Source organism: Marmota flaviventris, chromosome 6 (assembly GCF_047511675.1).
Source record: "Marmota flaviventris isolate mMarFla1 chromosome 6, mMarFla1.hap1, whole genome shotgun sequence".
Taxonomy (NCBI): domain Eukaryota; kingdom Metazoa; phylum Chordata; class Mammalia; order Rodentia; family Sciuridae; genus Marmota; species Marmota flaviventris.
This window is the reverse complement of record NC_092503.1, coordinates 122,475,971-122,548,059: the sequence shown is the minus strand read 5'-3', so window position 1 is coordinate 122,548,059 and position 72,089 is coordinate 122,475,971. Positions and strand designations below refer to the sequence as shown.

Below are 72,089 nucleotides of genomic sequence, written 5' to 3'. Positions count from 1 at the left end.
TTACAGTCACCTCACCAAGTTCCTCTGCATGCTGCCTGCCTTTTGTCACCCCAGGACCAGCTACCAGTCCTCAGGACCCTTGAGGAGTTGTGGCTCTAACTCAGGGAACTCATCCAAATAAACAAGTGAGCACTTTAAATAAAGGCTGCAGTCCTCACAGCAGGCAGTGGGTGGGGCTAGGTGGGTCCAGCTCACTGGTGAGAGGGTGGGGTTAGAGCCTGGGAGCTGCTGGCCAGGTCTAGACCTGATCTTGTAGGACAAGATAGAGAGGGATCTCTGGCTGCTCTGGGAGTCTAGCCCTGGAAGAACCTTCTGGAAGAACCTTCTGGTCCTTTCTCTTGAACTTTCCATGGTGTCTCCTTCCCCTACTCCTCCACTCTTCCCTGAGGAGACTCTGTGTCCTGGACATAGGGTCATCTGGGCACAGGGTCTCTGGGCAGTGGTGTGAGGCCCCAGTACATTGCAGCAGGCTGGGGACAGCCAGAATGGCCATACCTGGACTTGTAGGAAAAATAGCCTATTGGGAAAATACCCTCCTGGATCTACCAAATTTAGCCTAACACTGGCTTCTTCCAAGAGATTATCAAGAAAGGAAAAAAAGAAGTAAGCAAGTTTGTCTGGCTAAGGGGTAGTGTGAGGAGGAGTGAAGACTTCAGATTGGGTAGAGCTGGATTTAGATCCCTCTTAACTGGGTGACCTTGAGCAGGGTGCAGAACTAGGTACAACCTTGGGTTTGCATCTGGTAAAGTAAAGTTGGTGAGGAGGATAAGCCAGGGGTAAAATTAAGCTGTTGAGCAGTACCTAAACTTTGGGAGCCAGGAAGGCATTTGACATGATTTCCATGCAGAAATATATTCTGAGATTAAAGTCAACCCACTTAGAGGTGCACCTTTGGAAGGCAACTGACCTGTGAGCAGGCGGTTGAATTTACTTCATTTTTTAGATGAAGTAATAATATATGGAAGATCATAAGCCAATGTTGGGTCAGGCTTGTGAAATTATAGGCTGTTTTCAAATTTGTTTAAAGTTACTTGAGTTAAATCTACATAGTTCAAGCCTCCTGGGATATCCCCCACCTCTTGTCACACCCCCACATACAGCACTATCTACAATCCCTTACTCTTTTTAGAGTGTCACCAAATATGTTGGTCCTACACCAGCATTGACCACACAGGAAGATATGGAGCCACCAGTGGCCACTGAACCTTCAAGAAGAGGAGGAAGCTTAGCTGCCAATAAGAAAGTCAGTGGATATTGAACATTATTATCTTCCACTTGGTATATATATATATATATATATATATATATATATATATATATACACACATACATATAGATAGATAGATAGATAGATAGATAGATAGATAGATAGATAGATAGTACATATGGTGCTCCAAGCTGCCATCCCATCCTTTGAAAGAGAGCCACCTTTCCTGGCAGCAATATAAATTCAGGGTCCAAAACAATAGAGGCAGGAGGTCAAGAAACTATTAGGCCACAGCCCTCCACATCTCCTAGAATGTATCCTCACTTCCCTAGTTCTAAACTTTTCAATGGCATCTCCCACATGTGAGCTCCTGAGCATTACCCAGTGCCAGAACCCCCAGCACAGCTATCCTTCCCCTCCCCTCTGAGATTATCTATTTTATTTTTTGTGATGCTAATTCTTATGGCATTGTAAGTATTTTTAGTGACATTCTTTTATGTTGACCTAAAAGTGCTTAATCCATTCACCAGGCTGTGCCACCACCAGTACTGCGTATCTGCTGACGGAGCCCATGTAGAGCTCATAGGTGCTGTGAGAGAGGATGCAAACAGGCCACGAAGGATGAGGTGAGATAGATGCCCCTGTTATGGAGCAGAAGGGACTGCCTAATGAGTGTTGAAGATTTTAGGCCATTATAACTCATACTATGATCTATTTTAACTGTCATGTGGCACTACAAATCCCACTCATATAAGATAAAAACCTTAATATGTACATTCTTATTGCTTCACAGATCATGGCTCACCATCCTCTTATTCTTCAAGACACAATATTGAAGTTAGAACCGTTAATGACTCAGTAATGGTCTGTATTGTTTAAATAAAAAGAAGAGTCTTACGTTTTGCACTTCAAATAAAAAGCTGTGACTCTTACACTACTTGGTCACACTGAGAATGCAAAGGAAATGTTCAAGAAGGAAATTAAAGTGCTGCTCCAGGGCATATGTATATGACTAGAAAGCAAGAACAGCCTTATTGCTGATCTGGAAAAACTTTTTATATTCTGAAGAAAAGAAGAAACAACCCACGTTCTATGAAGATGAAGCCAAATCCAGATAAGGCCATCACTTTAGATTGTTATACTGACAAGAGAAGTGAGAAAGCTGCAGAAGAAGTTTGAAGGTGCCAGAGTTTGGTCCATTATGTTTTTGGCAAGAGGCCCCTCTCCATAAAATAAAAGTGCAAGGCAAAGAAACAAGTGCTGATGTAGAAGCTCTTGCAAGTCATCTAGAAGGTCTTGCTAAGCTATTCGATGAAGATGTGTTGTGCTTTAGGTAGTAGGTGTGCCCAGGAGCTCATGGGCGAGCCAATACAAGGATTATCAGTGAAATGATTCAGTTCTGAGAGCTTTAACCCAATCAATGGTTTATTCCACGGACAGATATGAACAGGCAGCAGGCATGGAAGGGCATGTGCTGGACCCTTCCCAAGCCTGGAGGTATAGGTGGCACCTGCAAAGGCATCTAGTGGCTGTGAAAGAAGTCTGGTTTCTGGGACTGAAGCATATAGAAGCCAACCTCAGCGTTCCACAGCAGGGTTTCCCATTGGAGGTTCCCAGTGACCAGGAGCAGTGTCAGCATCCATCTGTGGGGAGAATGTCAAACAGCGAGCCTAGGTGTCTTAAGGCAGTTTGAGGAGCCCAGATGTATCAGTGGCAGGATGGAGAATTGGCCTCAGGCTTGGAGGACAGCCGTGGGCAGGAGCCTGGGCAGTGAAGCCTTGGCGTTTGGAATCTGTGGAGGTATTGGTGTCTGAAGTTCAGTTATGGCAGCGGTGGCAAAGGCAACCAAGGAGTCTGTAGGTGGCAACGTCAAGCCAGGCATCCAGAGAGGAGCATTCTCATCCTCTGGTAGTGGCAGGAGTCTGGTCCCAGTGCAGTGATGGTGGCTGCGGCATCACTGGTGGCCCTGTGGGGACTCCAGGGGCCGCAGTGTGGAGCTCTGTTAGCGGTGATGGTGAAAGCTTGGGACAGCAGGCCTCAGAGTCAGAGGACGACTAGAGGCTGTGATGGCCTCTGCAGTGGCTCCTCCAGGCAACTGGTATTGCTCCTGGTAGGGCCTGCCTGCTCACGAAGCAGGGCGCAGGAGCTGGTGGTACCCAGACACCTGCTGAGTACCTTATGCTGCCCATTCCACCAATGCCTGGCATTGGCCTTGAGTCCACCAGGCTGCTCACCTAATCCTTGAGTTCACCCTGCCCCTCCCTGAGTTGCAGCCTCTGAGGGATGAGTAGGCCTGCTGCCAGCTGGGCAGCCTTGGGAGAAGACACCCACCCTCCCCAGCTACATCTCCCCTTGGCTGTGGTAGCAGAGTGCAGAGGTGGGAGGTGGGGGGGCCTAGAAAATCCTCACCCTCCAAGTGCATCCCTGGGGTAGGACAAGGGTGGAGGGCACAGGTGGCAGTGGGAGTCTAAGGGCAACGAGTTCTCTGTCTTGGTCTTCTGCCACCCCCAGTCACAGAATTGCACTTTGGGGGTGACGATGTCCTAGGACCTCTGCTTTCTGCACCCACAGTCCATGCAGGATGTGGCTGGGTATGGTGAGGTTCTCTCCCAAGACCGCCCCAACCTAGCAGACAGCCTAGATCCTCAGTAGAGAGGCTATATCAGGTGATGGGGTGAGCAGACATCCAGTGGGCTCATGGCCAGAGCGAGACATGGCAGATGTGGGCAGCATAAGGTCCCGGGCAGCTGCCTGGGTACCACTGCCTCCCACGTGCTTCTTCCTGAGCAGGCCAGTCGACCAGGAGCAAGACCAGGGCCTGGAGCCTCCACCACAGAGGACATCCCAGCTACCGGTTACCTTCTCACTCTGACACCCACTATCCCATGCCCTTGCTGACATGCCAGCCTGGAGCTCTTCGCTGCGGCCAACCAGACTCCCCACATGGCTACTGGATGCCACCTTCACTGCCCTGCAGCCGGACCCCAGTTCCTTCTGCAGGATGAAGATTCTCACTGCTGGACACTGCCTGTTGTTGCTGCCCCTGCTTCTGAACTCTTATGGTGCCACCACCATTGTGCAGCACTCAAACTTCCAAACTCCAGATGGACTCCAACACTGCCCACCCCACACCTGGTGCCCAACCCCTATACTGAGGCTGGACCCCTGATGCAGCTGCATGTCGCTCCCGCCCCTGCCAGACTCTGGAGCTACACCCTGCTGCCACCAGACTTTAACATGGATACTAGACAGTGACACTCAGTACTGGGGCCAACTTCATTGCAACTGCAGCCAGACCCTTGTCACTATGGCAGATGAAAACACTCATGGCTGGATGCATCTGTTGTTACAACCACTGTTTCTGGATTCTTCCACTGTCAGCGCCACCATGAGTAGGAAGCAAGGAACTCCCAAATCACAGCTGCATGCTGACACCACCACAGTCACCCACACCCCATGCCAATACTCAACTCCTGACTTTTGAGGCCTGATGCCCTATGCCCAAAACAGCTGGATGCTGCTCTTGCCACCATATGCCACCATTTCATGATGGTGCCATTGCAGTGAAATGATCCCAAGGATGCTTCTCTGCTCAAGATGTATAAGAGCTGGGAAACTGATCATTCTCCATTACAGTCACCTCACCAAGTTCCTCTGCATGCTGCCTGCCTTTTGTCACCCCAGGACCAGCTACCAGTCCTCAGGACCCTTGAGGAGTTGTGGCTCTAACTCAGGGAACTCATCCAAATAAACAAGTGAGCACTTTAAATAAAGGCTGCAGTCCTCACAGCAGGCAGTGGGTGGGGCTAGGTGGGTCCAGCTCACTGGTGAGAGGGTGGGGTTAGAGCCTGGGAGCTGCTGGCCAGGTCTAGACCTGATCTTGTAGGACAAGATAGAGAGGGATCTCTGGCTGCTCTGGGAGTCTAGCCCTGGAAGAACCTTCTGGAAGAACCTTCTGGTCCTTTCTCTTGAACTTTCCATGGTGTCTCCTTCCCCTACTCCTCCACTCTTCCCTGAGGAGACTCTGTGTCCTGGACATAGGGTCATCTGGGCACAGGGTCTCTGGGCAGTGGTGTGAGGCCCCAGTACATTGCAGCAGGCTGGGGACAGCCAGAATGGCCATACCTGGACTTGTAGGAAAAATAGCCTATTGGGAAAATACCCTCCTGGATCTACCAAATTTAGCCTAACACTGGCTTCTTCCAAGAGATTATCAAGAAAGGAAAAAAAGAAGTAAGCAAGTTTGTCTGGCTAAGGGGTAGTGTGAGGAGGAGTGAAGACTTCAGATTGGGTAGAGCTGGATTTAGATCCCTCTTAACTGGGTGACCTTGAGCAGGGTGCAGAACTAGGTACAACCTTGGGTTTGCATCTGGTAAAGTAAAGTTGGTGAGGAGGATAAGCCAGGGGTAAAATTAAGCTGTTGAGCAGTACCTAAACTTTGGGAGCCAGGAAGGCATTTGACATGATTTCCATGCAGAAATATATTCTGAGATTAAAGTCAACCCACTTAGAGGTGCACCTTTGGAAGGCAACTGACCTGTGAGCAGGCGGTTGAATTTACTTCATTTTTTAGATGAAGTAATAATATATGGAAGATCATAAGCCAATGTTGGGTCAGGCTTGTGAAATTATAGGCTGTTTTCAAATTTGTTTAAAGTTACTTGAGTTAAATCTACATAGTTCAAGCCTCCTGGGATATCCCCCACCTCTTGTCACACCCCCACATACAGCACTATCTACAATCCCTTACTCTTTTTAGAGTGTCACCAAATATGTTGGTCCTACACCAGCATTGACCACACAGGAAGATATGGAGCCACCAGTGGCCACTGAACCTTCAAGAAGAGGAGGAAGCTTAGCTGCCAATAAGAAAGTCAGTGGATATTGAACATTATTATCTTCCACTTGGTATATATATATATATATATATATATATATATATATATATATATATATACACACATACATATAGATAGATAGATAGATAGATAGATAGATAGATAGATAGATAGATAGATAGATAGTACATATGGTGCTCCAAGCTGCCATCCCATCCTTTGAAAGAGAGCCACCTTTCCTGGCAGCAATATAAATTCAGGGTCCAAAACAATAGAGGCAGGAGGTCAAGAAACTATTAGGCCACAGCCCTCCACATCTCCTAGAATGTATCCTCACTTCCCTAGTTCTAAACTTTTCAATGGCATCTCCCACATGTGAGCTCCTGAGCATTACCCAGTGCCAGAACCCCCAGCACAGCTATCCTTCCCCTCCCCTCTGAGATTATCTATTTTATTTTTTGTGATGCTAATTCTTATGGCATTGTAAGTATTTTTAGTGACATTCTTTTATGTTGACCTAAAAGTGCTTAATCCATTCACCAGGCTGTGCCACCACCAGTACTGCGTATCTGCTGACGGAGCCCATGTAGAGCTCATAGGTGCTGTGAGAGAGGATGCAAACAGGCCACGAAGGATGAGGTGAGATAGATGCCCCTGTTATGGAGCAGAAGGGACTGCCTAATGAGTGTTGAAGATTTTAGGCCATTATAACTCATACTATGATCTATTTTAACTGTCATGTGGCACTACAAATCCCACTCATATAAGATAAAAACCTTAATATGTACATTCTTATTGCTTCACAGATCATGGCTCACCATCCTCTTATTCTTCAAGACACAATATTGAAGTTAGAACCGTTAATGACTCAGTAATGGTCTGTATTGTTTAAATAAAAAGAAGAGTCTTACGTTTTGCACTTCAAATAAAAAGCTGTGACTCTTACACTACTTGGTCACACTGAGAATGCAAAGGAAATGTTCAAGAAGGAAATTAAAGTGCTGCTCCAGGGCATATGTATATGACTAGAAAGCAAGAACAGCCTTATTGCTGATCTGGAAAAACTTTTTATATTCTGAAGAAAAGAAGAAACAACCCACGTTCTATGAAGATGAAGCCAAATCCAGATAAGGCCATCACTTTAGATTGTTATACTGACAAGAGAAGTGAGAAAGCTGCAGAAGAAGTTTGAAGGTGCCAGAGTTTGGTCCATTATGTTTTTGGCAAGAGGCCCCTCTCCATAAAATAAAAGTGCAAGGCAAAGAAACAAGTGCTGATGTAGAAGCTCTTGCAAGTCATCTAGAAGGTCTTGCTAAGCTATTCGATGAAGATGTGTTGTGCTTTAGGTAGTAGGTGTGCCCAGGAGCTCATGGGCGAGCCAATACAAGGATTATCAGTGAAATGATTCAGTTCTGAGAGCTTTAACCCAATCAATGGTTTATTCCACGGACAGATATGAACAGGCAGCAGGCATGGAAGGGCATGTGCTGGACCCTTCCCAAGCCTGGAGGTATAGGTGGCACCTGCAAAGGCATCTAGTGGCTGTGAAAGAAGTCTGGTTTCTGGGACTGAAGCATATAGAAGCCAACCTCAGCGTTCCACAGCAGGGTTTCCCATTGGAGGTTCCCAGTGACCAGGAGCAGTGTCAGCATCCATCTGTGGGGAGAATGTCAAACAGCGAGCCTAGGTGTCTTAAGGCAGTTTGAGGAGCCCAGATGTATCAGTGGCAGGATGGAGAATTGGCCTCAGGCTTGGAGGACAGCCGTGGGCAGGAGCCTGGGCAGTGAAGCCTTGGCGTTTGGAATCTGTGGAGGTATTGGTGTCTGAAGTTCAGTTATGGCAGCGGTGGCAAAGGCAACCAAGGAGTCTGTAGGTGGCAACGTCAAGCCAGGCATCCAGAGAGGAGCATTCTCATCCTCTGGTAGTGGCAGGAGTCTGGTCCCAGTGCAGTGATGGTGGCTGCGGCATCACTGGTGGCCCTGTGGGGACTCCAGGGGCCGCAGTGTGGAGCTCTGTTAGCGGTGATGGTGAAAGCTTGGGACAGCAGGCCTCAGAGTCAGAGGACGACTAGAGGCTGTGATGGCCTCTGCAGTGGCTCCTCCAGGCAACTGGTATTGCTCCTGGTAGGGCCTGCCTGCTCACGAAGCAGGGCGCAGGAGCTGGTGGTACCCAGACACCTGCTGAGTACCTTATGCTGCCCATTCCACCAATGCCTGGCATTGGCCTTGAGTCCACCAGGCTGCTCACCTAATCCTTGAGTTCACCCTGCCCCTCCCTGAGTTGCAGCCTCTGAGGGATGAGTAGGCCTGCTGCCAGCTGGGCAGCCTTGGGAGAAGACACCCACCCTCCCCAGCTACATCTCCCCTTGGCTGTGGTAGCAGAGTGCAGAGGTGGGAGGTGGGGGGGCCTAGAAAATCCTCACCCTCCAAGTGCATCCCTGGGGTAGGACAAGGGTGGAGGGCACAGGTGGCAGTGGGAGTCTAAGGGCAACGAGTTCTCTGTCTTGGTCTTCTGCCACCCCCAGTCACAGAATTGCACTTTGGGGGTGACGATGTCCTAGGACCTCTGCTTTCTGCACCCACAGTCCATGCAGGATGTGGCTGGGTATGGTGAGGTTCTCTCCCAAGACCGCCCCAACCTAGCAGACAGCCTAGATCCTCAGTAGAGAGGCTATATCAGGTGATGGGGTGAGCAGACATCCAGTGGGCTCATGGCCAGAGCGAGACATGGCAGATGTGGGCAGCATAAGGTCCCGGGCAGCTGCCTGGGTACCACTGCCTCCCACGTGCTTCTTCCTGAGCAGGCCAGTCGACCAGGAGCAAGACCAGGGCCTGGAGCCTCCACCACAGAGGACATCCCAGCTACCGGTTACCTTCTCACTCTGACACCCACTATCCCATGCCCTTGCTGACATGCCAGCCTGGAGCTCTTCGCTGCGGCCAACCAGACTCCCCACATGGCTACTGGATGCCACCTTCACTGCCCTGCAGCCGGACCCCAGTTCCTTCTGCAGGATGAAGATTCTCACTGCTGGACACTGCCTGTTGTTGCTGCCCCTGCTTCTGAACTCTTATGGTGCCACCACCATTGTGCAGCACTCAAACTTCCAAACTCCAGATGGACTCCAACACTGCCCACCCCACACCTGGTGCCCAACCCCTATACTGAGGCTGGACCCCTGATGCAGCTGCATGTCGCTCCCGCCCCTGCCAGACTCTGGAGCTACACCCTGCTGCCACCAGACTTTAACATGGATACTAGACAGTGACACTCAGTACTGGGGCCAACTTCATTGCAACTGCAGCCAGACCCTTGTCACTATGGCAGATGAAAACACTCATGGCTGGATGCATCTGTTGTTACAACCACTGTTTCTGGATTCTTCCACTGTCAGCGCCACCATGAGTAGGAAGCAAGGAACTCCCAAATCACAGCTGCATGCTGACACCACCACAGTCACCCACACCCCATGCCAATACTCAACTCCTGACTTTTGAGGCCTGATGCCCTATGCCCAAAACAGCTGGATGCTGCTCTTGCCACCATATGCCACCATTTCATGATGGTGCCATTGCAGTGAAATGATCCCAAGGATGCTTCTCTGCTCAAGATGTATAAGAGCTGGGAAACTGATCATTCTCCATTACAGTCACCTCACCAAGTTCCTCTGCATGCTGCCTGCCTTTTGTCACCCCAGGACCAGCTACCAGTCCTCAGGACCCTTGAGGAGTTGTGGCTCTAACTCAGGGAACTCATCCAAATAAACAAGTGAGCACTTTAAATAAAGGCTGCAGTCCTCACAGCAGGCAGTGGGTGGGGCTAGGTGGGTCCAGCTCACTGGTGAGAGGGTGGGGTTAGAGCCTGGGAGCTGCTGGCCAGGTCTAGACCTGATCTTGTAGGACAAGATAGAGAGGGATCTCTGGCTGCTCTGGGAGTCTAGCCCTGGAAGAACCTTCTGGAAGAACCTTCTGGTCCTTTCTCTTGAACTTTCCATGGTGTCTCCTTCCCCTACTCCTCCACTCTTCCCTGAGGAGACTCTGTGTCCTGGACATAGGGTCATCTGGGCACAGGGTCTCTGGGCAGTGGTGTGAGGCCCCAGTACATTGCAGCAGGCTGGGGACAGCCAGAATGGCCATACCTGGACTTGTAGGAAAAATAGCCTATTGGGAAAATACCCTCCTGGATCTACCAAATTTAGCCTAACACTGGCTTCTTCCAAGAGATTATCAAGAAAGGAAAAAAAGAAGTAAGCAAGTTTGTCTGGCTAAGGGGTAGTGTGAGGAGGAGTGAAGACTTCAGATTGGGTAGAGCTGGATTTAGATCCCTCTTAACTGGGTGACCTTGAGCAGGGTGCAGAACTAGGTACAACCTTGGGTTTGCATCTGGTAAAGTAAAGTTGGTGAGGAGGATAAGCCAGGGGTAAAATTAAGCTGTTGAGCAGTACCTAAACTTTGGGAGCCAGGAAGGCATTTGACATGATTTCCATGCAGAAATATATTCTGAGATTAAAGTCAACCCACTTAGAGGTGCACCTTTGGAAGGCAACTGACCTGTGAGCAGGCGGTTGAATTTACTTCATTTTTTAGATGAAGTAATAATATATGGAAGATCATAAGCCAATGTTGGGTCAGGCTTGTGAAATTATAGGCTGTTTTCAAATTTGTTTAAAGTTACTTGAGTTAAATCTACATAGTTCAAGCCTCCTGGGATATCCCCCACCTCTTGTCACACCCCCACATACAGCACTATCTACAATCCCTTACTCTTTTTAGAGTGTCACCAAATATGTTGGTCCTACACCAGCATTGACCACACAGGAAGATATGGAGCCACCAGTGGCCACTGAACCTTCAAGAAGAGGAGGAAGCTTAGCTGCCAATAAGAAAGTCAGTGGATATTGAACATTATTATCTTCCACTTGGTATATATATATATATATATATATATATATATATATATATATATATATATATATGTATATATATACACACATACATATATATATATATATATATAGATAGATAGATAGATAGATAGATAGATAGATAGTACATATGGTGCTCCAAGCTGCCATCCCATCCTTTGAAAGAGAGCCACCTTTCCTGGCAGCAATATAAATTCAGGGTCCAAAACAATAGAGGCAGGAGGTCAAGAAACTATTAGGCCACAGCCCTCCACATCTCCTAGAATGTATCCTCACTTCCCTAGTTCTAAACTTTTCAATGGCATCTCCCACATGTGAGCTCCTGAGCATTACCCAGTGCCAGAACCCCCAGCACAGCTATCCTTCCCCTCCCCTCTGAGATTATCTATTTTATTTTTTGTGATGCTAATTCTTATGGCATTGTAAGTATTTTTAGTGACATTCTTTTATGTTGACCTAAAAGTGCTTAATCCATTCACCAGGCTGTGCCACCACCAGTACTGCGTATCTGCTGACGGAGCCCATGTAGAGCTCATAGGTGCTGTGAGAGAGGATGCAAACAGGCCACGAAGGATGAGGTGAGATAGATGCCCCTGTTATGGAGCAGAAGGGACTGCCTAATGAGTGTTGAAGATTTTAGGCCATTATAACTCATACTATGATCTATTTTAACTGTCATGTGGCACTACAAATCCCACTCATATAAGATAAAAACCTTAATATGTACATTCTTATTGCTTCACAGATCATGGCTCACCATCCTCTTATTCTTCAAGACACAATATTGAAGTTAGAACCGTTAATGACTCAGTAATGGTCTGTATTGTTTAAATAAAAAGAAGAGTCTTACGTTTTGCACTTCAAATAAAAAGCTGTGACTCTTACACTACTTGGTCACACTGAGAATGCAAAGGAAATGTTCAAGAAGGAAATTAAAGTGCTGCTCCAGGGCATATGTATATGACTAGAAAGCAAGAACAGCCTTATTGCTGATCTGGAAAAACTTTTTATATTCTGAAGAAAAGAAGAAACAACCCACGTTCTATGAAGATGAAGCCAAATCCAGATAAGGCCATCACTTTAGATTGTTATACTGACAAGAGAAGTGAGAAAGCTGCAGAAGAAGTTTGAAGGTGCCAGAGTTTGGTCCATTATGTTTTTGGCAAGAGGCCCCTCTCCATAAAATAAAAGTGCAAGGCAAAGAAACAAGTGCTGATGTAGAAGCTCTTGCAAGTCATCTAGAAGGTCTTGCTAAGCTATTCGATGAAGATGTGTTGTGCTTTAGGTAGTAGGTGTGCCCAGGAGCTCATGGGCGAGCCAATACAAGGATTATCAGTGAAATGATTCAGTTCTGAGAGCTTTAACCCAATCAATGGTTTATTCCACGGACAGATATGAACAGGCAGCAGGCATGGAAGGGCATGTGCTGGACCCTTCCCAAGCCTGGAGGTATAGGTGGCACCTGCAAAGGCATCTAGTGGCTGTGAAAGAAGTCTGGTTTCTGGGACTGAAGCATATAGAAGCCAACCTCAGCGTTCCACAGCAGGGTTTCCCATTGGAGGTTCCCAGTGACCAGGAGCAGTGTCAGCATCCATCTGTGGGGAGAATGTCAAACAGCGAGCCTAGGTGTCTTAAGGCAGTTTGAGGAGCCCAGATGTATCAGTGGCAGGATGGAGAATTGGCCTCAGGCTTGGAGGTCAGCCGTGGGCAGGAGCCTGGGCAGTGAAGCCTTGGCGTTTGGAATCTGTGGAGGTATTGGTGTCTGAAGTTCAGTTATGGCAGCGGTGGCAAAGGCAACCAAGGAGTCTGTAGGTGGCAACGTCAAGCCAGGCATCCAGAGAGGAGCATTCTCATCCTCTGGTAGTGGCAGGAGTCTGGTCCCAGTGCAGTGATGGTGGCTGCGGCATCACTGGTGGCCCTGTGGGGACTCCAGGGGCCGCAGTGTGGAGCTCTGTTAGCGGTGATGGTGAAAGCTTGGGACAGCAGGCCTCAGAGTCAGAGGACGACTAGAGGCTGTGATGGCCTCTGCAGTGGCTCCTCCAGGCAACTGGTATTGCTCCTGGTAGGGCCTGCCTGCTCACGAAGCAGGGCGCAGGAGCTGGTGGTACCCAGACACCTGCTGAGTACCTTATGCTGCCCATTCCACCAATGCCTGGCATTGGCCTTGAGTCCACCAGGCTGCTCACCTAATCCTTGAGTTCACCCTGCCCCTCCCTGAGTTGCAGCCTCTGAGGGATGAGTAGGCCTGCTGCCAGCTGGGCAGCCTTGGGAGAAGACACCCACCCTCCCCAGCTACATCTCCCCTTGGCTGTGGTAGCAGAGTGCAGAGGTGGGAGGTGGGGGGGCCTAGAAAATCCTCACCCTCCAAGTGCATCCCTGGGGTAGGACAAGGGTGGAGGGCACAGGTGGCAGTGGGAGTCTAAGGGCAACGAGTTCTCTGTCTTGGTCTTCTGCCACCCCCAGTCACAGAATTGCACTTTGGGGGTGACGATGTCCTAGGACCTCTGCTTTCTGCACCCACAGTCCATGCAGGATGTGGCTGGGTATGGTGAGGTTCTCTCCCAAGACCGCCCCAACCTAGCAGACAGCCTAGATCCTCAGTAGAGAGGCTATATCAGGTGATGGGGTGAGCAGACATCCAGTGGGCTCATGGCCAGAGCGAGACATGGCAGATGTGTACATTCTTTTGCAGCTTTCCCTCCTTAATTTGTACCCCTTAAGCTGAGCATCAGGAAGAAGGAAACACCAGAGAAACTCAACGATCTGAAGGACACCAACCCTGCTCAAGTCACTCTGGAAGCTGACTAACCTGAATGTGCCCAAAGCTTGGGGAAACATCAGCCCTGCTTTAGCCACTCTGGGTTGGATGTACAAGGTGAAAGATATACTAACCAAAAGGAAAATGGACTGTTTCAGTCTTTAAGACAGCTCTTATACTGTCATTGCCACCCTTTACTTCTCTAATATACAGAGTCCTTTGTTTCGTCTTGACTCTAGGACTGATAACAATGAAACATATAGTTAATAATATCAGGAAAAAAAAACACATGTACCAGTTTAATCCTGAAAGGGCATTGCAGTTGAGATCCAAGCTCACTATTTGGAGGATGGTTTCCTTTTCTTGGTGGATTCAAAAGCTTAATTGACATAGCATGGATTATGCTATGAACTTGTTTATTGCTTCCATGTTTGTTTCCTCTTTACCTTAAAACTAGTGGTTCTACAATAGAAGCATTTTTTTTTTAAAAAAGAGAAACAACAACTATGATATTACGTTATATAAAGCTTTAAGCCAAGAAGATAATAATGCCCTTCGACTTAGAGGATTAAATAATGAGCATCAAAGGGGGTAATGCTGTAGTTCCCAAAAGACTCCCACCTTAATTGTAACACACAAGTCTCTCTGCTAGTCAAGAAGAGATAATTTTAAGAAGTCAGCAAAATATCCAGAGCACTCATTGTGCTTTGAGCTCTTTTTTGTTGTAAACGCCAGGTTTCTCTTTCTTGTAAGAGTTAGGCCTGCAGGGCTGGGGTTGTGGCTCAGTGATAGAGCACTTGCCTAGCACATGTGAGGCCTGGTGTTCAATTCTCAGCACCACATAAAAATAAAGGTATTGTGCTCATCTACAACCTAAAAAAAAAAAAAGTCTCCAATCAAGTTTGTTGATGTGCGAAAATTTCTGTTTTTTTGTAAAAAATTGTGAAACCTCTGTCCAACCTATGAATGTGGAACAAAATTAAGTTATATTAAACATTGTGCTGTGTAACCACCCACTGAAATCTTAGAGAATTTCCAGATCTGGGGTCCAGAGCTTGTTTGGTATTAGCCCCTCTGGACTGCTTGAAATGCTAGAATGTCCTGATTCTTGAAGGGCCTGAAGAGACAGTCTCTCAGACTCTGTCACAGTATGAATTCTAGGAAAAGTAATTCATCACAATGAAACTAAATTCAGGTTTCATTATAGGGACTTCCTGGATGTAATATCAAAGTTGCATGATAAAACTTGTATACGTCTATTGAGTTGTCATAATATACCCCATAAAGATATATAAATGATATATTTGGAAAAAAAAATTTAATCTGGGGGAAAATATGTTTTGTGAGAAATCTAAAGCCATGCTTGCATTTTGTGTTGTTTAAAATATTATGCTGTAATAATATTATATTTTATTATTACATTTTTAAATCTGAAAAAGACAGAGTTCTGTACCATAATATTGTCAAAAAGGGAACATTTTTATTGATTAGAACATATGCTTTCCTGTTTTTAGAGCTAACAGTTGAATTAAAGTTTTGCACCAGACACCAACTCCATCAGAACCTCAGTCTGGTGAAACCACATCTCTTGGTGCCTGCCCAGGCCAGTGCCCATGTGTGCCTGGCTCTTTGCCACCCAATAGATATGAGCCCTGAAAGAGGGTGGTGGGACCTGAATTCCAACCCCATTAGTGCTTATGTTTGGGCCACTTGGACAGCTGTGCTCTGTTTGAATTTCTTCTCTGTGAGGACTTGTGTCCAATCTGCCCACGGGGCTGTGCAAGATCAGTGAAGAACTTCACCAAGTTTTAGGAAGCCTGGTTGCTGTACAGTGTGAGGAGGGACATCCTGACAAAGGTAGCTCTGTGACTGACCCCCATCCTCTTACCTGCTTTCCTTCATGGTCTTTGTGGAAGGCAGGGGGATTTTGTTCATCTGCCATGCGGCCTGCCAGCTCCAAGGCAAAGGGACCCTCCTCTGACCTCTACCTGCCAAACCAAAGAAGACCATTGTCAGTTCTCTCAGTGGGTGAGAGATGTTAGATCGCAGTTAGTAGTGAGCACTGAAATGCAAACAAATAACAGCCAATGTCATGGGTTTTCTTTATGTTGCACTTAAGGCTTTCTTTAAATTACTTTTAAGGCAAGTGGGTAGGCAGATAATGCAGAAAAACAACAGGTACACAAATAATCAGAACAAAGAGAGTCAATTAAGAAATACACCAAGAAAGATTAATGGGGCTATTACTAACTCTTGTCAGGGTCATTTGGGGTCATTGTGAAGCTAGAACTTATGGTCATAAGTGTCTCAATAAATTTCAGAAGAGACATTTTCTTAGCATTACAGGAGAAAAAAGTTAAGTTCTTTCTGGTCATTGACCCCAATACTCACAGTAAGATAGTATTTACTTGTAAATGAAGCCCCCCACTTAATATGATGGCCAATATGACAGTTATGGAGAAGAACAACTAAGTAAAATCTCTACCCCTTGACATGAAGGAGTTGAACACCTGATTGTCAAAAAGTGGTGAATGTGGACCCAGTTCTCAGGGCAACCATAAAATACCAAAGAATTTGGAGACAGGACTCTTTCCTTCATTGTTCTCTGCTGGGAGTGAACCACTGTTTGGAGAATGCTCTTTGTTTGAGCCTTACTTTATTTTTACTTTAAGAAAAAGTTATCTTGCATTATCTTTGGTTTCTGACTTCAAATTTTCTTTCTTTGGAACACAAGAACTGAGGTTTGGAGTTTCAACTCCCCACTCTCCAGTGACATCTAATCAAGTGCCTTGAATCAGATTGACAGCCAACTACAGGAAGGAATTTAAACTTCACCTTATTCCTCTCCCAGCTTTGGTTGAGATTATGTCTAACTTAGCCTCTGATATCTTACAGTTTGCTTTAGTTTCTCTGTCTACACTTTCCTCTGCTGAAACCTCTTCCATATGTCACACCCATGCTTTGTCTAATGTCATTTATGTTGTCACTGTTCATCTTTTTTTTTCCTTTTAATAACAGTGACATTTTTTTCCTGCTGACATGTAGATGTACACTTTCTCTTGCTTTTTGTGGCATTCTTTTGAGCAAGGCCATAAGAGAGGCAATGAGGCTCCACTGTTATGGCTGTTGCCTTATGGTGTCCCCCTGTCTCTCTTTAGTAATGGGCATCACACCACCATTTTTATAGGTTACTTCCAGAATCTGGAGGGCAATGAGTTAACCACCTTTATCTACTTACAAATCTTCTCATGGGGCACTAGTTGAAGATCCCTCATAGCTAAGAAATATATTCTCAGTTGGTATCTTTTCTTTACCAAAGTGGTAGTTATGGTCCTTATTCTATAGTGCCTTTGCATGGACCCCATGTCCCCTCACATTTATTATTCCAAAGGAAAGCCAAGGAATACAATGATTCTTGCTCTTTTCTATGTCAGTAATCCTGTTGTTATTTTTGGACTATCTATGTTTCCAATAGAGTGACACAAAAACTCTTGCTCCCCTCCCCCACTTTTCAATATCATGCCCATCCTACTGATGAGGCCTTTGTAGTTCAATGAGTCAAAACATTACTGGCCTAGGGACCCCCAAACCACACCTTCCTTCCTCTCAACAATGTACCTAACACTCTTCTGTCAATATCAAATTCTCCCACTCTCCTCTGTACCCACCATTACCTGCTCCCATTCCTGCAACCCTATTTCCCTCATCATGAGTCTGTCCCTATTTAGCCTACTACCAGTTTATACACATTACAAGAGGAAAATGGAGAATATTGACTGGTAAGAATGCAGGTACCTTTTTCTATGCAAGGTCTAAAACAGGCCCAACAGGATTTAGGAAGATTTGCTGATGACCCTGATATATATATAGAGGGATTCAAACTCAGGCCTTGAGGTAATCTGGAGAGATATAAAAATAATTTTGAGTCAAACTCTAACAGAGACCTCAGTTTGCTAAGGTTTGGAGGATGATTTATATTTTTCTAACACTTTATACCTTGTGGGCCCTTCTGCTGTTCAAACTGAGCATCCTCATTGCACTTATGATGAATCACTTTGAAGGTGATACAGAGATCACCTGATCATTTGTCTCAAGGCAGCACTTAAAAATAATAGGATGAAACCTATTCTATGACATTGGCATCACTTGATCAGGGGTTGGTGTGAAATCCCAGAACTTTTGTAGAAATGTTGAAGGAAGGCTTAGTAAAATATACATTCTTAGATCCTGAATCTCTTGAAAGGCAACTTATTTTAAAAGATATATTTATTCTTCAATTTGCCCCAGATTTTAGAAATTACAAAATTGGTAGCAGGCCCTGGGACTTCCCTTAAAGTTAGCCATGTAGGTCTTTTATGATCAAACCAGGAGGAAACATGAAGTGACCTAAGGAAGGAGAAAAGAGGGACAAGAGACCAATACAATTATCGACTGCAGCTCTTCATGGCCACCCTCTTTTCTTCCCCACAGAATCCTTGAGCCTCTGTAGGTGTCTGTCATCATTACAGAAAGTGAGGGCACTAGAAGAAAATCTGCCCAATTAAGGGCAGGCTTCCAAAGACTTCTTGCCCTGTATGTGGCAGGAGAAGCCACTGGAAAGTGATACACATGCCTGAACCCCAGTGGCTGGGGAGGCTCTGGCAGGAAGATTGTAAGTACAAAGACAGCCTCAGCAAAGTAGCAAGGCCCCAAGCAATTCAGGAAGACCCTGTCTTTGAATGAAATATAAAAATGGTTGGGGATGTTGCTTAATGGTGAGTTTCCCCTGACTTCAGTCTCTGGTAACCCCTACCATAAAAACCAGATTTGCATTCCCCAAAAGATGCTCTGTCCTCACCACCCTTGCCATGGAGACAAGTTTTTTTTTTTTAATTGGTTGTTCAAAACATTACAAAGCTCATGACATATCATCTTTCATACATTTGATTCAAGTGGGTTATGAACTCCCATTTTTACCCCAAATACAAGTTGCAGAATCACATCGGTTACACATCCACATTTTTACATAATGCCATATTAGTGACTGTTGTATTCTGCTACCTTTCCTATCCCCTACTATCCCCCTCCCCTTCCCTCCCATTTCCCTCTCTACCCCATCTGCTGTTATTCAATTCTCTCCCTTGTTTTTTTTCCCCTTTCCCCTCACAAGCTCTTATATGTAATTTTGTGTAACAATGAGGGTCTCCTTCCATTTCCATACAGTTTCCCTTCTCTCACCCTTTCCCTCCCACCACTCGTCTCTGTTTAATGTTAGTCTTTTCCTCATGCTCTTTCTCCCTGCTCTGTTCTTAGTTGCTCTCCTTATATCAAAGAAGACATTTGGCATTTGTTTTTTAAGGATTGGCTAGGTTCACTTAGCATAATCTGCTCTAATGCCATCCATTTCCCTGCAAATTCCATGATTTTGTCATTTTTTAGTGCTGCGTAATACTCCATTATGTATAAATGCCACATTTTTTTATCCATTCATCTTTTGAAGGGCATCTAGGTTGATTCCAGAGTCTAGCTATTGTGAATTGTGCTGCTATGATCATTGATGTGGCAGTATCCCTATAGTATGCTCTTTTAAGGTCCTCAGGGAATAGACCGAGAAGGGCGATAGCTGGGTCAAATGGTGGTTCCATTCCCAGCTTTCCCAGGAACCTCCATACTGCTTTCCATATTGGCCGCACCAATTTGCAGTCCCACCAGCAATGTACAAGTGTACCCTTTTCCCCATATCCTTGCCAGCACTTATTGTTGTTTGACTTCATAATGGCTGCCAATCTTACTGGAGTGAGATGGTATCTTAGGGTGGTTTTGATTTGCATTTCTCTGACTGCTAGAGATGGTGAGCATTTTTCATGTACTTGTTGATTGATTGTATGTCCTCCTCTGTGAAGTGTCTGTTCAGGTCCTTGGCCCATTCGTTGATTGGGTTATTTGTTATCTTATTGTTTAATTTTTTGAGTTCTTTGTATATTCTGGATATTAGGGCTCTATCTGAAGTGTGAGGGGTAAAAATTTGTTCCCAGGATGTAGGCTCTCTATTTACCTCTCTTATTGTTTCTCTTGCTGAGAAAAAACTTTTTAGTTTGAGTAAGTCCCATTTGTTGATTCTTGTTATTAACTCTTGGGCTATGGGTGTCCTATTAAGGAATTTGGAGCCCAACCCCACAGTATGTAGATCGTAGCCAACTTTTTCTTCTACCAGACGCAGTGTCTCTGATTTGATATCTAGCTCTTTGATGCATTTTGAGTTAACTTTTGTGCATGGCGAGAGAAAGGGATTCAGTTTCATTTTGTTGCATATGGATTTCCAATTTTCCCAGCACCATTTGTTGAAGATGCTATCCTTCCTCCATTGCATGCTTTTAGCACCTTTATCAAATATAGGAAAGTTGTAATTTTGTGGATTGGTTTCTGTGTCCTCTATTCTGTACCATTGGTCCACCTGCCTGTTTTGGTACCAGTACCATGCTGTTTTTGTTACTATTGCTTTGTAGTACAGTTTGAACTCTGGTATAGCTATACCTCCAGATTCACACTTCCTCCTTAGAATTGCTTTTGCTATTCTGGGTCTTTTGTTTTTCCATATGAATTTCATGATTGCTTTATCTATTTCTACAAGAAATGCCATTGGGATTTTGATTGGCATCGCATTAAACCTGTAGAGAACTTTGGGCAATATCACCATTTTGATGATGTTAGTTCTGCCTATCCATGAACAGGGTACATTTTTCCATCTTCTAAGATCTTCTTCTATCTCTCTCTTTAGGGTTCTGTAGTTTTCATTGTATATATCTTTCACCTCTTTTGTTAGGTTGATTCCCAAGTATCTTATTTTCTTTGAGGATATTGTGAATGGAGTGGTTTTCCTCATTTCCATTTCAGAAGTTTTGTTGCTGATATACAGGAATGCCTTTGGCTATAGTATTATAATAATAATCCCAGTGGCTATAGTATTCTGGGATAAAGGCAGTTGAAAGTCTGGACCAAGGTAGTGACTGTGAAGCTGTAAAAGGGTTTCAGGAGCTGAGTGGAAAAGCCAGAGAGGCAGGGGAAAGGGTCAGTTAGAAGAGACCAAGGGTGATAATGGTATTAAGAGAGGTAGGGAAAGGGGGTGGGTGTGTAGTGGTTGGAGAGGTGTAGAGTGGGCTTATAGACTTTTCTGATTTAGGGGTTAAATGGGCCCAGAGTTGCTGATGCCCCAAGGAAGTCTGGTTGGTGTTGGAATGGTCCATGGGGAGCAGCCTAATGAGGCTCCTGAGTGGCCCTGGGAGAGCTGTGGCAGTTGCAGGATGTGGCCAGAGGAAAGGAGACCTGGCTGGATCTTGGAGTCAATGGCAGGAGAAGGAGCAGATTATGATGGCTGAAACATCTAAGGGAGTTTTGAGCCTGAGCAATTTTAGTGCAAAAGAAGTAACTCGGAGCAGAGGTGGTTGAAATCTACAGAAAGCTCATATAATCTGGTTATTGGTGACATTACCAGCAAGGCTGTACTTGATTGAGGGCAGTGTTCTGGGAGAGTAACAAGGCTTGACTAGATAATTCACTTATCTGCCCTTACTTGCATGTCTAACCTACCCAGGGAATCCTAAATCACAGGTGCTTTTCGGACATTGAGGCTGGTGTGACCCAGTGAATATTTCCCAGTGTCTTTGGAATAGTTTAGCCTTGGTCCTATGTTTTGAGGGAAGTTCCATTTTAAGTGTAGCTCCTCCCTCTCTGCTCCTTATTGGTCTTTCTTTTTTTTAAGCTGTGAACTTTATTGTACTCACAATATCACAAATGATCCCATAATTATTGTTCAGATAATGAGTAATACAAATTATCCAACAGCATTATTTCTGAGTGTACACTGAAATATGAAGATATATAGAGTCATTTCTAAAAAATTGCTTGTAATTCAAATATTTACTAGAGAAATTTGAAATTTTGTAAAATCAAGAGTTTCTATAATAAAAATATTTATATTTTAGTTTCAAGTTTAAAGATTAGGATTTTATTAATATGAAGGACAGAATTATTTAAGTTTATCTCTATTGAAACATTATATAAAAAGTTGACCAAATAATCCTGTAGTTCTTTAGAGTGAACAGAATCTCAGAGATTTTAGAAAACATTTTAGAATTTTAACCTCCCACAAATGATACTTAATAAGAACAAGCGATCCAGATATAAAGGTAACAATGAAGGAGTAAAAAGTAAGAAAAACAATGGTAGTTTGAAGTCTGTTTCTCATCACCATTCCCAGCACTTTGAGCCTTCCCTGTTCAAATCTGTGAATTCTCTTGGGATCCTTCTTGGGCTGGAGAACCTGGCTCTGTCTGGCTAGGTCTGAGTCTCACTGACACCTTCAGTGTGGACTGGCCTTCCGCTACACACCTGCCCAGAGAGTACAAGCTGCTTCCCTGTATGCTAGGTAGAGTCAGCTTGGCAGTCATACCATTCCCAGTACTCCCAGGTTGGCACCCTAAGATGCCAGTTTCTGGAATAATGTTCAGTGCAGTCTCATGGTGCACCCCAAACTCAGTGGAGCACTCTGGGCGGGGCCTGGGGGCGAACAAGAGACTTGCTCTAAAGCATCTTCCCTGTGAGTGGAGGGTTTCTAGCGTGTAGGGGTCTCAACTGTAAAATGTAGCAGGCACTTTTACTTTCTAAAACCAATGCTGAAGCTTTCTAAGGAGATTTCCATGTGTTTTTAGAGATGTGTTTGATCATCCCCTCTGTTTATAAAGCAGATAGGCACAAGAAACAGTGAAGAGTGGCGCACAACTATGAAAAGAGCGTCCCAGGAGTCGACAAGTCGACACATGCAAGTGGATTCTGCAGACACTAGAACACTAGAAGGAAACAGCACTAGGTTTTGTGTTAGAAACTCCAGATCTTTCAAGGATTCTTGTACACATACTTCTACCACCAGTACTGTGTGCGTATTCAAAGCTAGAGGGTTGTGGCCAGTGGCATCTGAAAGGAGAGAGTGGTGGTATGCACGGATATAACCCAGCACATAGCACACAGCACCCTCTCACAGCACTTAATTCCCAACCTTTGCACCCTTGGAACTTGCAGATCCTCCTGGTGCTCCTGGAGGTGGGCTGAAGGTCCCAGGGTTGCACGTGTCAACTCAATCACACAGCATCATTCCAGAGGGCACCTAGACACAGCATGCACTACTCCCAGCAGGAGCAGTTTCCTTGACCAAGTCGGTAAGTGGCATTTGCTCACGTCATGATTCTTCAGTGGAGAAGACTGCAGATGGGGGGAGAGGGGGAAAGAATGCAGATATGAACTCTTGGCTTCCTGTCCCTCCTTCCCCGTGTTTGGGCTGGAGGCGGCAGCTGTGCCAGAGAGGCCAGGCAGTGACTCACTCTTCAGTCGACTTAGGAAGTCCTCAGCTGCCACTTCCGCACTGCTTGCCTCGCCTTCTCCGCCCCGCCCGCCCCCTGCCCCGCCCCCCACCTCTCGCCCTCTTGATTGGTCGTGAGTTACAGTTAGACCTTTGGCCTCTGTCCTCATTGGGTGAGTGCTTGTAGATCAAACCCCGCCCCCCCAAATAAAGTTACACTTCACAAGAAACGGAGGAATGGCAAACTGTTACTCCATGGAGCTCTCCGCTGTGCTGCTCCTGGCTGGCGCCGCAATTTGTGCATCTTTGGGTACCATAGCTGGTGAGTGCGCTCATTGTGGGTCTTCAGAAAGGTTTGGCGAATCCAGGTGGGCGGGCAAATTTCATGGGAGCCTCTACCCCGCCTGGCTGGCTCTGGAGAAGTGCAGAGCAGTGCGGGGCTGGGCGTGGTCGTTTTGCTACAAAACTTCAATGCCGCTTTTCAGGGTGCATTCTGGTTTTCTGCTGCACCCTGCTTCCCTCTTTCCCCTCTGATCCTTGCTCTTTGGGTGCCAAATTTTTAGGAAGCTCAGAGTCCTCGGGTCTCCCTTCTGGTTTGCACTTAGATATTCAAGTATCCCTGGAGGTCTGCCTTTCATGGGACCATCTATAATCAGTGATGGAGAGTTTCCAGCCCCCCTCCCCTCCCCGCCCTGTCCTCTTCCCGGAGTCAGCAGAGTGTTCTTCAGTGGAGAAGACTGCAGATGGGGGGGGGGGGGGCGGAATGCAGATATGCCCTCTTGGCTTCCTGTCCCTCCTTCCCCGTGTGTCTGGGCTGGAAGCAGCAGCTGTGCATAATTTGAAGTTAGGTGTTGTAATGCCCAGCATTGCTTTTTAGACTTAAAATTGCTTTGTATATTCTGGGTCTTTTATTATTTTGATTGCATTTTAGAATTGTTTCCTCTAATGCTGCCCCTGGCCAGCGCGGGCAGCTCAACTAAGATCATTCATATGAATTTGCAGGGACACAAAATAAAACACAGACACAACTTACCATTACACAAGCTTTAGGTCCGCTTCCCTGGCTCTCGGCCTGAGGCTCCCCAAAAGAGAGAGCAAGAGAAAGTCATGAGAGGCTGATGAGAAAGAGGGAACACGTTCAGAAGTCAGCTTTTTATTTGGGGGTGGGTGGGGGTCACTGTTTTTAGAAAGTTCTATCCATAAAAGGGCAGAAGGGGTAGGATTATAAGGGAACAGGTGAGAGTAACTCAACCTTAGGGGCACACCCACAAAGAAGACCTCCTTGCTCTCCAAGTGGGTCTGGCGCCCAAGCCACAACTAATGCAGTGGCTGGTCAGAGCCTGGTGCATCAGGACTGGAAGGCATGGTCATTCAGTGTGGCTCCCCACACTCTAGTTCTGTGAAAAAATATCATTGGTATTTTGGTGGGGATTGCATTAAATCTGTGACTTGCTTTAGGTTTTATGTTCATTTTAGCAATATTTATTCTGCCTATCTGAAAACATGGGATGTCTCTCCATGTTCTTGTTTCTTCTTCAATTTCTTTCTTCACTGTTCTATAGTTTACATCATAGAGATCTCTTACCTTCTTGGTTTGATTTATTCCTAGGTATTTTACTTTATGAGGCTCTAATGAGTGGAATTTTTTTTCTGATTTCTTTCTCAGGAGTTTCATTATTGCTGTACAGGAAAGCTATTGATTTTTGTATGTTGATTTTGTAACCTGCTACTTTGCTGAATTTGTTTATTGGTTCTAGCAGTCTTCTGATGGAGGTTTTTGGATCTTCTAAGTATGGGACTGTTTCATTTGCAGTCATTGATAATTTGACTTCTTCTTTTCCTATTTTTAATACCTTTGATTTTCTTCTCTTGCCTATTTGCTCTGTCTAGAATTTCTAGTAGTACATTGAATAGGAGTGATGAGTGTAGACATCCTCTTCTTGTTCCAGATTTTCATTGAAATGTTTTTAGTTTTTTCCCATTCGCTATGATATTGGCTTTGGATTTGTTGTATATAGCCTTTATAATATTGAAGTAAATTCCTTCTGTACCTAGTTTCCTCATTTTCTTTATCATGAATGGGTGCCAAATTTTGTTGAAGGGTTTCTCTGCATCTATTGAGATGAGTATGTATCCTTATGTATCCTTAACTCTACTTATGTGGTGTATTCCATGTATTGATATATGAATGTTAATCCATCTTTGCATCACTTTGATCAATACATCTTTGTCATGATGTACAATCATCTTAATATATTATTGAATATAATTTGCTAATATTTTACTAAGAATTTTTGCATCTAAGTTCATCAGAGATATTGATCCATAGTGATACTGGTTTTGGTCTGATGGTGATACTGGCTCATAGAATGAATTGAAGTGTTCATTCTCACTCTATTTTTGGAATAATTTGAGGAGCATTGGCATGTATTCTTCTTTAACATTCAGTTTTTCAAAACTGTCCCTAATAATCCTCTGGATTTCAGTGATATCTGTAGAATTCAGCTGAGAATCATTGTGTTCCTGGGGTTTTCTCTGTTGGATGGTGTTTTTTAGTCAGTTAGTATGACCAAAAGTTCTTACAAGAACAATTTTAGAAGAGGAAATGTTTGTTACTCATGATTTTAGAGATCTCAGTCCATAGATGGCCCACTCCATTGTTCTGGGCCCTAGGTCAGGCAGAACATTATGGTGAAATGGCATGGAGGAGGAAAACAGCTCAGCACATAGTGACCAGAAGGACAGAGAGAGAGAGAGAGAGAGAGAGAGAGAGAGAGAGAGAGAGAGAGATTCATGAACCAGGGATAAAATGTAAGATCAAAAGGTACATCCCCAGAGACCTATACCCTCCATCCACACCCTGTCTGGCTATAGCTTCCTCTGGATTAATCCACTGTTTATGTCATAGCTCTATAATCTACTTACTTCATCTCTGAAATTCCTTGAATTTTCTCACAGCTTTAAGTAAACCCTATCATGCCCATGCAATCTCTAATTGTTCAGGTAAGTTATATGATGTGGGCAGGTTTCAGTCCTACACAGACTGGGATAAATGTACCTTTCTGCCTCATTTGTTTCTCTGAATGTACCTGACCCCAAGGCATGTTCCCAGTGACCAATACAAAGTCCAAAGCTCTCTCCTGCTGCCCACTATGTGCCAGGACCACAAGAGCCTGTAAAAGCAGTGCTTCAATTCTAACTGCTCCATGAACTAGCTGGGTGACCTCAAATCAGGATGATTAATATCTCTGTGCCTTTGGGTCCTCACATATCAAGTATACAAGATGATGGTTCTCCTCATTGGGCTGTGGTGGGGAGTTAAAGAGACCTGGCTTGGGGTCTTCTTGGAATGGTGCCAAGCACCATGTAATGCTTCCTTGAGAAGGTAGGAATTAGACACTGTGAATGTTAACACAGAGTTCATCCTCACTAATCGCCCAAGCTACTTTATAGGTGAGATGCTGAGGCAGCTCAGGAAATTTGTTCCAGACAACACAGCAAAGCAAACACAGCCCCCACATTTCCTCTGAACCCTAAACATGCATATTAAAAAATTTAAAAGAAGTGATAATCAGTTACTTAAGAAGAGGATGTGCACACAAGACTATCTAGAAGGGGCATAGTGGGCATGGGGTACATTAGCATCAGATGACAGCAGACTTTCCAATTTTACCATTGCAGGTTAAGCATCAGTAATCCACAAATCCAAAATCTAAAACCTTTTGATGTCAACTTAATGCCACAGGTGGAAAATTCAACACCTGACCTCATGTGACAGTTCACTTCAAAATGCATGTTGACTAAGAATACTGCATAAAGTTACCATCAAGCTATAGAAATAAGGTGCAAATGAAGCACAAATGAATTTCATGTCGAGATCTGGGCCTTATTCCTAAGATATCTCATTTTGTGTATGCAAATATTCCAAAATCTAAAAAAGAAAATCCAAATACTTCTGATCCCCAGCATTTTGGAAAAGGGACAGTATTGTCATTCTGGGCTGGATAGCCCTGTTGATAATGTGGTTGGGATGGGAAGAGTCCTGGGCAGTGCAGGATGTTTTAAGCCCCGTGACTGATCTCTTGCTGCAGGATGCCAGGGGCATTACCAGCTGTGAAAACCAGAATGTTCCAGATATTGCCAAATTTGCTCTGGAGTAGGGTTATCATATTTTTCAACACACACAAAAAATATATTCACTATTTGGCTGAAATTCAAATTTAATTGGTGACCTGTATATTATGTGACAATACAACCCTGATTCATGAAGAAAGACTGTGTTAAGAGTCAAACTATGGAGTTCCCATGGAAAGAGCATATACCTCCAGCTTTTTTGGACTGCCCTACCTCTCCCATTCTGGGCTGGGGGTTCATTTCCCCAAACACACTTCACTGAGTGGCTGTGCAGATGGCTCTGCAGCCTCCCAATAGCCGCTGTCCACAGAATTAAAATCAGTTTCCTCTGTGGGACCTGTTTCATCTTCCTGCCTCCTCCCTAGGTGTCATCTACCACTGATAACTCCCTTCATTCTCCTTTCTAATTAAGAGGTCTCCCAGGCCCAGCCAGATGCAGGAAAACAAAGTAGTTACTTACTTTGTTTCCATTATCAACTGGCATCAATTGGCTGCTTTCATTATGGCAGTCATTGTGGCAATGGGAAGCCAGTTCCTGCTCACTCTGGGAAACAAAACAAAATTAATGGTGTCAGGGAGATGATCTGGCAAGGAAGCAACCAAGGTAGAACTGGTTGGACTTAGCCAGAGGAAATCAGGCTGAGGTCACCCTATCTCCAACATTATCTTGATGGCACAATGAGAAGAGAGAAAAGCCATAACCCTGCCCTGGAATAGCTCAAGGGAACACGGTTGGTGTTTTCACATGGCTGACCCTGCTAGAGGAGTAATTTTCACTCCCATTTAAAATAAACCCAAACTCTGACACTTGTAAAGGTAAAGACAGGTACTTATTCAAGATGGTACAACTAGGGATCCATCAATCTCAGTTCTGCGCTCTTCCTTCCATATTCCCGAGGTCTTACCCATTCTGTCCCCTTTGCTTTTAGGGTAAGAGTATATACCTCACTTCTTCTACAGCCTGTGGCAGTTCTCCTTTTCCTCTCTGCTCTATCTTCTTCAGTTCCATAAATTCACCACACTCCACAAAGCAATAAATCTTCTGGCACATACAGTTCCCTCTTCTCCAGCTACTTCACACCTCCACCTAAAAGGCCTACTTATCATTCATGTATCTTCTTCAACATCACACCCTCAGCGAAGCCTTCCCTGATCCCTAGTACATGTGAAGTTCTTGTATTCCTCTTTGTGTCTTCTTTCTTTCTTTTCTTGTGCTGATGATAGTATCCAGGGCCTCCTGCATGCTAGGGAAATGCTCTACCACTAACTAGCTACACAGCTATATCCATTTGGTGCTCTTAGGATGTCTCCTGTCATTATTGTCATAAATATTCTTGAGTATCTGCCAGGGTCTATCACTTCCAGAAGAATGTCAGAACCAGGAGGGCAGGTTCTGGTTCACTGAGCCTGTCTGGTTCACTGCTGTACCTATAAAACAAAATTCATTTTGGACACAAGACCCTCAGCAAAAAAAAAAAAAAAAAAAGAAACACATTCAAAAAGCTTCCAGGAGAAGCACCAGATGACAGTGACCCCAGCCTGCCCACCACCTGGAGAGAGGAGCAGCAGACAACAGCAACCCCAACCTACCATGCAGTAGAAGCAGAGCAACCCTCGAATCCACACTGCTGGAGAGAAAGATATACAGACAATATGAAGAATCAAGGGAAGAAAGTTCCCAAAACAAACTAAGCTGATACAATAAGAGATTCCATTGATTTCATAGTACATGAAATGTCAGAAAAGAAGTTTAGAGTGTAGATAATTAAAATGATCTGTGAAGCAAAGAATGAATTAAGAGAGCAAGTACAGGCAACAATTGACCACTCCAACAAAGAGATAAAAGAAGAAATATAGGTAGCAAAAGATTACTTCAAGAAAAGGAGACTCTGAAAAAAAAAGAAAATTAAATCCTTAAAATGAAGTAAATAATAAACTAAACAAAAAAATCAATAGAAAGCCCCCAAAACAGAATAGATCACTTGGAAGACAGAAACTCAGGCAATGAAACAAAATATATAATCTTGAAAATAAAGTTGACCAACACAGTGAAGATGGTGAGAACCATGAGCAGAACACTCCAAGAATTATGGGACAATGTGAAAAGACAAAATCTAAGAATTATCAAGATAGAGAAAGGTACAGAGATACACACCAAAGGAATACACAATGACATAATATCAGAAAATTTCTCAAACATAAAGAATGAATTGGAAAATCAAAAGGCTAACAGGACACCAAATGGACAAAATTATAAGCAATCTATACCAAAGCATATTAAAATGAAAACACGATACATACAAAATAAGGTTTGAATTTTTAAAGCCATAAGAAAAGTTTCAGATTACATATAAGGGAAAACCAATTCAGATCTCAGTAGATTTCCTCAATCCAGACCATCAAAGCTAAGATATCCTGGAACAACATGTACCAAGATCTGAAAAAAAATGTATGCCAACTAAGAATCGTATACCTAGGAAAAGTAAGCTTCAGATTTGATGATGAAATAAAAACTTTCCATGATAAACCAAAATTAAAACAATTTACAACACAAAGGACTGCACTACAGAATATTCTTGGCAAAATATTCCATGATGAGGAAATGAAAAACAACAATGTAAATCAGCGAAGGAAGGAACAACACTAAAAAAATCCAATCAAAGGAGAAACCAACCTATGTTAAAAACCAAAATAACCAAAATGATTGGGAATACAAACCATGACTCAATAATAACCCTGAATGTTAATGACCTAAACTCATTAATTAAAAGATAGACTGGCAGATTGGATCCAAAACAAAAAGATCCAACAGTATGCTGCCTTCAAGATATTCTTCTCATAGGAAAAGATATCCACAGACTGAAGGTGAACGGATAGGAAAAAATATATCACTCACATGGGCCAAGTAAACAAGCAGAGGTTTCCATCCTAGTATTAGATAAAGTAGACTTCAAACCAAAGTTAGTCAGAAGAGACAAAGAAGACATTGCATCCTGCTTAAGGGACCATACATCAACAGACATAACTATCATAAATATCTCTGCCCCAAACAATGGAGAGAGAGAGATAAAGAGAGAGGGGGGGGATACACACACACACACACACACACACACACACACACATATTGAACAAACCCTTCTCAATTTAAGAAGCAAGTAGATCACAAAATAATAATACTGGGTGACTTTAACACACCTCTATCTACATGAGATAGATCTTCCAAACAAAAACTAAACAAAGACAATATAGAACTCAATAATACAATCAATGATTTAGACTTAACAGACACATACAAAGTATTTCATCCATCATCCAACGAATACACCTTCTTCTCAACAGCACATGGATCCTTCTCTAAAACAGATTACATATAATGCCACAAAAAAACTCACTGAAAATACAAAAAAGTAGAGACACTACCCTGTATTCTATCAGATCATAATGGAATGAAACTAGTAATCAACGATAAAATAAAAAAAATAGAAGCTACTCCAACACTTGGAGTCTAAATAATTTGATATTAAATAAGCAATGGATAGCAGACATCAGGGAGGAGACAAAAATGTTCCTAGAGGTAAATGACAACACCAATACAATATATCAAAATTTCTGGGACACTATGAAGGCAGGGCTAAGAGGAAAGCTCACTGCATTGAGATCATTCATCAACAGAATAAAAATTCAACAAATAAAATGACCCTACATCTCAAAGCCCTAGAAAAAGAACAAATCAACACCATAATTAGTAAAAGACAGAAAATAATTAATATCAGAGCTGAAATCAATGAGATTGAACAAAAGAAACAATTAAAACATTGACAAAATTAAAAAGTTGATTCTTTGAAAAAAATAAATAAAATTGATAAAGCCTTAGCCACACTAATAAAGAGGAGAGAGAAAACTCTACTAAAATTCATGAAGAAAAAGGAAATATCAAAATGAACATCATTGAAATACAGAAGACAATTAGAAATTATTTTGAAAACTGATACTCCAATAAAAAAGAAAATCTTGATGACATTGACAATTTTCTATAAACATTTGCTACCCAAACTGAATCAGGAGGACATCCACAATTTAAACAGATCAATTTCAAGCAAGGAAATAGAAGACACCATCAAAAGCCTACCAACCAAGAAAAGCCCAGGACCAGATGGATTCTCAACCGAGTTTCACAAGACCTTCCAAAAAGAATGAATCCCAATACTCCTCAAATTATTCCATGAAATAGAAAGAAAGGAAACCCTTCCAAACTCATTCTATGAGGCTCCATTACCCTGGTACCAAAATCAGACAAAGACATAACAAGAAAACTTCAGACCAATCTTCCTGATGAACATAGATGCAAAAATTCTCAATAAAATCCTGGCCAATCACATGGAAAAACATATTAAAAAGATAGTGCACCACGATCAAGTGGGGTTCTTCCCAGAGTTGTAAGCTTTGTTCAACATACGGAAATCAATAAATGTAATATATCACACCAACAGACTTAAAGATAAGAATCATGTGATTATCTCAATAGATGCTGAAAAAGTATTTGCTAAAATTCAGCATCTCTTCATGTTCAAAACACTAGAAAAACTGGGAATAATAGGATCATACCTCAACACTGTAAAAGCTATGCTAAGCCCAAGGCCAACATCATTCTAAATGGAGAAAAATTGGAAGCATTCCCTCTAAACAGGAACAAGACAGGAATGCCCTCTTTCACCACTTCTATTCAACATGTAGTCCTTGAAATTATAGCCAGAGCAATGAGACAGGCAAAGGAAATTAAAAGGATATACATAGGAAAAGAAGAACTGAAAATTCTCACTATTTACTGAGGACACGATTCTATATTTTGAAGATGAAAAAAATAACTCCACCAGAAAACTACTAGAACTGATCAGCAAAGTAGCAACAAGTGATGATCCACTGAAAGAGAAACTAGGAAAACACCATTCAAAATAGCCTCAAAAAATATAAAATACTTGGGAATCAATTTAACAAAAGAGGTGAAAGACCTCTACAATGAAAACTAAGGAACACAAAAGAAGGAAATTGAAAAAGACCTTAGAATATGGAAAGATCTCTTATGCTCTTAGATAGGCAAAATGGCCACACTACCATAAAGGTTCCACAATTCCTACTAAAATCCCAATGTTATTCTTCATAGAACTTGAAAAAGAAATCACGAAATTCATTTGATAGGGGAAAAAATAATAGACCCAGAATCGCCATAGCAATCCTTAGCAAGAAAAGTGAAGCAGGAGACATCACAAATACCAGACCTTAAGCTATAGTATAGAGCAATAGTAGCAAATACACCATGGTATTGGCACCAACATGGACATGTAGACCAATGGTACAGAATAGAGACACAAAAACCAACCCACATAAATACAGTTATCTCATTTGACAAAGGCAACAAAAACATATATAGCCTCTTCAACAAACAGTGCTGGGAAAACTGGAAATCCATATGTAGAAAGATAAAATTAAACCTCTATCTCTCACCACGCACAAAACTCAACTCAAAGTGGATCAAGGACCTAGAATTAGACCAGAGACCCTACACCTAATATAAGAAAAACTAGACCCAAATCTTCATCATGTTGGATTAGGACCCAACTTCCTTAACAAGAGTCCTAAAGCACAAGAAATAAAAGCAAGAATCAGTAAATGGGATGGATTCAAACTAAAATGCTTTTTCTCGGGAAAAGAGATCATCATTGAGGTGAAGAGAGAGCCTACAGTTTGGGAGCGTAGTTTTACCACACATATGTCAAATAGAGTACTACTCTCCAGTATATTTAAAGAACTCAAAAAAATTAAAATAAAAAACAAACAAACAATAAATGGGCTAAAAAACTGAACAGACACTTCTCAAAAGATATACATGCAATCAATAAATATATGAAAACGTGTTCAACATCTTTAGTAGTTAGAGAAATTTAAATCAAAACTACTCTAAAATTTCATCTCACCCAGTCAGAATGGAAGTTATCAAGAATAGAAGCAATAATAAATGTTAGATAGGATGTGGGTAAAAAGGTTCACTCATACATAGCTGGTGAGACTGAAAATTGGTGCAACCACTTTGTAAAGCAGTATGGAGATTCCTCAGAAAACAGAATGAAACCACCATTTGACCCAGCTATCCCACTCTTCAGTCTGTACCCAAAGGACTTAAAATCAGCATACTATAGTGACATAGCCACACCAAAGTTTTTAGCAGCTGAATTCACAATAGTTAAACTGTGGAACCAACCTAGATGCCCATCAATAAAAGAATGGATAAAGAAACTATGATATATATACACAAAGGAATATTACACAGCATTAAAATAATACAATTATGGCATTTGCAGTTAAATGGATGAAGCTGTAGAATATTATGCTAAGTGAAGTAAGCCAATCCAAAAAAACTAAAAGCCAAGTGTTTTCTCTGAATAATGGTTGCTGATCTATGATAGAGGAGGGGCCATAGAAAGAATGAGAGAACTTTAGATTGGGCAAAGGAGACAGTGGGAAGGGATTATGAGGATAGGAAAGATGGTGGAATGAAATGGGACACCATTACCCCACTACACCATGTACAACCAGAGAATTGAAATGTTGCACTCCATTTTTGTACAGTAAATTAAAATGCATTCTGCTATCTAAATGCATTCTACTGTCTACTTGTACAACTAAGTAGAACAAATTAAAAATTTTAAAAAGCCTCCAGAATTTTAATACAGCTCTGGCTGAGCCTGAAGTACCTTCTTAACTTGCTTCACTGGTCCTGGTCCTGATGGATTTCCAGGTCAGCACTAGACATATTTTCCAGCCTCATACCCTATGCCAATCCCTTAGTGGCTGCAGAGGCTCAGGCCAACCTTGGAACTTGCCCGGCTTATCTAGGGAAATTGATTAAGACACACCTCCCAGAAAAAAAAAAAAAAGGGTGAGACATTGACAGTCAGGGAAACAGCTCCTCTAAACCTAGAGGGAGGAAAGAGGGAAGACTTGATTTGGTGCTCAGATTTCTGAACAAGAGCTTTCAATTCTATCCCACTGAAAACTGGCCCTCTGACATTGGAATAGATGTCTCTTGCCAAGGAGGTGAGTAAAGGAACAAAAGAATGGAGGAGGTCTGCTTTGAGGGACATAGATGTTTTTTAACCAAGCCCTTAGGGAACCCATGTTCAAAAGAAAGCTCAAAGATTGCAATTTTGAACCAGTTCCCCTCCACTGAGTTTGTGTCCGTGGATCATTGCTTACTTTCTCAGGGCCACAGGATTCCAATCTATACATTACAAATTATGCCCACCTCACATTCCAAGGTTGTGGTGATGTGTGAGTTTGGATGGAAACATTTGTGGTATCGGGGCAGTGGGTAAGAGCTTGGCTCTGATGTCAGACAAACCTGGGAAGTAAGTCCTAAATCTGCCTCTTTTTGGCTAGATGCTCTTGGGCAAGTCATTGCCCCCTGTGAGCCTCAGTTGATCTCTCTGTGAAATGGGGACAAACTACCCAACTCATAAGCCTATTGTACACTCAAGGGTATGGTGCATACTATTCACTGGTAAATGGAAACTCTTATTCCTAAAATGAGGGCCCCCACCAATTCAGCATATAGAAAGCACCACAAATTTGCAACTGTGATTCCAGATCTGGAATTCAACAGATCTGTCCAAAGTAGCAAGGTTAGGCCCTTGCCCCTCCCAGACACCAAGCAGAGTGACAAGAGGTCTCTCTGAGCATGAGTAGCTCTCAGCCTATAGCCACACAGAAGGCTCATTCGAATCCTAAACCTTTCGCATCCCATGACAGAGGCCAAGAACTCTGGCCAATAGGGGCAATGCACAACCCATAGCCTGTCCTCTAAACCAAGCTGCACTGGCAAGGACCCGACTGAGACAACAGGACAAACTCACCCTGCATATAAGAAACTGAGTCCTAGAGAAGGGAAGAAACTAGGGTACAGTTCTGAGGAAGCTGGTAGAAAAGCTGGAAGAGAACCTGAACCAGAGCCCTCCCAGAAGCTTTGTTGACACTCTCCCATGTGCCATTTCTCTGCCATTCTCTGCCTTTCTCATTTGGACTAACCTGCAATTTCCTTACAAACACAGGCCTAATCAGAAAAAATCTGGGCCATTCTGAGGGATCCCAGATATCTTGCACATTTCCTTATTGGAAAACACTAGGATGTACAAACAGTCCTGGATCTGATTCATAACAAAAAAGGGAAAATCCACACATAGAGACACACACACAACCATGCTCCCTGCACAGAGGGCAGCAACAGATCCCAGTATCCAGGCTGCCCTAGAGGGCAGTCAGCCCCCGCACAGAAAGTGGCTCCCTCATTGTGCTCAGTGCTTCCACTACTTGCTTCAACCCCTAATGCACACATGCACACACACAAACACACCCATGCACACACAAGGAGCAGGTTGGCCCACAAGGTCTACAGCCATGTATAATCTTGGGCTGATAATTCATAAGATGCAAACATGGCAGTGTGGGCTAGGCTGAGTGATGGGGAGCTGACAAAGGAAGGGCTACTCACACTCACCACACAAACACACACACAATTATATCTTACCAATTCACACATAGTCATGCTTCATACAAATACTGACTCAAGAAACAGTTTACACAAACAGATACACATATACACAATACCTAGATATACACTAGACATCGCCAGACAAATGCATATATATTCTCACTCCACCCACATGTCCTCACACACAAAGCCATGTGTGTGCACCACATACTCACAATCCAGACATGAAAATGTTTTCCTTAGCTCCTACAACTATAAACACCTCCTACATCTACAGGTTCCTGTGTGGTAGTTGGTTATGATTCCAGAGGCCAGACTAAGCTCTGGACTGGCCTAAGGGAGAGTGAAAAAACAGGAGCAGCAGAAGCCTGTCATCCTCCTGTGTAGGGAAGCACAGATGAAGAGCCCCTCCCTGCAAAAAGAGCAGTCCACAGACTCTGACCCTGGATCCTCAGTGTAGGGGCCTCCTGGAGATGGCTCTAAGGACTGAGAATGTGGAGGTGCAGGACGCAGTCTTTTATATTCCCAAACTGAAACTCTCTCCTTTTCTGAAGGCTGGGACAATTTTGGCAAATCCTTTAAACAACCTCCCCCAACAGGCCTGCTTGTCCCCAGGAGCTTGTCTCTCCTTTAAGATTCCCTCACTGAGACCCACACACCTGTTCCATCATAAAACGGGGTCCCACCCAGACACCTTAAGGCATGCCTCCCACCTGAATGATCCTCTCGCTGCATCTGACCCTACATAGATCATATACATCTGTAGGTGGTAGACACAATTCCTTTATTTAATTTTTATGTGTTACTGAGTATGGAAATCAGCACTGTGACACAACCCCAGCCCCCTGCACAGCTCTTAAAGATGCCAGAGGTATACCTTGCTTCTAGCCCCACCAACCCCAAACTCACAGGCCACACCTAAAGCCCTGCTGAGGTAGACACCCACAAAGGGTGATCCTGCTTCTAAGAGGCAGCTCCGTCACCAAGTGGCATCTCTAAAGAAACTTCAGTCTCCCACCCAAGGCACCTGCACACTTTCCGAGTAGGTCCCAGCACCTACCACCTTCTTCAAGATGTTCTCCAATTTCTGCTGGGTCTTTCTTCACCCCTGAGAGACAAAGCAAGAATGAGCGTGCGATCACGTGGTGGGAGCGGCAGAGGCTCAGGACGCAGCAGGTGGCTTTGGCTCCTGTGCTCTAAAGGCGCCTGCGGTAACAGTGGCGGCTCCTTCTTCCTGGAGGCGGCTTTGGCTCCAGTGGACCTTTGCTATGGTGGCGGCAACAGCGGCGGCACTGGCTCCTGGCTTGGCGGCGGCGGCGGCGGCGGCGGCGGCGGCAGCAACATCGTGGGTTGCAGCGTGGTGGCTCGACAAGGTGTTTGCTCCAGTAATTCCGGTGCTCTGGCAGAAGCGATGGCGGTGTCATTGGCTTCTTGCTCTGGTAGCAGCAGCGACATTGGCTCCAGCGTTTCGTGTGCTCTGTCAGCAGCCGCGACTTTGTGCTCTGGTGGCGAAGATGGCTCGGTGAGGCGGCGTCAACGGTTCCTATGCTCTGGACACCGCTTAGCTCCCAATAGTTTCTGTGCTCTGGCGGCGTTGGCTCCGTGCTCTGGGGCTCTGGAGGCGGCGTCGGTTCCTGAGCTCCCGAAGAGGCGTTGGCTCCAACGGTTCCTGTGCTGCAGCGGCGGCTGGGGCCGCGACGGCGGCCTTAGCCCCAACGTTCCTTTGCTCTAGCGGCAGCTGCAGGAGTGCCGTTGGCTCTGCGCTCTGGTGGCAGCCGTAAGGGCCTTAGCTCCAATGTTCCTGTGCTCTGGAGGCAGCGACTGTGGCTTCCTGCCTGCCCTGGTGGCATTTGCTCCCTGCTGTGGCGGCTTGGTGGCGGGGGCTCCCTGTGTGGCGGAGCTGGCAGTGGGACTCCGCCAGGCGGCAGGATTCCCTGTTGTGGCCGCGGTGGAGGCAACCTTGGCAGCAGCTACCACAACTACTACTGTGATCAAGACACAGTTACAACAGCAGCTGTGCTAATGGTGGCAGGGAAATGGACACTTGCTGTTGGTTAGCTCAAGTGCCCCGCCCTGAAGTTCGGTTTGCCCTCTGGGGGCGTGGCTGCAAGACAGTTCATAAATTTGGACCAATAATGTTGCTACTATTTGCAAACCCTTATTAGCATAAAGGAGAATAGATAGCATTGACACAAGAGATATGTACACGCTAGCTGCGCACACTCAAGCACCAAGCCTCTGTGCAGTGTTCAGAGATAGATTTTGGCGTTTCGATTTAGCATACTCAGCACCCTGAACCCTGCAAAACAAAATTGGTGGTGAGCGTCTGTGGTCTGCTTGAATACCTCTGAGTAGAGCCTGCTACACCCAAGGCACCTGCACCCTTGGCTGCACAGGCCTGTCACTAGGAATTCACCCACCAGTACAAGCAGGAAACTCTACTTATACTACAGGGACCTTTTAGCAAGATGTACTTATTTATATATATCAATACAAATGGGATTTTATTTTTCCATATAATTTCACACATTATTTATAAGAAAATGATTTAAAAATTAGACACAGGCAATACATGGTGGCAAATACCTGTAATCCCGGTTATTGGGAGGCTGAGCAAGGAGGATTGCCAGTTCAAAGTTACCTTGTCATTTTAAATGACTAATAGATAAATTCCTACTTCCAGGAATTTATCTGTTTTACATAAATTGTCAAATTTGGGGATCAAGAGTTGTCTAGTATTATATCATTTTCATATTAATATCTGTGGGGTCACTTAAGGTGCCTCTTCTTTTATTCCAGATATTGACAAATATTGTCCCTTACCTTTCAATCAGTATAGTTAGAAATTTATCAATTATGAGGGTTGTTTTACTATCCAGATTTACATTGAATTTTCTTTATTCATCTTCTTTTGTCTGTTTTACTGATTTGAGCTTCATATTTGTAATATTTTGCCACATTTTTTTCAATGTGAATGCTCAGGTTAATTATTTTAAAACTATTTTCATTCTAATAGAAACATTAGTGCTACACATATTTCTCTCAACACTATATAAAAGCACTCCATAGATTTTTACCTATATCTTCAACCTATTTGTACCTTGGATTCATGGATTATTTATAGTTATGCTCTTTTATTGCCAAATTGTAGGGATTTTATGCATTAACTGTCTCTCTTTCTCCTGTGTGTACCTGTGTGTTGCCCACAAATAGACCCAGTGCCTCAAGTAGGCAATATGAGTGCTGTACCACTGACCTATTACCCCAGCTCCCTTATTATTGAACAATACTTTGTATGATATCCAGAATGACACATTTTGAGGTTGTTTTACCTGTGGTCTAGATTTTTGAATATTCTGTGTGCATTTGAGAAGTGCCCTTTCTTCTGTTGGTGGGATTTTTTTTTTCTGTAAATAGCTGATGGTTTTGTAAAGGTCATTTTCTTCTATGAATTTGCTGAATTTCTGTGTAATTTTTCTATGGGTTGTTGAACAAGTGCTGTTGAAATCGTCATCTTTGTCATTGAATTTAAATAGTTTGCTTATAGGTCTATTAATTATGCTTAAATATTTAAAACTTTTGGGGAGAACATGCAAATTTAGGATTGTTAAGACTTATGGAATCATTCTGTTCATCAGGTAACATGCCTTCTATCTCACATAGTAGTTTTTTTCCTGAGGCTTATTTCACATTACCAGACATATTTTAGCCTTCTTTTGGTTAGTGATTTCATAATACAGATTTTCTTCCCATTGCTCAAAAGATAATAAATGATTTTAACTAAATGCCTACCAATATAGAAATATCCTTATTGTAGTAAATTTTTATTTTATCGTACAGTATCATGGAAAACATTTTATAGCTTTTTAATTTTGAATTCTGTAAATAAAGTATTAATATTACTTTCTGACCATGCTTATTAATAGTGTGAATTGTCTGTACTATTAAAACAATTCAAATTTTATGGTAGTAAAATTTGCACTGATGATGACCAGTCATATTGACACTAAATTTGTCTTTCTATATTTTGTAAATGTTTGACATAAACTGAAGCAAATGTGTCCAGAATGAAGAAGTTTTTTTAAAATTGAGTGTGAAAATAAAAATTTGATTTTTACTCTTGTCTGTTGAAGCTAACATTCTGCTATTTAAGTTGAAAACAGTAGTAAAAAGATTATGCAGGATATTGGTATAGGAACATAAAATAAATGAAAGACAAAATGTAAAAGTGAAGTATCTCACCAGTGGAGTGGAATTTTGTCTGTCTTTTCAATTTTTCTCTAAATCTTTAAAGATTCACCCTAAAAGTCAGTCTCTCTCTCTCTCTCTCTCTCTCTCTCTCTCTCTCTCTCTCCTCTGTGTGTGTGTGTGTGTGTGTGTGTGTGTAAACATACACATAAACGTACACATATATTCTTTCAAGAGAAACGGTTCTAGAACATACTTTATGAACAATCCAGAGAAAAGTTTCAACTGAGGAAAAAAGAAACTTTAAAAGCAGTAAAATGTGAAAACTTTATTTTTGAAGGTAGAAAACTAGCAAAATCTCTTTAAGAAAATAAAATACCAGCACCGAAGGGAGGTTTGGAGGGTGAGTCTTCTATGGATTCGCTTTTCACTTAGGGACATATGTTGACTCGAGAGAGAGTTACTTAAAAACAGGATCTGCTTTACTTTTGACAGCTAAGATTTAAAAAAAAACTAAGTTGAGACCCAAGTAGCTATAAGCTAAAGAAAGTAGGAATTCAGAAATTGATAGGCCCTTAAAGAAGCCGTAATTCAGCTTATAATCATTACATCCTTTGAAATTGCAGTCTTAGTATTTTCAATTCCTGGAACTCTGAGTCACAAAAGCAGAATTAAGTATGCATCTGTTTTAAGGAAAATCATATGAACGAGTTGGGTGTACAATGATTCCTATACTTAGCACTTGCAAGCTCCTGCATTCACATGTACACTCATACAGACATGCACACAAACAAAACACAGAATGAAGTCATGGAAGATATAAAACATGATTGTAAAACCAGTAGAAAAAGAAGCAAGACCACAGATATAGGGTTCTAAGACACACGTTTATAATTTTGTTTATTTTATTTAAAAAGTAAGAAGTACATTTTGAGAATGACTGCAAGCATAAAATAATAAAATAGCCTAAGTTTAAATGCTGTGTGTAGCCAAAAGGCAATTAAAATATATTTTTTTTTTTATCTCAGAGGTAAGGTTTATCTTAAATTTAAATACACTGAAGCATGAATTAATGTACATGGGCTGAGGAATAAGGTTGAAAGTTGGAGGAGACAGAAATAAACAAAGAAGTACATATTTAACTGTGGTACTATACCAAGTTAGCAAAGAAAAAAAATAGACATTAAAAATTGCATGTTAGGACTAGGGTAGTGGCTCAGCGATAGATTGATCACCTATCACATGCGAGGCTCTGAGTTCTCTCTTCAGCACCACATAAAAAAAAAAAAATGAAATAAAGGTACTGTCCAACTACAACTAAAAAATATTTTTAAAAATTGCACGTTAATGTATGGATAAATGAATGAAGTACAAAATATATACAGTGAATTATCATTCATCATGTATTTGTTTAACATTTATTTTTCTCTATTTGGTAAGTAATACCATCATTTATGATGCTATTCTTTTGTCACAATTTTTTTTTTAATTAGTGCTTGGGATGTAGCTCCGTGGAGGGGTGCCCACTTAACATGTAAAAATAAGGGGAAGAAACTTATAGTTTAAAACAAAATAAAATCAAAAACTAGTAATGTGATTATGGGCAATACAGAAATATCAATGAAGGTCTGCAATAGATTTATAAAGTCTCTGCCTTACATTTGGCATATGAACCATATATCCAGTCATAATACTCTTTATATGTTCTCATTTTATGCCAGTACTTTGACTTTTATAAGCACATATATGGAGCCTAAAGAGAAGGCATTGACCACTCCATTCATTAGATATAAGAAATATCAGTAAGAGAGTACCTCAATATTATCCTTGAGAGTTTTTTTAACTAAATCATTATTATTTAAATGAAAACAATTATGACTTTGTTATAGAAATTTTTATTTGCCCCATAAAGAAAACCTCCAATAATTGACATTATTTAAAACTGAAAGTCTGGGCTGGGGTTGTAGCTCAGTGGTAGAGTGCTCACCTCGCATATGGAAGGCACTGCGTTCTATCCTCAGCACCACATACAAATAAAAATAATGGCATTATGTTCATGTACAACTAACAAAATATTTTTAAAAAACTGAATGTCTTTTGTGAAATTTATGAATGAGGGTTTAATCTAGAATTCATCTCCTAATGAAACATTTCATTTTTCCCCAACTTCGGGATCAATATTTTAAAATATTTTTTTTAGTTGTAGATGGACACAATATCTTTATTTATTTTTATATGGTGCTGAGGATCAAACCCAGTGCCTCACACGTGAGAGGCAGGTACTCTACCACTGAGCTATAGCCCCAGTCCACCCCCATAGGATATTGTGTCACCTAAAATCAGTACTTAATGTGTGGCTAGCGCTGATGTCATCTTTCAGGAAAACTCCTACTGAATATTTCCTAACATTTTCCCTACTCCTCCTATGTCTTTTCCAGGCTATTTCATAAGGCAAACAACAACAACAAAATGCTCAGCATGTTTCCTGAAACTCCATTCTTCTCACAGAGAGAAAAGATATGTTGGACTGAACTTTTTTTTTCCTCCCTGCATACTCTTTTATGAGTTGAGTCTTCCTACCTGAAAATAAATCAGAGTGTATGAAATTAACTTGTGTTATTTAATTTCGTCTCCTTCAGGAAATGAAATGCGTTATCAAACCTGAAGCAAATTTGTATTTTTCCTCTTATTTCCCTCCTATCTTTTAGGAAAACCTCCGTGCAATTCTATTTTGTATGGATGGGCATCACTGAATTTAATCTTTCTTTTAAGATTAGCATCAAACACTGCTTGAAAGTACTTGACTCGTTTTTATTTAGTAACATTTTCAATTAAGTATGATTTGTGGAAGACTCCATAAGTTCTAGACATTTATTGCTACTAATTTAGATACACTTAATTACATTCATATCTTCTAATTTTATTGCAATACCCTACAAAATATTTCAGTGTTTTTAAATTATTTTACCAGTGGAGAATCATTTCACCAAATGAAGAATTATAACTTCCACAAAGAATTGAGAAATGATATCATAGTACTAAAAGAAAGCATAGAAATCAGTGCAATTCCTATAAAATAAAAGATAAGGCTCAGAAATGAAATGAAATGATCAAAGAAATTTCAATAAGTATAATGGTTCTGCATAATCTTCTATGGATACAATATCCTGAATTGTGCTAATTTCTACCCCCATTGGGTTCTTTCTCTTACTATCCATATTTTCATTGTTTACTACCTCCATTCATCATTCCATCTAACATTGATGAGTACCTATTCTATATCACATACTGTTCTAGTTTTTGAGAATAACAAAAGTGGGGGAAAATTAAATTCTCTTTATCATCTGGGGTTTATATTCTCATAAGGAAGATGGGCCATAACAAAATGAATAAATTAATTGTGTAAAAGAGGCAAATGAACCAGAAAGCTAACAAAGCCCAATTTTCCAAAAAAATCTCCTAACAGCAATTTCTAAGATTATAATAAATTTTATTTAGTCATTATGTAGTAGAACATACCTACCTCTTTATCCTATTCCTCCTGTATAATTACAAATCTGTGTTCTTTGACCAACATCTAACTAATTCCCCTTCCTTGTCCATTCAATTTTTTTTTTAGATTTTACATGTAAATAAGATTGTGAATATTTGTCTTTCAGGGCAAGCTTTGCTTTACATTAGAAATGTCCTCCTGATCCATCCATGTTGTCACAAATAACAAGACTTCTGTAAAAAGGTAAGAAAAGTCAAGTAGAAATCCATTCTGTAAATGTCCCACATTTTTTACTCATTCTTCAATTGGTGGATACTTTGGTTTAATCCAAGTCTTGAGCATTTTGTATCACGCTACAATAAACTTGGAAATACACATATCTCTTCAAAATACATGAACCATATACAGGTAGGTAGGTAGGTAGATTGCTTCATTCCATGGAGTATTGCTAAATCACATATGAGCATATGGCCTCTTTATTTTTAATTTACAAGAATTCTTCACAGTGTTTTTCATATGGCTGTATTTACATTCCTACCAATAGCATATAAGAGTTCACTGTTCTCCATTTCCTCTCTGAAAATTCTTATCTTTTATCTTTTATAACAGCCATTCTAATGGTGTGAAGAGATATCTTTCTTATAGTTTTAATTTTCATTATGTTTATGATTAGGGATATTGATTTGTGGAAAACGCCACAAGTTCTAGATATTTACTCTCTCCTGGCCTGTAAGGTCTCTGCTGAGATGTCTGTTGCCACTCTTACTGATACTCCCTTAGATGTTATTTGCTTCTTTTTCCTTCCTTTTAGAATCCACTGTTTGTGTTTTTCTTTTTATAGTTTTCTTATAATGTCTTGGTGTCTTATTTGAATTACATGTTATTGGCAACTTTTACCATCTTGTAGCTGGATATTTTATCCGTATTTTGAAAATATTCTCTTATTATTTCTTTTTTTTTAAATTTCATTATACCAATCTTATTTCATAAAAATCTCCATGTTTATAAACGCCTGTATTAGAGTTATATATTGGTACAATGTAATTTTGTATGTTGGGCCACCCATTCGATAGGCTTTCAGAACACCATAGCTGGTATCTTTTTCTTTCTTTTTTTTTTTTTTAAAGAGAAAGCGTTTATTTTGGTTCATGGTTTCAGAGGTTGAAATCTCAGCTCAGAACCTCTGGTCTCTTCCCTCAATAGTGTATTTATCATCTTATACTGAGTTTCAGCAATGTTAACTGGTTTGGGGAAAAGAAAAAGAAAAAAAATATATGTCCATTAATGCTCAATAAGTAAGGATTTTGCTTGTTATTGAAGTCATGAAATGAGAAGAAAATTTTAGTATAATTGATATTTGACCTCAATTATAGGCTGAGGGGGAGTTGAGGAAGGAAATAATCCCTCAAAACTCTTTTAATACTCAGAGTGTGCTAGGATTTTGATGTTGATCTGATCAGTAATTTGAGGAAATGGTACTAACTCAATTGAAAAATTGATAAGTTCAAATGTCAACCATAAGTCAAATAAATTAGCAAGTCTTTAAAAGTGGGTTTATGGTAGAATTTCTACCATTATCGAACTCTCTAAGTATATTTATATTTGAGTTGGATTTGCAAATTTTAGTGTTTGCAAACATTGTGTGTTGAAATGTTTCAATAGACCTGTTTACAATCTGTGGTTTTGAGACACCATAGTAGAAAGATTTATTATAATGATAGTATTTTCATTTCGGTAAACTGTTGCTGGTTTTTGGAGATTTGATTATTTTGAAGTAAGTAATTTTTATGAGTGTGTTGTTTTTGTTATTGTGAGTTGGAAGGGAATTAGAACCTGCTTGTGTTCTTTTTTTTTTTTTAATTTTTTATTGTTGGCTGTTCAAAACATTACATAGTTCTTGATATATCATATTTCACACTTTGATTCAAGTGGGTTATGAGCTCCCATTTTTACCCCATATACAGATTGCAGAATTACATCAGTTACACATCCATTGATTTACATATTGCCATACTAGTGTCTGTTGTGTTCTGCTGCCTTTCCTATCCTCTACTATCCCCCCTCCCCTCCCCTCCCTCCCCTCTTCTCTCTCTGCCCCCTCTGCTGGCATTCATTTGTCCCCCTTGTATTATTTTTCCCTTTCCCCTCACTTCCTCTTGTATGTACTTTTGTATAACTCTGAGGGTCTCCTTCCATTTCCATGCAATTTCCCTTCTCTCTCCCTTTCCCTCCCACCTCTCATCCCTGTTTAATGTTAATCTTCTTCTCATGCTCTTCGACCCTACTCTGTTCTTAGTTACTCTCCTTATATCAAAGAAGACATTTGGCATTTGTTTTTTAGGGATTGGCTAGCTTCACTTAGCATAATCTGCTCTAATGCCATCCATTTCCCTGTAAATTCTATGATTTTGTCATTTTTTAATGCAGAGTAATACTCCATTGTGTATAAATGCCACATTTTTTTTATCCATTCATCTATTGAAGGGCATCTAGGTTGGTTCCACAGTCTTGCTATTGTGAATTGTGCTGCTATGAACATCGATGTAGCAGTGTCCCTGTAGCATGCTCTTTTTAGGTCTTTAGGGAATAGACCGAGAAGGGGAATAGCTGGGTCAAATGGTGGCTCCATTCCCAGCTTTCCAAGAAATCTCCATACTGCTTTCCAAATTGGCTGCACCAACTCTTATTATTTCTTTAAATAAGCATTCTGCCTTTTTTTCGATGCTGCTTCACAAACTCCTCTAATTTATTTATTTATTTTCTTTTAAGGAGAATCAATCTTTTTTTTTTAAATTTTTTATTGTTGGTTGTTCAAAACATTACAAATTTCTTGACATATCATATTCCACACTTTGATTCAAGTGGGTTATGAACTCCCACCTTCACCCCATACACAGATTGCAGAATCACATCAGTTCACATCCATTGATTTACATATTGCCATACTAGTGTCTGTTGTGCTCCGCTGCCTTTCCCATCCTCCACCCTCCCCCCTCCCCACCTCTCCCCTCCCCTCCCTAATTTAAATATTTATTTAATAATTTCCAATAGGTTTCATAAGCTTTCTTCTTTCCTATCCATCCCTGTTTCTTTATCTCTCTAATGTATTTTTAAATAACCTGTCTTTGAGTTCACAAATTCTTTTTCCTTTATCAATTCTGCTATTGATTTTTCTATTGTAATTTTAAAATTCCATTGTATTGTTCATCTCCAGGCTTCATTTCAGTTATTTTTTTTGAACTCTGTTAAAATACTATTTTAGTCATTTATCATTTTCTTGATTTCATTGAATTGTTATTGTTTTCCGGTAATTTCTTGAAGTACACTGAATTTCTTTAAAATGATTGGCTTTAATTCTTTGTTAGGTTGCATATCTCGATTTCTTTTGAGTCACCCACTGTCAAGTTTTTGTGTTTTGAGTGGTATAGTGCTTCAATTTTTAATGTTTTTTATATTGTTAATATAATGTCTATATTTTTGAAGGAGAAGCTCATTTCAGAATTTACAGACTGATGTTGCCTGAAAATACCTATAAGCATGTGCATAGGTTCTGTCAGGCTGTGTGGTGTAGTGGGAGTTTGGGGAAGAGATTTTGTTGTTAGATTTCTTAAACAGGCTGCTTTGTTCATTTTTGTTATCAGATGGCAGGTTTTGAATGTAGGTCCATGGGTTGGACTTGTTGACTGTATCTCCATAGATGGGTCTGGAGCCTGGGTCCATGAGGATGGACTTGAAGTCTAAGTCTACAGAAGATGGTCTAGAATTTAAGTTTTCACTCTGAAGCCTGGATCCATAGAAATTGACTAATTCTGAGTTTGCCTAGAGCCTTATACTACTGGGATAAGACTTGCACCAGAATTATGTGTTCTAGGAGCCTCGGTCTGTATGGGAGTTTTTTTAGCCTCAGTCTATGTAGTTCAGCCTGACATTGAGAACTTTGGTGAGTCTATACCCTGGGTATACTGAAGCATAACTGGACCCAGGTGCCATGGCAACCATCCAGGTCACTGGGTCTATTGGTTTGATGTGATGCTGGATACACTTGGATCCTGTATCTAAAAAGACTAAGATGGACATAGGGTTAACAGGCGCTAATCTGAAAATCTAAAAAAAATAGTACTGATGAAAATTTTGACTGTGTGGGCAAATACAGTTTGGGGGAATAAGATGTTGCTTTTAGTTACTGAGTTTGCCTTGAATTCTGGAACAGTCAGAGCTTAAGACTATTGAATCTGTCCTGGCAGTGAGGATAATATAGAAGCTGGGATCACTGTCTGGCCTAAAGATTATCAGACTAGATATTAAGTCTGCTATGCAGGCCTGGAGACTGGTGGGAAATTGGGTCTAGAGGCTCAGTACAGTGTTTCAACCTGGGGCCATTGAGGCTTACCTCATCCGGGGTTATGCTGCTATATGTCTGGTTTAGGGTCCTGTGGAAAAGTCCAAGTAGTTCTTTCTCTCAAAACTGGGGTGACACAGATAATATAAAAATATCCTTCACATACTGTGGGAATTGTCAACTCATTTTTTTCTTGTATCTGTACTATACTCAGATGGTATAATCTATTGCTTGTTTTCTTATCTCTTGTCATAGTAGTTATATATGGATAGTTATTTGAATTGTTTCTTCTAGGGAGTGAGCACTGGAATGAATCCTATTCCATCACCTTTCCGATTCCTTTCCCTAAAGACACTATTTTTAAAATATTGAAGAGTATCTTAAACCCTAATTTGAAATACTTTTTAATTGTTTGGTTCCTTGAGTTTAGAAAATTTCAATAATTGAGAATAAGTATGCCACATAGATATTTAATATCAGTAACTAAAAAGTAAAAAAAAGATAAAAAAGGAGAATACCTTCAATTCACTTACAGTAATATACATGTATTTACTATGAATTTCTTTCATATAAAAAAGATTGTTTTACTATCAAAGTGTATTTTACATTGATACATACATAGATAGAACTGTTAAACATCTGTGTAGACACAGCTTATGTTATATATGTGTACAAGAATTAATCAGTGCTAGGCATTGTGGCACATGCCTATAATCCCAGCAACTTGGAAGGCTGAGGTAGGAGGAATGAAATTTGAAAGCTAGCCTCATAAACAGCAAGGTGCTAAGCAACTCAGTGAGATCTTCTCTAAATAAAATACAAAATGAGGCTGAAAGGACCCACCAGTCATTTCTCTAAGTGAACTAACCTCCACCTGGGGTAAATTTTGGATCATAGAAGTGCCACATAATCAGACCCTGTAATTAAGGTGAGTGGACATTCATTTTTTGAGGACAGGTGCATAGACCTGTGGACACAAGATTGCCCTTATATTCCCACCTAAATCTCTCATTGAGCAAAAATAAATTTGTTATCTGGGTGCAGTGGCACATACCTATGGAGCTGAGGAAGGAGGATCACGAATTCAAAGGTAGCCTCAGCAAAGTGATGCACTAAGCAACTCGGTGAGACCCCCATCTCTAAATAAAATACAAAATAAGGCTGGAACTAGGGCTCAGTGGTCGAGTGTCCCTGACTTCAGTCCCCAGCACCCAATAAATAAATATAAATAACAATAAATAAATTTGCTTTGTGGGTTGGCATGGAGCTTACTGGAGAGCTGGTAATATCTGGGTGCTTGGGAAAAAGGGTAGACTCTCAAGTAGCAATGCCTGAACTTGACTGCAAGTTCAAAACACAACCACCAAACTCGGGTGCTTAATGACACCCTGGTGGACAGCTGTCCAGTGGCACCTTCATGGGCAGCTGGAACCTATACAAGGCTATCTGAGACCTCATACCAGGAACAGTGCTGTTGCCTGGGAAGAACCCGGAACATCATCCTCCTAGCAGAGAAATGTGTGCACCAAACTGCACCAGCCACTTTTCCAACAGCAACCCCTGGTGGACACTGAGAAGTACAACTGGATCAGTTGTAGATGAGCCTATTCTCTTCCTGGCTTTGAAAGCAAGATGGACCCTTTGGACAATTTGCTACAGAGAAAGAAGTCTCCAGAGGGAGAAAGTGGACTCCCTGGCAAATCTGGCAGGTGGGAGTTTGAGGAACACATTTGAAAGAGACTTTTTTTGCTTCACCAAAGTGAGATTCTGGTAGTCAATAAGCTTATGAAAATAACCCAAAATTTTTAGTCCTCAGAGAAATGCAAGTTAAAATCACAAAGACATAGCACTACACATCCTGCAGAATGGATAAAATAAAAGAACTGATGCCAAGTGCTGGAAGGATATGGAACCAGTGGAACACTCCAAAACACTGCTGGGAGTGCAGACTGCTTCAACCACTTCGTAAAACTGTTTGGCAGTGGCTTAAAAAGTTGAGCTCATAGACTGTGAGCTGATCATTTAATTTCCTGATTTTATTACACATACATATGTAGAAATGTCTGTGCATTTTAACCAAAATACCTGTCCAAGAATATCCATAACACCACTACTCAGAATAGCGTAAAAGTAGAACCATCTAATTACCCCATCAGGAGGTGAAAAGATAAATTGTCATATCACACAATAGAGTACTACTCATTAAAAAATAGGATGAGGGAACAGGAAGTAGAGAAGAAAGAGATGAAGGACAAATGTGTGGATATGGAGGAAGCTCAGGGTCTTCATGATGAGGAAAAGAAACCAGAAATGGAAAATAGCCCAAGCTGATCATTTTGTTTCTATTAAGGTCAAAAACTGACAAAACTCATGTATTATGAAAGAAGAGGTAACTTTGGGGGAGAAGCAGCATTGATGGGGCATAGGAAGCCTGCTGAAAGATTCTGTGATCTGTGTAGGTGACAGAGTAAGTGACAGTATGGCCTAGTTTTGTCCCACACTATAAAAATGCATGTGTTCATGCTTTAACTTCTGATTTAACTGTGTTGGGAAATAGGGCCTCTAGGAGGTGATGAAGGTTAATTGAGTTCCTAGAGCCTGATCTATAGGATAAGTGTCCTTATAAGAGGTGACAGCAGAGGACTCATATGTCCACTCTCTTGGGCTCACACTCTCTCTCTCTTGCCACATGACACAGGAGGGAAAGGCATGTCCATTTGAGTATACATCAAGAATGCAGCCATCTTCCAGCCAGAGTCTGCACCAGAAAGCAAGCCCTGGCCTTTTGACCTTGGACTTCCAGCCTCCAGAATCATGTGAACAACAAATCTCACTTGTGTAAGCCATTCCATCTGTGGTCTCTCATTATGGCAGCCTGGGTTGAGTATGATGAGGATATGTAAAATTCTCTCAAGCAATTTGTACCCTTTTCTGTGTATGATATAGATTTCAACACAAACAGAAGAAAGAGAAAGAAAAAAGAGCACCAGGACATCATATGAATCACCTTTCCATCAGGTCCACTGTTTTGGAAATCATCAAAATATGTGACCTTCGGATTTTGCAGAGTCTTGGCCTCCAGAAAATCCAACAGGACAAGTTTAGCCTAACAGAGGATGTCAGGAGGCCCATAGAGGCAGCAGCTTTTTCCAGTATCCTAACATTTTCAGAAATGTGGGTAACACTGGCAGGTTCTGGGAGAGGAGTGAGTCCCCTGCAGCTAACCAATATTAGGGCCTCAAGTTACCTCACACCTGTGACAAGTCCAGGCTTGCAGCAGCAGAGACCTGGAGTCTCACCTGGTGAGTGACTTTCCTTTTCTGTCTTCCCTGTTGGTTTTGGCTTGGTTTGATTTGGTTGCTGTCAGGTTGCTAAGGACACTGTGCCTTCAATACAGAGCAAAGTCACGAACTGATCTTCTTCTGGGTCCTCAAGGAAATGTGTGTGTGTGTGTGTGTGTGTGTGTGTGTGTGTGAGAGAGAGAGAGAGAGAGAGAGAGAGAGAGAGAGAACAGAGAGCTGAGGAGGTAGCAAAAGCAGGCAAAGCAAATAGAGGAACACATGGAAAGAGGGAAGAGAGAATAGAACAGAGACTAAAGAGGGAAAAATGAGATGAGCAAAATAGCTACTGGTGGTGGAGAGCTTGAGAGATAAGAAAGAAGGAGAGAAAATGAAAAGGAGGAAAGAGAGAGGGAAAATGTAAGTTTGGGGAGAGAGGAAATAGAAAAGATGTAAGAGAAGACCAAGAAAAAAAAGGAGAGGGGCATGATGGTGCACACCTGTAGGCCCAGTGGTTCAGTAGTTTGAGGGAGGAGGATTTCAAATTGGAGGCCAGCCTCAGTGACCTAGTAAGGTCCAAGGCAACTTAGCAACACCCTTTCTCTGGCTGGGGATGTGGCTCAGTGGCTCAGTGTACCTGGGTTTAACCCCTGGTAGAAAAAAAGGAAGGAGGGAAGGAGGGAAGGAAGGAGGGAAAAGAATGGAAAGAGAATGATAAAAGGAATAAGAAGGCAAGATAGAAGGAAGATGTTTAAAGGTCCTGCCCAAATCACTCAGGGACAGCCAAGTTTTCTCATGCCCAATGCTAGCAGTTGTCAGGCAGATCTCATATGCTTGTTGGAATGAGGTAGACATAGACATAGACATAGACATAGACATAAGCAACCAGACAAATAAAATATATTCATCTGCTTTATTGAGAGTGCTGCTACTAGAGTATTGGATAGTCTTGACTAGTTCCTTACTGTTCTTGATTAAAGATGGGCATGCCAATCTTCCTGAAGGCAGTGCCCACAGTCAGTATCCAAGGCTCTCTGGAGTCAAAAACTCCACTTCCAAATCCCACCCCTGCCATGTTTTCTATATCTCCAAGCCTCAACTCCCATCTCTGTAGAATTGGGACAGAACTCATATCTCCCATACAGAGGTTCTAGAGGACCTTGACCAAGCAGGATGGCAGGAAAGATGTAGATCTGAAAACATCTATCACTGGAGAAGAGAGAAGTCCCCTTACCTCACAACAGGGCCTCATACAGCTTTATCATCTATAAAATGGGGACAGAAGTGCTTCTATGCTATTGGTTGGTATGAAGAAAAGCAGTTACCCCATGATTTCTTGTAACAATGTTGATACCACAGCAAACAGCTGTTCAGTGTCTGCACCAAACAAATGGGACCACAATTTCTGTTTGGCCAAAACAGTAGAAATGTATCTTCCTGCTAAAGGCCTGCAAAAGAAAGAGGGACAGGGAGGAATAAATTTGCTGTCCATTTTGTACAGAATTGAAGGCATCCTGCATGTAGGTCTCTTTTGCAACCTGGAATGGTGGCAGTGACTGGGATTTGATGGAGGTTAAATGCTGACACAAATGTTGTCCTGAAGCTGTCACTGTTGCTGGTTACTCATGGATCTGGCAGAGTTCCTGGGGCCATCTACTGTGTGCCGGGGATCTCACAGTTGAGTTGGGGAGACAGATGAGTAAGCCACAGGGGTACCACCTCTTTGCTTGACTCTGTCCTGAACTCTTATATTCAAGAATTCCTGAACCACACTGCAGCATGGGAAGGGGTAGGGGACACAGGGACAGAGAAAAGATGGCTAACATGTACTGGAGTGCAGATGGATAGGAGGATTAACTCCTAATGTTCTGTAGCACAATAAGGTAAATATGATTGACAGCAATTAACTCTATACTTCAAAATAGTTCATGGAGATGAGTTTGAACATGCCTAATACATAGAAATGACAAATGTTGGAGGTGATGGACATGCTGATGGCTTGGATCTGATCATTACACAATGCATACATGTATTGACAGGTCACACCGTCCCCATCGATATGCCCAATTATTAGGAATCAAATAAAAATTTTAAAAATTTTTGAAAATTTAAAAAAGAATTCTCAAACCTACACACCATCTTACTTGCAGACATCAGTAAACAGTGACCTTTCATTCTTGGCTTCTACTTCTCTGCATGCACAGAAAGCTGTTCTTCATGACCCCACATATGACACAGAGCTTATGCTCAGCACTTTGCAAATGCTGCTTCCTTTTCAGACCATCTAGTACCTTCCAAGAAGGGTGTTTTGATTAACCTCTTTGTGCAGAACAGGAAACAGAGGAACCAAGAGATGAGATGATGTGCTAAGGATCAGTGTGGAGGGAGTTCAGCCCAGGCTGTTTGAATTCCAGCCCTGCCTCATGACCACCCTGCTGTCCTTTGAACTTTATCCACCATCAGGCTCCATCTCCCTCTCCAAGAGATATAATGATTGCAGGCCAGGATCTGTCACCTTCCTGGAGCAGAATCTCATTATCCTTTGCTATTTTTTGGCTTTGAAAGTTTATCTCATTTTTTAAAGCCCCATGCATCTTTTTGCAACCATCTGTGACACAAACAAATGTGCAGAGAACCTGGGCAGAGCATTCCCAATAGGAATTATACAAAAATGGAGGATTATACAAAAATGGAGTTTTTCCTTCATTTCTTTTCTTTTTTTTTTTTTTAAGGCAGCAGGAATAAACTTCATTGTTCTTTCCAAAAAAGAGCAAGAATTATACAAGGTGGCCACCAAGCCTGGAAACCAGGAAAGTCTTTTAACAAAGGACTTATTGATACAAGGAATAGCAAAATATTAAGATCTTTATTTCTAGGCTATATGGCCACCCCATAGACTGCATCTTTGGAATGGGGGGATGGGGGGTTGTAAAGCTGTCAAACTTAATCTAGATACAGCTAGTGCAATATTTTCCTCAACCCCACAAGGCTCTGTTCCCTTTAAAGACTATTTATAAATCGGCTTGGATCACTCACAGAAGAAAAAACACTGTCACCATCAATATTTAGCAGCATATTCAAAATTCATTTTGTTGTCTTGAATAAAAAGCTTAACTATTCTATTAGTCCAGTAATTCCATATGGTCTTATTTCCTCTATACACAAAATATGATCTTCCAACATTTCTATAGATTAATTTTTGAGGATTCCAAAAGATTCAGCGGGGGAGGTTCTAATTTTTTTTCACAATAAAATGAGCAGAACAAGCCCATGAGAATCAGACCAGCATTTAAATAAGACCCTCTGCATGGCTCAGTTCATGATGCATGAAGAGATTCAATGTAACCCCTAGCTCTCAGTTCATAAAAAAACAAATTTGAGAGGGATAAATGCAGCAACTATCTGTATTATTTAATAGCCTCTATTTAATATCCTAAGATGAGAGAAAACAGATGTAAGAAAACAAATCCTTTCATTCCAGGATATCTGCTAAGGAGGGACACCATGGAGCATGGATGAAAGGCGTTACTCTTAGCAGGAAAAAAAAAAAAATGAATTGTGAACACAGTCACTCAAGAGAAGCAACCACTGAGAGCAATAAGCTTCAATTCCACTGTTACGAGGGGGCACAAAGCAGAGAACTGTGGCAAAGCCAAGACTAGAGTCCTCTGCATTCTCGTGTTTACTGGTTCTGTGTTTCAATACCTTGGAAGGGTGGGGAGAACCAGAGACCACCGTCATCACATGCAAAAAGAGGCTATTAAAGCAACAACTTGGCTGTCCAAACCCAACTAGAGTGTAGGTTAGACACCTGAAATCTAGCCTGCACTGGCTTGCTTGTGAAGGGCTTGACAGGTCCAGAGTTGCCTTCTTTTGAAAGACAGAGGAGGGCCTCTTCATGAGCCCTTTCTATTTACTAGTTTTCCTATCAGTTCACCATTTACACAGAAAAGATGCTGTAAGCTATCTCAGCTGACTTCTAATTTGGACATGGCATCAATGTTACACACACGATTGAATGAACGACCACATCTTCTTGGTTCTTCCATGGGACAGGCTCAGTAGGCTTCTTTGGACTGAATAGGTGTGATCTTGTTGGAGAACAGTGTGTAAACATAAGGCCAGATTTTGTTTGTCTCCGTCCCAGAAAATTGGTGGAGCACTCCTCGACTCTTGTATAGTTCAATGACTGGTTTGGCTGCATCTTTATACCGTCTTAGCTTGGCAGCAACCGCTTCAGGCTTATCATCCTCCTGCTGGATGAGTGGCTCACCTGTGATGTCATCAATTCCATGCACATGAGGTGGGTTGAAGTCCAAATTATAGACTCTTCCACTAGGAGGGTGAATCCAACGTCGACTGAGACGATCTTTAAGTGTTTCAAATGGAATGTTCAAACTGATCACTAGATCCAGGTCACAGATTTTGTCGAGGGCTTCAGCCTGTACTATTGTCCTTGGAAAACCATCCAGTAGCCAGTGTTGGCCGCTCCTGAGCTCCAGCTCTGACACCATTAGGCGTGTGATCACGTGATCTGGAACCAAAAGACCTTTCTCCAGGTACTGCCTTGCCATTTCGCCAACTTCCGTGTTGGCTTTGAGGTTCTCCCGCAAGAAGTGGCCACTGGGGAGATGCTGGAGGCCAAAGTTCTGGGCGATCCTCTGGCACACGGTGCCCTTGCCCGAGCCAGGCGGCCCTAGGATGACCGCGCGCAGGAGTTTGGAAGCCATGGCCTTCGCGAGGCGGCGAGCGGCCCAACAGGCAGCCCAGACAGCGGCCCGGAGGCAGCCCCGGGAACTTTGTTTCTTGGCCCCTGCCTCAGGCACCCTCTGCTCACGCGGGGACTCTCCTGCCCTTTCCTTCATTTCTTCAATGCTGGGTTTCTCAGAGCTAAAAATTGTTTATAGCTATTTTTGTTCAAAGGTCGTCATTTGCTTCTGACCCTGTAACAGTCCACAGTGTTGTACCTGGCTTCCGTCAACAGTACTTTAAACAGTGTTCATCTATCTGTGGAGGCAATACAGAAAACTCTGGATGAACACAAGGAAACCATGGAATTGCTTGAAAAGCGATATGGTAAGGAGATCAGCAGATACTACAGAAAGGTAGTAGGCTTTCACACTTTTCTGTATAAGAGTCATGATGCCAACTTTCCCAATTTGAACGGGTCCTCTACGTACCTTTTAAAAATATCTAATAAACAACAGTACTTACTGTTCTACAGTTTGTAAAGTAAGCAGTTAAGGAAAAGAGAATTGAAAGCTGAGTCTTGCAAACATGGTGCTAGAGGAGATAATGACAAAACACAGTTCCTGAGGATAGAATGGGTAGGTTAGAAAATGGAAAAAAGAAAAGAAGAAAAAGGATGTGTGGAGAATTGTCTCAGTTTATTGCTACATAACAAACCATGTCCGTTATTGCTTCTCATTATTCTGAGTATCAGGAATTTGGGCAGGGCTCTTAAACTCCCAAGCACTGAGAGGCCAAAGGAAGAGTTCATCTAAAGAATGAAAACCCATCTTGGATGTTTCAGCTTCAGCCTGGTATTGATGGAATGTGGCCATATGTGTGGTCTCCAGTTTACAATGCATAGAACCGAATCATGTCCCCCACCTCAGTAAGCATAGGCACAGAATTGCAAGATGTAATAAGTTGTTCTTCATTATTATTTTAAGCTACAAAGTTTGGGGATGACTGTTATGCTGCAACAAATAGCTGAGGTGGAATTAAACCCTTTTCTTCAGTGCCCAGGAATTGTTTTCAAATGTGTCTGGGTCTAATAATGCTGCTGCATACGCCTGCAGTCATTCAGAGACCTAAATTGATCACTTAGTGGGTAACAGCTTCATGAAAGGTTTATGAAGGGCCAAAAAGGATGGTATAGCCCTTGCTGTGTTGTTAAGGAGATGAGTTATATGTATGGAAGCAGGACTATTCAAAGTACAGACAAGTTTTCTAGCCTGTCCACTAATTTCTAGATCTGCCCCATATGCTCTCTACAAAGTTCAGAGTTCTGAGTTTAAATTGGGCAGTTTGTACCAAAGGGACCAGAGCTGTATCAGAGAGCTCAGGAGGAAGGATTTTTCATTTTCTTCAGATACAAAAATCATTGTTATTTAGTGGAACTAATCCAAGGGGTTAGACAGTTGACTTCTAGTTGGATCTGCCACTGAGGAACTCTCTGACCTATGATAATATAGACCCTACACCCACTTAGCAGTTCTTTTATCTTGAAAATGTTTCTAAGTAACTAATCATTTTCTGAAATACTTTTTCCTAATTGAAAAATTCCTCCTTTCTAGAACTATTGGTTTTACTTCCTTTTCTCTTTAATGTTACTTTCTTTTCCTCATAAAACCAGGGTTGATAAATGCCTGGGTTGTCAGATTTCAAGAAAAACAATTTACTTTCACCAATTACATTCTGTTGTAAATAAGTCTGCCTCTTTATAAAGTTCCATAGCTGCCAGTAATAATCCTCCTAATGATCTAATTTATACTAAGTCATAGTTACAAGCTGTGAAGGATTAAGATGCTCAGTTTTTCCTACTAATAGGAAAAAATGTATTTAAGCATATATACGTCAGTCTCTGCAGAGAGAGACTAGTGCAGTGGGGAGGGAACAGGAAAATGTTCTGATCAACTAAAAATGTTCTGATCAGTGGTTATATTCAACACCTGAGGTCTGTGGGTATGTGGCTGGCTGATAATATCCAAACCCCTTTAATCCAGTGGAAATGACCACTCCCTCTCAGGTTTAGACTGAGTTGGTCACAGGAATGTTCTTGTGATTATGTAGTTTCTCTGGGAGCATGGTGATGAGGGAGGAAAGTTTATTCCATTAAGAGATTGAAAAATAGACTAGAAGGATCTTATTTTCTTGAGGAAATCTGGGTATTACTGCTCCAACCCATGCTTTTTGCTGGAGATCCTCAAAAGTCCATGATGGCTTCAGAAACTAGCATGAAACTAGTCACACTATATGTTCTTAGGAGATGCCTGTAGATTAATTTGTGGGTGCACTCAGGGGAAGGCTAGAATGTTCCAGGACTTTCCCAGAAAGTTAAGTAGACCTAGTAATTATTGTCTACACTACCCTCTGTTTGTGTTAATAGATTCGGCACTTTTCAAAGATGACCAATGGAAGCAACCAAATCATTCCATCACCTTCAGCTACATCAGAAATTGATAATAAAACCCAAAGTGAGAATTTGAAACAAGTACTTTTTATCTAAGGACCACAGTGGGCTGTGTTGGAAGCCTGGAATTTGGGCATAGCTCCATGGTGCCTCTGCAGGCACATCAAAACTCTGTTCACGTGCTGGAGAGGTAAGCAGAGGGGGATGCATGTTGAAATCTTGGGATCCAGAACATGCCTTGTCTCTTCTTGGGCACTCTACTTTTCCCCCTGCATATCAATCTGTAGAGTAAATTCCTTTTCACATCTTGAAAGAGATAGAATAATCAGATTATCCCAAAACTGTAAAAATATCACTCTAAATGGATGGATAGCAGATTAATACAGAGTGGTGGCTTTTTTAAGCCTCAGTAAATTCTGAGACTGTTAGGAAGCATATCCTTGAAAATCAGTATTTTCTAAAGTCAGAAGATGAAAGGCAAGAGGGAAGAAAAAAGGATATTGAGTTGGGAATCACATTAAAGAGAATGAAGAAAATCTTCACTAAGTTTTTTTTTAAAAATATTTATTTTTTAGTTGTAGCTGGACACAGTATCTTTATTTTATTTATTTATTTTTATATGATGGTGAAGATCAAATCCAGGGCCTCTCATGTGCTAGGTGAATGTTTTACCGCTGAGCTACAATCCCAGCTCACTAAGAAGAATTTTTGTCCTAATTTTAATGCCCTTTAGAATCCTAGAGTCATCATTCTGTTTTAAGTAGCAGCCAGTTCTATAGGATGTCAATAAAAATAATTGAATTTTATACTAAATAATGCACTACCTGTTATTTATTTATTTATTTATTACCAGCCAATTCAGTAATTGGTATTGTTTCTAGGGTAGTTTTGTACTGACAAATTAGGTTAATGGAACTTTCAGTTAATTCCCCAGCAGGTTTTCCTGCCAGCAGATGAGGTGAACATTGAGAAATTAATTCTCAAAGCTCTGCTTTCTAGGACCAGAGAATAAACTATGTAAGTAGTTCTCATTCCTTTCCCCTCCTGTTGAGCTGAGATCAAACAATTCCAGAAGGAGTAAACTAGGAACAATTTAGAGTGGGAAGGACAAAGCAGAGACAGACAATTGGTGGTCACTACCAGGAAAAGGAGTTTACTTCAGTAACTTTCCATAACCATGGTTATTTGGCGGTGCTCCTCTTCTACTTTGCCTAATCTTCATCTGTAGTTGGATTCTGCAACTTGCTTTATTTCCACTCCAGGATATCCTGTACCTTCATAATTCTTCAGAAGAGGTAAACAGTGCCCTTGTGGCATACCACAGACAGAGTCATCTTACATTGGAGGGTATGAATGAGACATTCAGTAATCTCATTGAGAGAATCAACCTGATAGAAAGTAATGTGGTTGCTCTGGGTGAGGTAGAAAACACAGCAAACCTGACCTCTAGCATGGAAAGCCTTTTCAGATCTTTCATGACATCTTTTGTATTGCACTGTGTTTTATTTGTACCTAGATGGCATTCCATCACTTTTGAGAACAGTCTTCTGGCATATTTGAGAGGCTGTACATTTGTTCTGTGCTTATTCCATGTCTCCATTAGTTTTTGTACTAGATCTATGATGTTAATGGCACAGCAGTGCTAGACCAGATTTGGAAAGGGAGATGTGGAGGAGTAAGGTTGTCTGTCAAGGCCTCACCACAAGTTGTTGGAGGAGATGACAAGCTCATTATGTTACCAGTACCCCATATGGTAGGAAGTTCTGGCACATGCTTTCACAGGAGGTCTTGTTGATCTTTTCTAAGTCATAAAGCAGGAACAGTAACATTGACAGTAACCAAAAATCTTTTGTTATTTCTTTTCTGGGGATGAGGGGTGAATCCAGGGGCATTCAACTACTGAGCCACATCCACAGCCCTTTTTGTGTTTAATTTAGAGACAGGGTCTCACTCAATAACTTAGTACCTCACTAAGTTGCTGAGGCTGGCTTTGAACTTGGTATCCTCCTGCTTCAGCCTCCGGAGCCACTAGGATTCCAGGTATGGGCCATCACACCTCTTTTGCTATGTGTATAAGCCTGTATTTAGCTTTCAGATGTATATTACTTCTCTCTGCATGTTTGGAGGAATCTTTTGCATATAATATCAGGAAATCCATGTAAAACAGTTCAGTCAGACCAGCTCAACTTATGAGGTCATTGAGTCCAGTCCCTGATTTTACATGTAAAGAAACCAAGTAACCTTTTAAATCACTGATGCCCCCTGACTCTGCAGTTTTCATGTTCTCAATGAATAGAATGTGGCTTGCTTTTGTTTTTGCTGTTGTTATTGTGTGTTTTGTTTTAATTAACTTTTACATCCATTGTGCTGGGATCCCTGTATATTATTTTCTTAATAGCTGTAGGCCCTACCCTTAAAAGATTTCATACATATTTTCATAAAAATATGAAACCAAATACAGAAAATGGTACTATCAATTCAAGTAACCACCAAAGCCAGAGGCAAGCCCACACATACCATTAAAACCCAAAACATAAAGGCAAATAACTCTGGCAGATGGCAAGAAGTGTTTAAACTGGCTATGTCACAGTGGAGCCTTGGCAATTTGCCTTGATATGGCTTTGAAAGGTGGAATATGAAGACCTGTCTTCCACTTCTCCTTCCTGCTTTACAGGGGTGTATAATTTACTACAAACCTATGAAGATAAAAGGAACCCTATTTTTAAAAATTCTTTTTATTCTCATTTGTTGTATATGACAGCAGAATGCATTATAATTCATATTATACATATACAGCACAATTTTTCATATCTCTGGTTGTACACAAATTGATAATTGGCAATGATAAAGGAAAAACCAGGAAGATGATTACTCAATTTATGTCTTCATACATATACTTAGGGTAATGATGTCCATCTCATTCCACCATCTTTCCTACCCCCATGCCCCCTCCCATCCCCTCTCCCCTTTGCTCTATCTAGAGTTCATCTAATATTCCCATGTAACTGAAACAAGTAGAAGCACAAGTATCCACTTGGTCTTTCTGTAAACTTCCTCCCTCAGTCTTCCTATTTTTCTACTCCTCCACTATTTCTCTTGAAAGTATTCTGATTCCCTATAAATGAGTTTGACCATTTTTTTTAAAGTACTTGATATCATTCAAGTTTTAAGTTTATTTATCTTTTATCTTTTCTTCTTTTTCTTTTTGCACTCTAAGATGAGTGATAGAGCTGCCATTCTGCAAAGAGACTCTTTGGGTCAAGTGGCCAATAGAACGGGCACCATTAAAAACCCAAAACATAAAGGCAAATAATAGGAGGTGTACCGAGAAGTAAAAATGAATGTATCAGCATCTCTCTGCTTGTGACATGCTACTTTCTCCTCAAAAGAAGCTCTTTGGTCTCACATGCTAAAGGTTTAAGACAAAGCAATCAGAAATCAGTGAATAAATGAATATTGTATGAGGTACATACCTTGTGCCAAGCTGGGAGGGCCACAGTGAGCAGGATAGACTTGGGACCCTTATTCTAGGGAAGCTCAAAGTCCATCATTCAAAAAATCTTTCACATAGATGTGCACAGATAACTAATCACAAATCTGATAAATGCTATAAAGGAAATATATATATATAGGGTATGTTGAGGGGGTTCTAAGAGATCAGGAAGGATTCCCTAGGAAAATGACCTAAGACAGTCTCTTATCTATGCTAATGATGGGGAGGACAAAGGTATAGATCATCTTAAATAGTGTCCAGCCTCAAAATCCTGTCATGTGTTTCGATTGCAGTCTGAATACATTTGCACATTAATGCCCTCATGTCTGCCAGTTCCCTTCACCTTGTATCTTTCCCTTTTTTCTTCACCCAGATGTATTTTCAAGGTAAAATAAGCAACCTATGATATGCATTGATATCCCAGGAAAGTTTGATCACAGCATTCTGTGATTAGAGTGCTGTATAATATTATAAGTCCTGGGCTAAGATAAAGGAAAAACCAGGAAGATGATTACTCAAATACTACAATGTCATATGAAATGCACCTTACATTTGAGAAGTTCAGAGGATATGAGGTTCAGAGGAAATGAACTTGGAGTCGAACCATGGTGCAGTTTTGGATGTAATGCTTTTCCATCTTATTTTTTCATCCTTAGCACTTTGATATCATTATGTAACATTCTGAAGCATTGTAAGCTAGTATCTTTTCGAATTTTCTGCCTATGACAATTCTTTTTAAACCTTACTTAAGGAATAAGAAAATTTAAGAGCCAGCTAGTAGAATTGAGCACAAAACGGTAATAGTTGGTTTCTGTTAGAAAGTAGTAGTGGTTTCAGCAATAGTTCAGTTTAACATAAGATATAGACCACAACACCAAGTATACACTTTTGCCTAAATTTGTTGACTTTACTTCATACCCTTTCTGTTTTTTAACTGCCATCCCAGTGTACTGGTCACTTTATCCTACCTTATCTAAGCATTCTAAACAGATACAATTTATCCTTACCATTCTTCAATCATTTAATACCTTGTTTTCATTACATGGGTTCATATTGGAACTACCTAAATAAACAGTGACCTCCTGTACAGTAACTATTAGTGCAGAAGTAGTGATTAGAAGAGACAAAAATCAATACATATTTAATAAAAGAAATATGAGATGAACTGGTGTACTAATACCCCTGAGATTAGGCCTCTCCACAGTAGCATAAGCACTTAGAAACTAGCCTTTTACAAAGCAGACTTCTCTCTTTTTAAAATCCAATTTATTTTTATGTGCTACTCTAGATCTTCCTGGGAATGAAATAAAATAAAGTGTAAGGTGAAATTTTTAAAAACGATTTAAACAAATAAGACTGAATTGGAACTATTACAGCTCCTGTATGTTTCTGACAGTTGTTGCCATCATTTGACCATCACCATAGGGGAACAGAGGGAAGTATAGGGGAATACTTGTGGTTTGTTTTTGTTTTTATTGTTTTGTTGTTTGTTTTTATTTTTTAATCTTTTCAACTTTCTTATTGTTTATTGGTCCATATTAGCTATACCTAATAGTGACTTTCATTGTTGCATATTGGTGTGTGCACATACATAACATAATTTGATAAGATTCATTCCCCAATACTACCTCTTACCCTTTCCTGCTCCCTCCTCTGATCCCTTTCTTCTACCTTACTAGTCTCCCTTTGGCTTTCATGAGGTCCTTTTATTTTATCTCTCTTTTTTTTTACTAGCTTCCACATATTAAAGAAAACATACAGTATATGCATGCAATCTTTTATGGTCTAGTTCACTTTGTTTAACACTATGCTCTCTAATTTCATTCTTTTTCCTATAAATGATATAATGTGCTATTTTTATTTATATATAATAGCGGAATGCATTACAATTCTTATTACATATATAGAACACATTTTTTAATATCTCTGATGTATACATAGTATATTTATACCAATTTGTGTCATCATACATGTACTTTGGAAAATAATGATCATCACATTCAACCATCATTAATTACCCCATGCCCTCTCCCTTCCCCTCCCACCCCTCTGCCCTATATAGAGTTTGTCTATTCCTCTGAAGCTCCCTCTTCCTATTCCACTATGAATCAGACTCCTTATATCAAAGAAAACATTTGGCATTTGTTTTTTGGGGGGGATTGGCTAACTTCACTTAGCATTATCTTCTCCAATGTTATCTATTTACCTGCAAATGCCATGATTTTATTCTCTTTTATTGTTGAGTAATATTCCATTTTGTATATATGTCACATTTTTTAAATCCATTCATCTATTGAAGGGCATCTAGTTTAGTTCCACAATTTAGCTATTGTGAATTGTGCTGCTATAAACATTGATGTGGCTGTGTTCCCGTAGTATGCTATTTTTAAGTCCTTTGGGTATAGACCAAGGAGAGGGATAGCTGGGTCAAATGATGGTTCCATTCCCAATTTTCCAAGAAATCTCCATACTGCTTTCCATATTGGCTGCACCAATTTGCAGTCCCAACAGCAGTGTATGAGTGTACTTTTTCCCCACATTCTTGCCAACACTTATTGTTGTTTGTCTTCATAATACCTGCCATTCTGACTGTAGTGAGATGAAACTTAGAGTGCTTTTGATTTGCATTTCTCTAATTGCTAGTGATGATGAACATTTTTTCATGTGTTTGTTGATTGTACATCATCTTCTAAGAAGTGTCTCTCAAGGTCCTTGGCCCATTTATTGATTGGGTTATTTTGATTTTTTGGTGTCTAGGTTTTGAGTTCTTTATGTACCCTAGTGTTTAGTGCTCTATCTGATGTGTGAGGGGTAAAGATTTGCTCCCAACATGCAGGCTCCATATTCACCTCACAGATTGTTTCTTTTGCTGAGAAGAAAATTTTTAGTTTGAATCTATCCCATTTATTGATTCTTGATTTGAATTCTTGCACCACAGGAGTCTTATTAAGGAAGTTGGAGCCTATCCCACATGATGGAGACTAACGCCTACTTTTTCTTCTATTAGACACAGGGTCTCTGATTGTATTCCTAAGTCCTTAATCCATTTTGATTTGAGTTTTGTTCATGATGAGAGATAGGGGTTTAATCTCATTTTATTGCATATGGATTTCCAGTTTTCCCAGCACCATTTGTTGAAGAGGCCATCTTTTCTCCAATGCATGTTCTTGGCACCTTTGTCTAATATAATTGTAGCTTTTTGGGTTAGTGTCTGTGTCCTCTATTTTGTACCATTCGTTTACCAGTCTGTTTTGGAGCCAATACCGTGCTGTTTTTGTAACTATTGCTCTGTAGTATAGTTTAAGGTATGGTATAGTGATGCCACCTGCTTCACTCTCCCTGCTAAAGATTGCTTTAGCTATTCTGGGTCTCTTATTTTTCCCAAATGAATTTCATGATTGCTTTTTCTATTTATATGAGGAATATCATTGGAATTTTTTTTTTAAATCCTGATTTTTTTTTTAATGTCAGCTTTAAAATGAACCTCTAAAGTGATTTTTGACTGTTCATATGCGCAAAAAGCTTCCCAAACCATTTTCAACCTCTTCTGTGGCCTGGGTAGAGTCTAGAAGTTGATGAGGAATCAAAAAAAATCACTTTCAGAGGCTGCTGCAGGGTGTTTACACAGAGCTGAGTCTGAGGGTCTCACTGTGCGAGCAGGCGGTTTAGTCCAGGCGTGTTTAGTTGGTGACCGTCAGCACACTAGTCCAGTTGTTGAGGAAATGAGTGCCAGGATTTTTCAGGGTGTTTTCCTAAAATGACTTTTAAGAGGAAGGCTCCTCACTCCCCACTGCACAACAAACTACAAACAAATTGTCTTTTCTAAGAGAATGTGGAACAAGTCATATTTAAACCTCCAATTAACTAAGTCAAAGATTTCCAAGTCGATTTATTATTATCCTGACAGCTGGCATCATTAATACTTTAACAAAACCACTTAAAATTAGCCAAATATCTAGGATAGATACATGTACAAAAGATATACAAATAAAAACCATTAAAAAAGTAATAGATACCATAATTTGTCCTTGACCATAACTTCTATGTTCATAAATGATTGTGAAATGACAACCCAAGATAAAAACTGTACACCATGTACTCTGAGGGATTTACATCTTAGAAAACAGGCAGTCTTCCACGTTACACGTTTAGTGTCTCTGGTGGGTTGAGGAGAGAAACTCCATGATACTTCGAATGCTTGTACTTCTCCCTTATGGACTGCTGTGCATGCTGCGGGGCTCTGAGGTAGGTCTGGTGGAGGTCCAGGAGACAGGGCTTGAGGCTTTCCAGGGTGTATCCGGTCTTCTGTACCAGCGATTCAGGCCAGCTCTGGCCTGTGACAGTGTAGAGAGCTAAGTGAAAGGCTGCTCCAGCAACGACTGATGGCAGGTACTTCAGGTACGGGTCAGCATCTATCAAACTCAACTCTCCCAAGAACATTGCTAAACTTTCAACCTTACAGTTTGCAGGCTGCTGATGTAGAAAGTATTGGGTAAGAAACTGATTTACTGTTGGTGCAGCTAGGTCAAAAGCAAGGACTTTCAAAACTAGGTGCTCCATTCTCAGCACCTGTTTCTTGGTATAGGTATCATCGGTGATGTACACAAACTCGGCTACTTCTGGGGGGTATATTTCTTCAAACTTTGAGGCTAGCAGCATGGCAGCTGTGCCCACAAGCTGAAGTTTCCCTCTCAGCACTGACATGGACGAGAGGAACCTGTCGATGTAGTTCACAGCCAAGTGCAGGGTCTCATTCTGTAGTTTATATTCTTCTCCCACTTCAACCAGCCAGTTCACAAGGATAGCCCGCATACTGTTAGTGATGTCTGGCTGCTTCTTCATGTAGCCCACTCTAGGCTTACACTTGACCTCCATTTCCCTAAGGTATGTGTGAATATCCTCGTGGTAGTCGGGCACTTCATTAACACTCACTGGCTTTTCATCTTCTAACACAATTGATATATCCATAGTGTGTGGCGACTCAAAACTACCATCCATCGGATAATCCAGAGGCACCAGAGGTTTTCTTGGTCCAGGTAAAGTAGCAGCTGTACTAAAAGCCAGGACATTCTCACACTCTGTTCTTTTTTCAGATGGCCTCTTTTGAGTCTCCTCCTCTGCTTCATCCACATGAATGGTGAATGCAGGCTGTTTACTGTTTGCCTTCCAAGGAGGAACAGCAGTGACATGCTCATCATTCACCGGAAGATCCTTTAGAGGTGCGACCTTTACCCGGCGCGTCTTGGGCTTCTGCGGCGCGGGACACCGCGGGTTCGCGGCCTTCAGCACAGCCAGCGCGGCCTGGGTCCGCGGCTGCGGGGCGGGCGCCTTCTCCGGGTTGATGTTCTCCTGGTCCTCCTGGAACCCCGTCTGCTGCAGCGCCTGCAGTGCCGGCCCGTCTCGCGGGCCACAGGCCGCGGCGCGGAGCTGCCCAACATCGCGGATCCCGGGGGCGCGAGGCGGTCAGCCCGCGCGCCAAGCAGCGTGCGCTTGCCCGCCAGCCGGGGACGCTCCAGCCCTGGCCGTCCGCCGCGGCCCAGCCAGCCTGGCCGCCGCGGCTCACCGGCTTGGACCCGCGCAGGACGCACCGGATCGCCAAGGGTGGAGCAGGCGCAGCGCGGCCCGGCGCGGAGGCGCGGACGCCCGAGATGCAGCCAGCCGGCAGCCAGCCGGCAGCCCGCCGTGCGGCGGCTGTTCCTATATCATTGGAATTTTGATGGTAATTTCATTAAATCTGTGTAGTGCTTTTGGAAGTATGGTCATTTTGATAATATAAATTCTGCCTATTGAAGAACAAGGTTCATCTTTCCATCTTCTAAGGTCTTTTTTGATTTCTTTCTTTAGGGTTCTGTAATTTTCATTATATAGATCTTTCACCACTTTTGTTAAATATTTTATTTTTTGAGGCTATTGAGAATGGGGTAGTTTTCGTCATTTCCCTTTCTGAGGATTTGTCACTGATATACAGAAATGCCTTTGATTTATGGGTGTTGATTTTATATACTGCTACTTTGCTGAATTAATTTACTAGTTCTAGAAGTTTTCTTGAGGAAGTTTTATGTTCTTCCAGGTATATAATCATATCATCAGCAAATAGTGCCAATTTGAGTTCTTTTTCTATATGTATCCCTTTAATTTCTTTCATCTAATTTCTCTGGCTAGTGTTTCAAGAACTGTATTATACAGAGCGGTGAAAGAGGGCATCCCTGTCTTGTTTCAGTTTTCACAGGGAATACCTTCAATTTTTCTCCATTTAGAATGATGTTGGCCTGGGCCTTAGCATAGGTAGCCTTTATGATGTTGAGATATGTTCCTATTATCCTTAGTTTTTCTAGAATTTTGAGCATAAAGGGGTGCTGTGTTTTTTCAAAAGCTTTTTCTGTGTCTATTAAGATGATCATATGATTCTTATCTTTAAGTCTATTGATGGGATGAATTACATTTATTGATTTTCATATGCTGAACCAGCCTTGCATCCCTGGATGAAACCCACTTGATTATGGTATGTGGTCTTTTTGATACGTTTTTGTATTTGAATTTCCAGAATTTTATTGAGAATTTTTGCATCTATGTTCATTAGAGATATTAGTCTGAAGTTTTCTTTTTTTGATGTGTCTTTTTGGAATCAGAGTGATATTGCCTCATAGAATGAGTTTGGGAGTTCTACCTCTTTTTCTATTTCCTGAAATAAATTGGAGAGTATCGGGGTATTAGTTCTTCTTTAATGGTCTTGTAGAACTCGGCTGTGTATCTGTCCAGTTCTGGGCTTTACTGGTTGGTAGACTTTTGATGGTGTCTGCTATTTTGTCACTTGAAATTGAACTGTTTAAATTGTATATATCATCCTGATTCAATTTGGGCAAATTATATGACTCTAGAAATTTGTCAATGCCTTTGATATTTTTATTGGAGTACAAGTTTTCAAAATAATTTCTAATTATCTTCTGTATTTCTGTAGTATCTGTTGCAATATTTCCTTTTTCGTCACATAAGTTAGCATATTGCTTATATTTAATGATTAGATTTAATATATATTTTATTTGATTTTTTGCTGAAATTTTTAATTTAATTATGGGTTAGTAGACATAGAACATTTATAATTAATAACATTAATAGTGACGGGAAGAGAAAGAAACTTTATGGAGTCATTAAAGCAGTGAGATGATTGTCTTAGATTCTTAAATGGAAAAATTTCTTTCAAAAGTAATGCAGTTTAAAGATTTGAGATTAAATATACATTTGTAATTGGGTTGAAATCAGTTCTTTATGTGGACATGCATGTATATATATATATATATATATATATATATATATATGTATGTATATGTGTGTGTATTTATATATGCATATTTTAAAAATTAATTAAAAATATTATACATAGTAAAATATGTATAATAATACATATTATACATGTATAATATATGTATATATTATGTGTATCATACATTATAAATGCATATGTATAATAAACATGTGTGTGTGTGTATTTGTTGTTGTTGTTATTCATGACCAGATTGTGTGGGAGTCTGGTTAATTACCAGTCCCCATTAGTAGAGCCCTTTTTTAGTGTATATTGGCTCAATCTTTACTTATCTTCAAGACAAATGGTATTGACTCATTCCTGTGGTTGATTCAATAGAACAAGTAAAACTTCATTTATATTTGTTATGGTCTGTATTAATCATTCCATTTCATACTTAGAGTGATGTCAGAACAGATTTTCCAGTTCATCAACTATACCTGATTTTCACTATATTTTAGGTTCATTTATTTCATAGAAAAGAAGACAGAATTAATTTCAGTTTTAACAGGCTTTTTAAAATGCCATAGGATCTTTAAATAATCGAGTAAAATTAATTTATTATATCAATGTGTGCCCCAAATATTAGGTAAATAGCTATACATCTTGCTTACAAGCTTATTGATTTAATGGCGATTTACTACTAAATCAGGTGTAGTTTGAAGTAACACTATTTAAAAAAATTATTTTTTAGTTATAGTTGGACACAATACCTTTTATTTTATTTATTTATTTTTATGTGGTGCTGAGGATCAAACCCAGGGCCTCGCACATGCTAGGCAAGCACTCTTCTGCTGAGTTACAACCCCAACCCTTGTAACTCTATTATTGTAAGTAGGTAGCTACATAGAATATTTTGTGAAAATCAAATATATTTTGTGTGTGTATTTTTTGCAATACAAATCACAATATTATTATGAATGTAATGTATTTCATCATATACTAGTCCTGCTAAGACTTCCAAGAAAAGTGATAATTGGTCAAATATTTTTTTGAGAAACATAGTGTATCTATTATCATACTATATCTATTCCACTTTGAGTGGCATGTTATATATAAACTTTTATAAGCTCAATGATTTTGTTTAAATTAGCATTCTCGAAATTTTATTGAAATTCTTTCTCTTACCTATTATTAATATTATTACCTATTATTACTGTAGGAAGTTATTGTACCATGGAAAATCCTAAGGAAATTATACATTATATAAATGTTAGTTGTATGTTTATTATCTTAGTATAGAAGAAGGAGCAATATAATTACACAAATAGCTATAGTACATAGACTCACAGCACAATAAAAACAGTGCAAATGATACCTTTCCATGTCATAGAAGGGGAGTGCTTATTGGTGTTGTGAAAATCAAGTGATCCTTCATAATATTTGATATAACCCATGCAGAAGATGAGAGGGGTCTCCATTTCACTCTTTGTACATATATAGTTACATATGTACATATAACATATGTACACATGTATATGCATACACACAAGCACACCACCACCAGCTCCACCAAAACTGCTATGTTAAAAAATTCAATAAATCAAAATGTAAGTGGTGTATGTATTAAAGAGAATAGACTCCTGAAATGGGTATGTACTAAGATAGGGTTTATATCGTGCATATGCTGAAATGTTCACATTGATTTGACATGTAGAGGATCATGCACATCAGACAAATGTCATTGAGTCTTATTAATGAATCTTGTGTAATGTCTATTTTTTTTTTCAAAATGGGTTGTGAGTCATACTCAGAATTATGTTAGGAGAAAATTCAGATCAGTAGTGCCACAGAATCTACTGGACTTTCCTTCATTTTGTTCTGTAAAGTTTTTATTAAGATATGTTTAAAATTAATGCCAATTAAATATATTTATTTTCACCTTAGGATAGGAAAATACAGAAGTATATATAGTAAAATATGATGGTGATATCAGACCCTATAGAGTTGTCCATTCAATAGACATTCTTCTTATTCCTTGTTGAGAGAATGCTAATTATGTTCAGAAAAACCACATTTGTTTATGACGCCTTGGGGTTCAGAGAAGGGGAGTTCAATTCCCCAAGCAAGGAAATGAATTTTGATTAATTTAGCTAGCCATGAATGTTTGATTTTTCTTGCTGTTTGTTTTAGGATAAGCATGCAATCAAATTTTATCTAGTGATACATTAGAGGGATGATTCTGTTGGGGCTCTGGAAGAGAATCAAGCAACATAGATGGAGCTCTAGTTTTGGCAGATATACATCTGTATAAACAGGTATATGGAGCAAACAGGTATATGGAGCTGCTGCTGCCTTCTTGCAAAGGAAGAGAGGAGAGGGCAACGTGCTATGGGGAGAGAGGAGATATATGAGAAGAGTCCAGGCCCAAGTGATGGTGTTGAGATGTTGAGTTAAAAGTTAAATTATATAACTTTACCTCTGGACTTCTTGATCTCAGAGATGATGATTTGGTTTTATGGTTTAAACACATTGTATTGGGGTTTCATTTTTTTCCAAAACAAATTGTCTTACCTGATAAAAGATTAGAGAATAAAATATCTGTTTCTTTCTTGGGGTCATATACAATTTTTTCATCTCTCCATTTTTCTTTATTGCTGTATTTTCAAAAATTTTAGGGCACCTAAATTCAAGATTACACTGAAACTATGCTTCCCAAAGAATAGGAAGTGACAGCAGGCTGCCCAGGGAGAGGAACCTGAGCTTACATTTCCTTTATCACACTTGCTCTTAGCTTCTGTGCACATCAGTCCATCATTAAGTTGTTGTTTTCTTGGGGGATTTTCCTGAACTTGTCTTCAAGGAGACTGATAAGCAAGTTTTAAAGTTTCAGTGCCCTATATTCTTCCTATAACTTGTGCAAAATTAGTATCTACATATAGTATTATTAGAAAAATGAAGTGCTTAAAAATGTCTAGCAGGTAATGTATGTTATTAAATATGCAACTACAAAACTATGCAGAATACTGCCCTTTTTTTTTAGCTCATTCAGAAAGCCTAAATATATTCCAAAGGATATATTTTTAAATCAATAAGTATTATACTCATAATATCATGGGAAGTAATTTCCCTCATGGAATAGTCAGTCACTGATATTACATCAAAACAACATCTTATAACAGTGCT

The 72,089-nt window shown here is 40.9% G+C and overlaps 1 long non-coding RNA gene and 2 pseudogenes across 1 annotated transcript; 1 reads left to right on the top strand and 2 right to left on the bottom strand.

Annotated features, from left to right (window-relative positions):
* The first annotated feature begins 23,282 nt into the window (after nucleotides 1-23,282).
* Nucleotides 23,283-51,869, top strand: LOC139706048 (uncharacterized). The gene is made up of 5 exons (XR_011707767.1): nucleotides 23,283-23,380; nucleotides 43,582-43,658; nucleotides 50,453-50,592; nucleotides 50,701-51,206; nucleotides 51,278-51,869. It is a non-coding gene; the product is annotated as an uncharacterized lncRNA (long non-coding RNA).
* A 1,994-nt stretch (nucleotides 51,870-53,863) lies between these two features.
* Nucleotides 53,864-55,853, bottom strand: LOC114081592 (adenylate kinase 4, mitochondrial pseudogene; annotated as a pseudogene).
* A 9,826-nt stretch (nucleotides 55,854-65,679) lies between these two features.
* On the bottom strand, nucleotides 65,680-67,101 carry LOC114081591 (cyclin-A2 pseudogene; annotated as a pseudogene).
* Between the last annotated feature and the right edge of the window lie 4,988 nt (nucleotides 67,102-72,089).